A 72,089-nucleotide genomic window follows, 5' to 3' on the forward strand; every position below is an offset into this window, starting at 1 on the left:
ATAAATCAGTTAATGTAGGCAAAGTACTTACTTAACATGGTGATGATGATGATGATGGTGATGGTGATGATGGTGGTGGTGGTGATAGTGATGGTAGTGATGGTGATGGATGATGGTGATGGTGCTGATGATTACGGTGATGATGATGATGGTGGTTATGTTGATGATGGTGTTGGTATGATGATGTGGTGACAGTGATGGTAATGATGGTGATGATGATAGTGATGATGATGGTGGTGATGGTGATGGTGATGATGGTGGTGATAGTGATGGTGATGACTGGTGATGGTGATGATGGTGGTGATAGTGATGGTGATGATGGTGATGGTGGTATGATGTTGATAGCGATGGTAGTGATGGTGATGGTAATAATGGTTGTAGTGATGATGGTGATAGTGATGATGATGGTGATAGCGATGGTGATGATGGCGGTGATAGTGATGGTGATGATGATGTTGATGATAGCGATGGCGATGCTGGTGATGGTGATGGTGGTGATGATGGTGATAGATAACACATGGTGCCAATCATAGTGCTTCCCACTAGGCAGTCTCATTCCAGAGCCTATGTTCTTAACCATCTTGCTATACTAATTCTCATAATTGTTAAGTATAATTATTATAATTATTACTGACTAGAAAGAAATGTAGCTGATCCACAGCATGTGTAAAAATGACTTTAAGGATGATGGCTGACAGCAAGTTCAACGCGAGTCACATAAAGGCTCTCTGTAATGAGGTGGTGACAGTCCCAAGCTACTTTTTGCAGCATGGGTATCACAAAAGGAGAGGCCTAAAGACACACAGAGCAGGATCAGAAGGAAATGACTACGGCTGGGTGCAGTGGCTCATGCTTGTAATCCCAGCACTTTGGGAGGCTGAGGCAGGTGGATCATCTGAAGTCAAAAGTTCGAGCCCAGCCTAATGAACATGGTGAATCCCCATCTCTACCAAAAATACAAAAATTATCTGGGTGTGGTGGTGTGCACCTGTAATCCCAGCTACTTGGGAGGCTGAGGCAGGGGAGTTACTTGAACCTGGGAGGCGGAGGTTGCAGTGAGCCAAGATCACACCATTGCACTCCAGCCTGAGTGACAAGAGTGAAATTCCATCTCAAAAAAACAAATAAAAATAAAAATAAAAAAGAAGGAAATGACCAGAATGACCAAACCATAGCATAAGAAGAATAGCCAAGACCAGATATTGTGGCTTACGCCTGTAATCTCAGCATGTTGGGAGCCTGAGGCAGGAGGATCACTTAAGCCCAGGAGTTTGAGACCAGCCTGGCAACATGGTGAGACCCTGTGTCTAAAAAACTTAAAAAATAATAGCCAGAGGACCTGGCATGTTTTGCCTGAAGAAAATACTTGGGGGTCATGCCAGCCACTTTCTAAGGCCTTAAACCTGCTTCATAGGATCCAAGGCCCAGAAGTAGATCAGGTAAAGGTAGGCCCTAGGCAGACAGATCTCAGCTCAATACAGGAAGGCCTTTGTGATGTGTTGATCCAAGATGAACAGGAAGCATCCTGTCCCAGAAGCATCCGGGTGCTGGCAGAATCGAGAAGTCTGGGACTCAAACACTGCATAGGGGAGTAGCTATTTTACAGGCTCTAAATAGCTCTTCCAAGTGTGGAACTAGGACCATCTGATGACCACATGCATCACCTGGGGGCTCGTTAGATACATACATCCAGAGACTCCACCCCAACAAATGGGTCTGAATCTGCATTTTCACAAGTTGCCCAGCTGATCTGTGTGTACATGAATGCTGACAAGCACTGATGTGGAGATCATCTGAGGAAGACCCAGGTTCAGGTGGGCTGCTGCTCTGAAAAGCAAGAGTGGGGAGAAACGCTGGGGCAAGGAAGAGCAGGTGGTGCTAGAGTCTGGTCTCTATGGGGATGGCCCAGCTGTGCTTCCAGCTCAGCTGCTCGAATTATGTCTGTTTTTTTATCTAGTCAGGTTCAGAAGAGTCATTCAAATTTGCATAAGGAGGCCTGAGGTAAAGGGGCTCATGGGCACAGGTATTCATCTGACACCTCATTAAGCCATCTTGGTAAATCATCTCTAGAATGCCTGTTGTTATCTTAGGAAACAACATAAAGAGGATGATAATTAAAAGTACCCTGAGTGGGAATTTCTACTTCCTTCCAGTGGTTGGCAAGTAAAGCACCTTGGGAATTTTTGGGTAAATTAATGTTTCCATACATTTTCACAGATAACACAACATCAAACTTGTCTATGCTGCAGGTTTTTTTCTCTTTCCTGTGCTGGTGATTTGGGTTTGCAGCTTTATTCTCTTGCTGGTTTTTTGTCTTCTGTTTTTCTTTTTTGTTGTTGTTGTTGTTGTTTGTTTGTTTTTTTCCTTTGCACTAAGCATTTTCTGATTTTACTTTGACTTTCAACAGGGGAGGGTATTGCTTCTGGATGTTACATGACATCCAAAGCATAAAATGGTAAACGAAGCTGAAGGTCGTTTTCAGTTGAAAAGGCAATTTTATGCTTCATGGTTAGGACCATGTAAGGCATTTTTATGGCGCGGTATTTTTCATCTTAGATCTCCATCGGGATGGCATCCGGGGATTTGCTGTCCAGTAGAAAGTTCACCTTTCAGTTACCCACTGCCTGTCTGCAGCCTCCTAGCCTTGCTGCTCTCCTGCACATGCGCAAGTGCATTCCTGTTAGACCTGCTCCCCTCCTGGGACTGCCAGGGCCCTGGTGTTGCCATATTCCCCTGGTTTTCAGGGCCCCTTGCCATGCATCTTTCCTGTCCCTCACAATCCTCATTGCCTACCTGCAAGACCCACTGTCTAGGACCTGAGCCCCTTAGTAACACTTCTTGATCTGCCTTACACCCTGTCCTCCTGCTCTTCCTCTCTGATAAAACCCTAACTTGGGGTCATCCCACCATCTGCCTTCTCTGCTCCTGACTCCACCCTGCTGAGAGAGGAGAAAGTTCACAGAAGCACCCGCTGAGGCCACCACAGGTTCAAGGTCTCAAGCCTTTCCTAGATTCTTGTGCTGTCTGACAACAATTTTACTTATCCTAAATCAGCACCTCTCCTCAAAAAAAAAAAAAAAAAAAAAAAACACCTGTTATTTGACCCCACTTCCCTGCCTCACAGAGGAGCCTTCTCTTTGCCACAACTTGTTGACAGCTCTTTCAATACCAGTCCTTTTTGTTAACTCACTGAGGCAGCTTTTAGGATGCTAGAACAGATTCCATGGCCCTGTGCTAAAGCAAATGAATTTGAATCTGTCAGGTGGAGCCCAGCGTTCTTTTTTATTTACTTTTATTATTTTTTTTAGAGACAGGGTCTTGCTCTATCACCCAGGCTGGAGTTCAGTGGCATGATCATAGCTCACTGTAGCCCCTCACTCTCTGGGCTCAAGAGATCCTGCTGCCTCAGCCTCCTGAGCAGCTGGCACTACAGGTGCAAGCCACCATGCCGGGCTATTTTATTTTATTTTATTTTATTTTTGATACAGAGTCTCGCTCTGTTGCCTATGCTGGAGTGCAGTGATACGATCTCGGCTCACTGCAACCTCTGCCTCCCAGGTTCAAGGGATTACCCTGCCTTAGCCTACTGAGCAGCTGGGAGGCGTGTGCTACTACAGCTGGCTATTTTTTTTATTTTTAGTAGAAACAGGGTTTCACCGTTTTGGCCAGGCTGGTCTCGAACTCCTGACTTCAAGTGATCCACCCACCTTGGCCTCCCAAATTGCTGGGATTATAGGCATGAGCCACTGCACCCGGCCGCTAATTTTTTATTTTATATATTTTTTGTAGAGATGGGGTCTTGCTGTGTCCTGAACTCCCGGCCTCAAGAGATCCTTCCGACTCAGATTCCCAAAGGACTGGGATTCTAGGCGCAAGGCACTGTGCCTGGCAGGGTTTCATATTCAAAAAAGTTGCGTAGTTAGGAACCAGTTATTGGTCTATATCCCTGAGTTTTTCCTCACTTTTTGTCTTCTCAAACGGTTACAGTCTGGCTTCTGCCTTGACCACTCTGTTAAATACTTCATCAGGTTCAGGACAACAACCACCACACCCATGCAGGTTCCCAGGTCTCCTGCCACTTGACCTCCCTGGAGTATTGACACTGTTGGTCACTCCAAGACTTCCAGACACCTCTTCTCTTTCTTTGCCTTCTACCCCAGGCCATCTCCCTTGGCACGTTAAGGTAGACCCTTCTTGGACCTTAAATGTTGGTAATTGGTTACTACAGTTTCCCAGGGTTGAATCCTCAGACCACTTTTCTCCTGAAACTACAATTCCTCCCTGGAAAATCCACGTGGCTTAATCTACAAAGTACATGCTGAAGTATGTCTCCCAGCTCTCATTTCTCTAACGTCATATTCATGGGTCCAACTGCTGGAGATGTAAGGTGCCTGTGGGGTGTACATCTCCTCTATTCACCCCACAGGCACCCTAACCTCAAATATTTCAAGATCAAATCCACAGTTCTCCCAGCTCCCAGCCCCATGCCAACTCCCCCTCCTCCCCTACTCACGACTCGCTGAACATCCCCATCTCTACTGCCCAGCAGCTGCCCTAGAGTCCCGGGGTCATCGCACAGCCTTCTGCTTCTTCATCAATGCATTCAGTTCAGGCCCCCTGTTTTTTACCTCCTAAATATGATTAAACTGCCTTCTTCCACCAGACCCTTAGTTTGGGTCTCATCTCTTGCTTGGACTATTAAAATAGCAACCCCCCACCCCCCCTACTTTTTTTTTTTAAAGAGATGGAGTCTCACTATGTTGCCCAGACTGGACTTGAATTCCTAGATTAAAGTGATCCTCCCGCCTCTGTCTCCCGAGTAGCTGGGCTACAGGTACACACCATTGTGCCTGGCTCCAACAACAGCTTCCAAAATGGTCTCTGTCTCCATTCAAGTCTCACCACAACAATTGTTGGGGTGATATTTGTTTTTGAAACACGATCTCCCTCTGTCACCCAGGCTGGATCAAAGTTCACTATAAACTCCACCTCCCTGGTCAAGGGATCCTCCCACCTCAGACTCCTGCAGAGTAGCTGAGACTACAGGTGCAGGCCACCACACCTGGGTAATTTTTTTTTTTTTTTGTAGAGATGAGGTCTTGGTATGTTGCCCAGGCTGGCCTCGAACTCCTGGGCTCAAGCAGTCTGCCTGCCTCGACCTCCCAAAGTTCTGGGATTACAGGTGTGAGCCACCACGCCCAATCTGGGGCGATATTTCTAAAATGCCAATCTTGCCACGTCAGTCCCCAGCTTCAAATGCTTGAAGGCCCTCCGTGATCTAAAGTTAAAATTCCAGCCAGAGACGGTGGCTCACATCTGTAATCCCAGCACTTTGGGAGGCCGAGGCGGGTGGATCATCTGAGGTCAGGAGTTCAAGACCAGCCTGGCCAACATAGTGAAACCCTGAATCTACTAAAAATACAAAAATTAGCCAGGCATGGTGGCATGTGCCTGTAATTCCAGCTACTCAGGAGACTGAGGCAGGAGAATAGCTTGAACCCGGGAGAGGGAGGTTGCAGTGAGCCGAGATCGCGAGATCGCCCCACTGTAGTCCAGCTTGGGCAACAGAGCGAGACTTCATCAAAAATCAAAAATAAAAAAATCCCAGCTCTTCATCATGGCCCAGAAAGCCAATCACGACTGTACCCAACTGCAGGGCTGGGCAGATGAGGTGCCTAGGATGCAAAATTAAGGAGACACACACTCTCAGTTGCTGACCCTGCATGTGCACGACCCTGAGACTGAGTGTTGCCTTAAATTTTGCACCCTAGTCCTCACCCTGCCCATCTGCTTCTTGGCTTAACAGTCATCCCAACTCCTGCATTCTGTGCTTTGGTACTCTCACTCTCCTTGTGGCTAGTTCCTCACAGACACTGAGAAGCTTCTCACAGCTCAGGACTATCTTTGGAAGCCTCGTTCTACCCTGGCCTCTATGCTCCTTCAGTCCCATGGGCATTATCTCTACAACTGCTCTGACCACATTAGGTTCTCCCCATCCCTCTGAACTTCTGCAGGGCAGACACTGTTCCATCCTCTCTCTCTCTCAGGCAGCATGTAGCAATCATTAGGTGCTCTATAAATGTTAGCTGAACTGAACACAAATCTGCTCTGGGAACTCACATGAGTTAACTTCGGGTTCATTGCCCAAGGCCCACATTCCCACTAAACCCCTTCAGAATGCAGTGACCACTAAGGATGGCTATGCACCAGGAATGAACTAGAGCCAACCCCTGTCCAGACCCAGGCTGGAGGAAGGGTAGATTGAACCATCAGCTCTCCAAGAATGGTGGCTAGAACTCGAGCAAATAACTCCCCTTCTGACAAATTCACTGACTGTTAGCCTGCAATTTTCACAGAAATTACACATTGCCTGGCCAAGTGCTAAATTTTGAGCTTTCTTCCTGCCAAGTTTCTACCATGCTGGTTCATGTTTGCCAATCTTGTAGTGGTAATGTGTTTTCCAGTGGGGAACATGAGTAGCTTCAGGAGTTATTCTGGAGGCTCATGAAGTGGATCTTGAGCCATTTTATAGGAAGGATTCAGTAACGTGCCCTCCTAAAGAATACCATTGCTACCAAGAGAAGTCCTTGGAGATTTTGCATTAAACCTTGAATACTATCTAGGAGGGACTTATCATACAGTAAACAGCTCTGGGGTAAACACATTTCATAAAGTCCAACGTCATGAGTTTAACTTTTTTACTGTTATCCAAATACTTTCTTACCTGTAGCCTTACTTTTTTTTTTTTTTGATAGGGTCTTGCTGTGTCACCCAGGCTGAGTGCAGAGGCACAATCATAGCTCAATACAGCCTTGAACTGGGTTCAAGCAGTCCTCTGCCTCAGCCTCATAAGTGGCTGGCACTATAAGTGAATGCCACTGGGCCCAACTAATGTTTTTATTTTTTATTTTTTGTAATAGAAATGGGGTCTCTCTACATTTCTCAGGTTCTTGAACTCCTGGACTTAATCAATCCTCCTGCCTTAGCCTCTCAAAGTTCTGGGATTCAAGGCGTGAACCACTGTGCCCAGCATCAAAATTTTTTTTAGGCATGCTGGGGCATGCCTGTGATCCTAGCTACTCAGGAGGCTGAGGTGGGATGACCTGAGGAGTGAGACCATGTCTCTAAAAAAATCAATAAATAAAATAATAAAAAGAGAGTACATAGTAGGGCAACGATAGACTGCCATTACCTTGAAAGAGAAAAAAGATAAGAAAACCCCCTATGTGGGCCAAGGTGATGCAGCCAGCTGACACAGGATTTTACATAGAATTTTATTTATTTATTTATTTATTTATTTATTTATTTATTTATTGGGACAGAGTTTCTCTTTGTCTCCCAGGCTGGAGTGCAGTGGCATGATTTCAGCTCACTGCAACCTCTTCCTGCAGGGTTCAAGCAATTCTTGTGTCTCAACCTCCTGAGTAGCTGGGACTACAGGCACGCACCACCACACCAGGCTGATTATTTTGTATTTTAATAGAGATGGGGTTTTACCATGTTGCCCAGGCTGGTCTCGAACTCCTGAGCTCAGGCAATCTGCCTGTCTTGGCCTCCCAAAGTGCTAGGATTACAGGCGTGAGACACCACGCCCGGCCTTGGATTTTACATAGAATTTAAAGAGCTCATGATCCCCTTGAAGTTCTTTCATCATCTTCCCAGACATACAAGAAGGCTATTTAAGAACATCTGGGTTAGAGGTTCTGTGTGGTCCTTGAATCAGGGTGTAAGAAATGGACAGGACCTCAGAGTTCAATGAATGTAATCCTCATCAAGTCAGATTTTACAGACTCAGTCAATGAGGCCCAGACAGTTTTCATGGCTGACTCATAGCATAGCTGTTGGAGACCTATATCTTGGTTTTCTGAATCCCAGTTCTCACACAGTGTTGTGTTAATATACTGTGTTTAAAAGAAATGTAAAGAAGGAGAGAGGAACTGTGGAGAGATGCCGAGACCAGCTCAGTCAGGGAGACCCTAACCCAGCGGCGCTAGAGGAATTAAAGAAACACACACAGAAATATAGAGGTCTGAAGTGGGAAATCAGGGGTCTCACAGCCTTCAGAGCTGAGATCCCTGAACAGAGATTTACCCACATATTAATTAACAGCAAACCAGTCATTAGCACTGTTTCTATAGATATTAAATTAACTTAAAGTATCCCTTATGGGAAACGAAGGGATGGGCCAAATTAAAGAAATATGTTGGGCTAGTTAACTGAAGCAGGAACATGCCCTTAAGGCATAAATCGCTCATGCTATTGTTTGTGGCTTAAGAATGCCTTTAAGTGGTTTTCCACCCTGGGCAGGCCAGGTGTTCTTTGCCCTCATTCCTGTAAACCCACAACCCTCCAGCTTGGGCGTTAGGACCATTATGAACATGTCACAGTGCTGCAGAGATTTTGTTTATGGCCAGTTTTGGGGCCAGTTTATGGCCAGATTTGGGGGGGCTTGCTCCCAACAGAGAGACTGGCTGAGGGCAAAAAAAGCAATAGTTATTCCTAGGAGGTATAGGTTGGCTATTACTCAGCTTCTTTTTTGTGTTCAGCATAGATTGGTTGTCTAGCTTCAACCCAAAGAGACCAAGCCTGAAGCTCCCTTCTAGCTCCTTACTTTAGATCTGTGACTAACTCCTGATGGATTGTCTGAGCGAGATCTGTGGAGAGGCAGATAGTGGGGCTTGGGCACATCATGAGTTCTAATTGGCTGATGTCATTACAAAAACCATAAGCAAGAAAGAATCTACTGTTTCCAGGAAGTGGGGCGAAAAGTTTCTAAGGAGAAAGTATGAGTCTTGAAAAAGGAAGGTAAGGGTTATGCAGCAAAGAAGAGGTTATTGGGTGTTCCCTGTAGGCTGGGGGTGGGAGAGGGGTGCACAGCAGAGCGAGGTGTCAGTGAGGCATGCTCAGAGATCATTTTTGTTTTTGTTTTTTGACCAAAGAAATGCTTAATTTTTTTTTAGTTTTAAAATTTTTAAATTTTACTTTTTTGATCAGTGAAATGAGAGATGGTTTTGGGGATGCCTGGGCGCCATCTAAGAGGTTTAGTAATCTGGAGATTATCAAAGTAAGATTTGCATTTCAGATAGATGCTTTTACATGGAATACAGATCTTTAGACTTTTTTTCAGTTAAGTGTTAGAGTGCAGTTGTCCAGATTATGAATCATTCATTCATTGATCCAACTTTATGAAGCTCATAATATAAGTCAGGCACTGATCTAGAGAAGAAAAAATAGTCTAAAGCAGCACAGTGACAATGGAGTGGGAGTTATATAACCAACAGTACATGCTGAGGAGACAGATTTGAGAAATACTTAGGAGTTAAAAATCAGTAGGACCTGATGACTAATGAGGGCAATGGGGAGTGGAATGAAAAGAGTAAGGATATTGACAGATGCTTGAAACAAATATGTCCAATATTTGAGAATTATATAATAAATTTAAAGGAATTTTCTGTCAGGAGGCCCAGAAAGATTAAAACCCAAATGTTAATACATAAAGATCAAAAAGCCTTCATTTCCAACATCTTTGAACGAAGAGACTACTTTGGACTTTGTTATTTCTCCAAGGCAGAGATACAGACCTGCCCAAGGGAGGTAATTATATCATCTACCAAATTGTAGGTTTAACCAAGAGAGGTTGAAATAAAAAGTACAAAAGTCTTGCTGGGCCTCTCTCAAGGGCCTCATGGTAAGCCATTCCTACCAGAATTCTAATTTTGTCAAAATGGAGTTGCTTTCAAGTAATTTTAGAATAAGCTTTTAAAAACTGAGAGCAGCAGGAACAGCAAGTGAACACAGATGGGCTAGGGGGCAGAGTGAATTGGGTAAAGTTTACAAGAAAAAAGAAGAGGGGATTTTACTAATGCTACTTTCAAAGGCAAAAGACCTAGTCAAAGCACCTATTTTTGCTTTCTTAATTCCTTATCTACTACTACAAATAAAGAGCAGCAAAATTAAAAGGAGAAAAAAAAGCTATGCACTGTAAATGCCTTTAAAGACACCTTCTTAGTAGTTCACTGTGTTGTATACATCATAATGTCTTGCTGGGCAGGCTGCCCATCTCACCTTCTAATCTCACAGTTCTGTGACATGAAAAGTGAAATGTAATATTTACAATCCTGGGAATGAATTAATCCCTGGCAAAATAGAAGGATTTGATTTTCTCATCTTCTCACATCTAGCTGGCTTAGTACCTAAGCAGGGTACCAGGGATCTGTTTCTACTGTTTCTACAGGGCAGGGAACTAGAATCAGGTCCTGAAGCTAAATGCCTGACATGTCTCAGACAAGCAAAGACTGATAGAATTCATCACCACTAGACCAGCCTTACAAGAAATGCTAAAGGGAGTCCCACATCTGGAAGTGAAATGATAATTACTCTCATGAAAACACAAAAAAGTATAAAACTCACTGGTAGAGCACATACACAAAGGAGAAAGAGAAAAGAATCAAACTTTATCACTATAGAAAACCACCAAATTACAAGGATGAACAATAAGAGGGGAAGAAAGGAACAAAGGATATATTTTAAAAAAATTAACAACATGACAAGTCCTCACCTATCAATAATAATCTTGAATGTAAACTGATTAAATTTCCCCCTTTAAAATATATAGACTGGTTGAATGGATTAAAAAACATGGCCCAACTATAGGTTGCCTACAAGAAACTCACTTGATCTGTAAAGACACACATAGTCTGAAAGAGTGGAAAAAGATATTCCATGCAAACAGAAACCAAAAGCAAGCAGGGTAGCTATACTCATATCAGATGAAACAGACTTTAAGTCAGAAATGATTAAAAAGAGACAAAGGTGGTTATATAATGATAAAGGGATCAATTCAGCAAGAGTACGTAACAATTCTAAATATCTATGCACCCAACACTGGACGACCGAGATATATAATATAAACCAAATATTATTAGATCTAAAGGGAGACATAGACTCCAATACAATAGCTGGGGAATTCAACACCCCATTCTCAGCACTGAAGAGATTGTCTAGATAGAAAATCAACAACAAAACACGAGATTTATACTGCACTTTAGGCTGGATGCAGTGGCACACACTTGTAGTCCCAGTACCTTGGGAGGCTGAGTCAGGCAGATCCCTTGAGGCCAGGAGTTTGAGACCAGCCTGGCCAACATGGTAAAACCCTGTTTCTACTAAAAATACAAAAATTAGCTGAGTGTGGTGGCAGGCATCTGTAATCCCAGCTACTTGGGAGGCTGAGGCATGAGAATTGCTTAAACCTGGGAGGTGGAGGTTGCAGTGAGTCAAGATCATGCTACTGCACTCCAGCCTGGGCAACAGAGTGAGACTCTGTCTCAAAAAAACAAAAAACCAACTGCATTTTAGACTAACAAAGAGACATTTACAGAACATTTCATCCAACAGATGCAGAAAACACCTTCTTTCATCAGCACAAGAAACATTCTCCAGAATAGACCATATGTTAGGCCACAAAAGGAGTCTCAACAAATTTAAAATAATTGAAATTATATCGAGTATCCTTCCTGACCAAAATGGAATAAAACTAGAAGTCAACAACAAGGTGAACTTTTGAAATTTTACAAATACATGGAAATAAAACAATATGCTCCTGAATAATCAATGAATAAAATTTTAAATTTTATTTTCTTTCCTTTTCTTTTATTTTTTTTCTCTCTTTTTTTTTTCTAAGAAGGATCTTGCCATGTTGCCCAGGCTGGTCTTGAATTCCTGATCTCAGGTGATCCTCCTGCCTCGGCCTCCCAAAGTGCTGGGATTACAGACGTGAGCCACTACACACAGTCTAACGGTTGTTTAATGGATACCAAAGTACAGCTAGATATGGAAAATAAGTTCTAGTGCTCTAAAGCACTATAGGGTGACTGTAATTAACAATAATTTATTGTATATTTTCAAATAGCTAGAACAGCAGATTTTGAACCTCCCAACACAAAGAAATAATAAATGTTTGAGGTGATGGATATACTAATCACCTTTATTTGATCCTTATACATTGTAAACATGTATCAAAATATCAAAATGTACCCTGTAAATATGTATTAGGTATCAATTAAATATGTATTAGGTATGAAGTATTAGGCATCAATTAAAAATAATAACAGCTGAGGCCAGGTACAGTGGCTCATGCTTGTAATCCCAGCACTTTAGGAGGCCAAAGTGGGCGGATCACCTAAAGTCAGAAGTTCGAAACCAGCCTGGCCAACATGGTAAAACCCCGTCTCTACTAAAAATACAAAAATTAGCTGGGCATCGTGGCAGGCATCTGTAATCCCAGCTACTCAGGATGCTAAGGCAGTAGAATTGCTTGAACCTAGGAGGAGGAGGTTGCAGTGAGCCGAGGTTGTGCCATTGCACTCCAGCCTAGGCAACAAGAGCAAAACTCCATCTCAAAATAATAATAACAATAATAATAATAACAACAACAGCTGGACACAGTGGCTCATGCCTGTAATTCCAGCACTTTAGGAGACCAAAGCGGGAGGATTGCTTGAGCTCGGGAGTTGAAGAACTGCCTAGGCAACACAATGAGACCCCATCTCAAAAAACAATAATAATAATAATAAATAAGCAAATGTCTGACATAGCAGCCCAAGGATCTGGCACCGGAGTGTTCTCTGTCTCTGGCATCGATTATCTCTATTGCTGTCCTTTCTGGGAAACAGCTTTCAGGAGTTCTATTTCTGGGAAATTACAGGGACAGCCCTGACAATAATAAACATCAAAAACACATGCCAGAGGGCCTCAAATGCCCTGAAAACAGAGGGTGCTCCCATCCTATGGAGCAGCAAATGCTTTATCGGGTTTTTTTTTTTTCTTAAGTAGCTAAGAACAATTGCTCTGAAGACGCAAAGCTAAACTAACTGCTAACATCCAAACACAGCCTGACAGTGTAGCTGCAAACTTTGTTCCTGATCCATGGGTAAAAGGAGCTCTCAGCTTTGCAGAAGCCTTATGTTGGTGCCGCCTGCCATGGGACAGAAAAGAAGCACCTGTGAGCAAGAGCAATGCACTCAATATACCACTGCTGACTCCTAAGTGCCCAGAATTTCATCTAGAGAAGTAGCTTTAGAAGTTAGGTGATGAATTCTATTCATTTATTAAAATATAAATATAATATATATATGTATATGTTATATATATATATATATATATATATATTTTTTTTTTTTTTTAGGCAGAGTCTTGCTCTGTTGCCTAGGCTGGAGTGCAGTGGTGTGATCTCGGCTCATGGCAACTTCCGCCTCCTTGGTTCGAGCGATTCTTCTGCCTCAGCTCCTTGAGTAGCTGTGATTACAGTCGTCCACCACCACACCCGGCTAACCTTTGTGTTTTTAGTAGAGATGGGATTTCACCATGTTGGCCAGGCTGGTCTTGAACTCTTGACCTCAAGTGATCCACCTGCCTTTGCCTCCCAAAATGTTGGGATTACAGGGGTGAGCCACCGTGTCCAGCCATTTCTTTTCTCAAACAGAAGAGCAAAGATGAGGGAGTCTTCCAGCCTAACAGCACACCAAGGATATTATCTGCCTACATTAGGAAGCCCCCAGGGTACACAGGATGGCAGGAACTTCCAATGGGGTGAATGAGAGTGACTTGGAATTACTTGGTGTGATCTCTTTGGATGCTTCTGATACCTCCATGCTTCCTGAAGCTTTTCCACTGGGCTTGGGAAAAGGAGAACCCTTTAATATTTAGTAGAGCAGAGAAAGAAGGAGAATGGAGAAGCCACATAACACATTCTTCGGTGTTTTACTGGCTGAAAGGGCTGCAGATATTTTACATGCCCCTCAAATTGTCAACAGGCCAGGCACGGTGAATGACACCTGTAATCCCAGCACATTGAAAGGCTGAGGTGGATGGATCACTTGAGATCAGGAGTTCGAGATCAGCCTGGGCAGATGGCGAAACCCCATCTCTACTGAAAATACAAAAATTAGCTGTGCTTGGTGGTGCGCACCTTTAGTCCCAGCTAATTGAGAGGCTGAGACAAGAGGATCACTTGAACCTGGGAGGCAGAGGCTGCAGTGAGCCAAGATTGCACCACTGCACTCCAGCCCGGTGATGGAGTGAGACTCTGTCTAAAAAAACCCCCAAAACCCAAAATTGCCAACAGGAAGAGGGCAGAAGCAAAACAGGTGCTCATGGCTGCCAGAGATTTGTGGGCCCTGCCTGGAGTAGAAGTCTAAATGCTGGCTCTGCATTGAAGACATGAGGGAATTTCTTTGCCTTGCTCTTGCCCCAGCTCCCTTTAACTGCATACCATGGTACCTCTTTCCTTTCTAGGTGATAATGCCCCATCCATAAGCAGGTTACTAACAAAAAACTCCTCTCCAAACACCTGCAGGGGGAAGGTCCCCTTTTACTGAGCACCATGGCTACAATTTTAACAGTTACTGCAAAATAAAAGTTGCTACATTCTCATAATGATGGGTTTTCCCATAACCTGAAAAATTATTCACCGAGTGTCTGTAGCCAGGATGAAAAACACCCTTAAAGTTTAGATATGCATCAGTATTTCCCTCAAGAATAGTACAGGTTAAAGCTTTTATAAAGAGAAAAAAAAATAAGGAGTTGAAAAACATATAAATATAAATAAATAGCCACAAAAAGGGGAAGTTAGAGAGAGACTATGAAAACATCTTAGTCTTGAGGAAACATACAATCTGAGAAGCAATTCTGCAGGACTTGGCTGAAAGTCAATGGGAGGCTGATCAAATGAAGTGACAGAGGTCATGTAATTTGTCATATTAAGCATCTGCAACAAACCCACATAGAATCCAAGGAATGTAGGTGATCTGACAAAAGGCCTCATGTTTAAAATTTGCCCTAAGCTTCCCCAAATCCACCAAAAATTTCCCCGTATGAGCCACCTTTTCAGATACAGTTTAGCTATCTGTTCTTGTGACACTAGGTTCATTTAAAGAGTTCTTGGGAGCCACGTGGGGTGGCTCACACCCATAATCCCAGCACTTTGGGAGGCCATGCACAGCAGGTGGATCACTTGAGGTCAGGAGTTCAAGACCAGCCTGGCCAACATGGTGAAACCCCGTCTCTACTAAAAATGCAAAAATTAGCAGGGCGTGCTGCCATCAGCCTGTAATTCTAGTTACTCAGGAGGCTGAGGCGGGAGGATTGTTTGACTCTGGGAGGCAGAGGTTGCAGTGAGCTGAGATCACGCCATTGCACTCCAGCAGCCTGGTTGACAGAGCGAGACTGCCAAAAAAAAAAAAAAAAAAGTTATTGGGGTTGGGTGCAGTGGCTCACGCCTGTAATCCTAGCACTTTGGGAGGCTAAGGTGGAAGGATGGTTTGAGGTGGGGAGTTTGAAACCAGCCTGGGCAACATAGTGAGACATCATCTCTGCCAAAAAAGAAAAAAAAATCCATGTTGAGGCATTTTGTGTAAAAATAGAAAAAATTTCCTGGGCGTAGTGGTGTGCACCTGTAATCCTAGCTACTTGGGAGGCTGAGCCTGGAGGGTTGCTTGAGCTCCAGGAGTTTGATGCTGCAGTGAGCTATGATTGTGCCACTGTGTTCCAGCCTGGGCAATAGAAGGAGACCCTGTTTCAAAAGAAAAAAAAAGAAAAGAAAAAAAAAAAAGCTGAACACACTGGCTCACATCTGTGATCCCAGCACTTTAGGAAGCCAAGGCAGGTGGATCACCTGAGGTCAGGAGTTCGAGAACAGCCTGACCAACATGGTGAAACCCTGTCTCTAGTAAAAATACAAAATTAGCCATGCATGGTGGCACATGCCTGTAATCCCAGCTACTTGGGAGGCCCAGGCAGGAGAATCACTTGAACCTGGGAGATGGAGGTTGCAGTGAGCTGAGATCGGGCCATTGCACTCCAGCCTAGGCAACAAGAGCAAAACTCTGTCTCAAAAGAAAAAAATCTCTCTTTTTTTTTACTGTTACAATGACAATAATAGAGGCTTTTCTCTCCAGGAGCTCTAAGTGAAATTAATGAGAATTCTCATGACCCTAGAAAGAGAGATTTAAAAAACACATAGCGCAGGTGTGGCGGCTCACACCTGTAATCCCAGCACTTTGGGAGGCTAAGGCGGGTGGATCCCTTGAGGTCAGGAGATCAAGACCAGCCTGGCCAACATGGTGAAACCCCATTTCTACTAAAAATACAAAAATTAGCTAGGCGTGGTGGCACGCTCGCCTTTAGTCCCAGCTACTCGAGGGGCAGAAGCAGGAGAATCACTTGAACCCGGGAGATGGAGGCTGCCGCAGAGAGCTGATATCAAGCCACTGCACTCCAGCCTGGGCAACAGAGCCCATATAATTATTTGTATCTTTTTTTTTTTTTTTTTTTTTTGAGAGGTACTTTCACTCTTGTTGTCCAGGCTGGAGTGCAATGGCGCGATCTCGGCTGGCTGCAACCTCCGCCTCTCGGATTCAAGCGATTCTCCCACCTCAGCCTCCTGGGTAGCTGGGATTACAGGCACCCACCATCATGCCTGGCTAATTTTTGTATTTTTGTAGAGACAGGATTTCACCATGTTGGCCAAGCTGATCTTGAACTCCTGATCTCAGGTGATCCTCCCTCCTCAGCCTCCCAAAGTGCTGGGATTACAGGCGTGATCCACCGCGTCTGGAGAGTTCTCTTTTCTTTGCGAAGGGCAAGGCGGACTAGAATGGATTCACCCAAGAGCGGTGCGCATGCCCTAAAAGCATTATGGTTAGATCCATGTCAGACAGGTTAGTTTTACTGTTTGCGTTCCCCTTGTGTTGTTGCCCATGTGTTGCTACCATGGTAATCCTGCTCAGTACGAGAGGAACCGCAGGTTCAGACATTTTGTGTATGTGCTTGGCTTTGTTGGCCTTGGATAGGCGGTCCTCTGCCGTCCCCTCCAGCGGGCCGCTCCGCCTCAGGAGGGGCATGTCCCGCCATGCGCCGGGAACCAGGATCCGGTGCAGAGAGCCCCTCATCCTAGGAAATGGGCTGCTGCCAGAAGGGCGGTCACCCCCTGACCCATCACATAACGTGTTTTTGGGGAACCGGATGCTAAACTATTTGTAGACATCCTGCTTCTGGGTCAGGGTTTTCTATGGAGCAGAGCAGCTCCCTCGCTGCGATCTATTGAAAGTCAGACCTCCACACAAGGTTCCCTGCACCCGTGCGCGGGGGACCTGGTGATGTGGCGTGTCCTGTGTAATTCAGCCCTTGACGTCTACCTTCCTTCCTTTCTCCTGTTATACCCGGAACCTAGTTTCCTCGCCCGCTCATGCCCACCGGACCCGGAGCCCCGAAGCACGCAGCAGGTGTCTCTCCCGAGAGACCACTGGTGCCCGCTGTGTCTTCGGGAGGCGCCCGTCCCCATCTGCGGGCTTTCCAAGGTGCTGTGCCGGGGTTTGCCGAGGTAGGGGTGTCGCCCATGCTCGTCGTTCCCTCTCCAATTCCGCCTCCTTCCTGCGCCCCGCTTTGACCTCCTTCAGGGGCTGGGATCGGATTTATCGAGCCTGGTGAGAATGGCTGAGGCGTGGGTGTCAGAGGGTGTGCCCCTGCGGTTCCTGTCCGAGTAGTGTTCACGCATGCCCAGTGGTGGCCATTGGGGTCACGGCCCCTCTACCCGCCCCAGGCGCGCGGGAATGGGACAGGAGCCAGTCACTGCCTTTGTGTCTTTCCTCCTCTCTCCGCTGCCCGGGTCAACCAGCCGACGGTGGCGGAACGGCGGGTAGGTCGGCGGAGTTAGATGGCCGCAAAGGTGGGCAGGCTCGGTGTGATAAGGTTCCAACTGGGTCTGATCGCTTCGGTCCGCGAGCGCCGGGTCCACCAAATGTGGGCGGCGAGCGCTGGCCTTGATGGTTAACTTGGGATTTCTAAGGTAGAACAGATCTCTCTGGTCAGCAGCACTACCACCTGCATCCACTAGATGTCGTTCTCTCACTACGTCGTTTCTTCCTCTCCAATTGTTTCCACAGTACTTTCAGTTGCCCTTCATTTTGTTTTTCTTTTTTCTTTTGTTTCTTATTCCTCTTTTTACACACTGAAGCTGCTGTTGTTTTACCTTTATTTTTCTTTTTTGAGAAAGGTTGGAGTATGAGAATGTAATCTCGGCTCACCGCAGCCTCGACCTTCCTGGGCTCCCTCAGGTAATCTTGCTATCTCAACCTTCCAAGTGGCTGAGACTGCAGAATTGCTTGATTCTGGGATGTCGAAGCTGCAGTGAGCCATGATCACGCCATTGGCCTCCAGCCTGAGTGACAGAGAAAGACCCTGTTTCAGAAAGTAAGAGAGACAGGTTAAAGAAATAACTCCTTGAAATTATTGCTATTAATTGTGATCTAAATTATCTTTTATATTTTTATATTTTTCACTCCTACTAGTTTATTGTTGTTGTTGTTAGTATTTCTTTGTATTATTGTTTGTTATTATTGTTATTGTTTTTATTATTTAGTTATTTAGAGATGGAGTCTTGCTCCATCACCCAGACTGCAGTGCAGTGGCACGACCATGGCTCACTGTAGCCTCAAATTCCCGGATTCAAGTTCGAGACCAACCTGGGCAATATGGCAAAACGCCATGTCTACTAAAATCTGTCACTGTATACCCCCAGGGCCGTTGGATATGGCAGGTGCAAGTTCGGAGGCTGAGGCAGGCAGTTCGCTAGAGTTCGGGAGTTCGAGACGAGCCTGGGCAACAGGCTGCAGTACATTTGCCTGACCAAGGCCCACCGCAGCCTCCACCTCCCGAGCCCAAGAGATGCTCCCACCTCAGGCTCCAAAGGAACTGGGGCTACAGGCGCCTGCCATCACACCCAGCTAACTTTTTAATTTTTTTTTTTTTTTAAGTAGAGACGTGGTCTCACTGTGTTGCCAGGGCTGGTCTCAAACTGCTGGACTCAAGCGATTCTTCCACCTCAGCCTCCCAAAGTGTTGGGAGTATAGGCATAAGCCATGTTGTGCTGCCTTGTTTTTTATTTCCTTCATTTTTCTTTTTTTCTTTCACTTTCTTTCCTTTTCTTTCTTTTTTTCTTCTGTCTCTTTTTCTTCCTCCCTTTTTTCTCATTTCTCATTCTCTTCTTCTGTTTCTCTGCCTTTCTATTTTCTTTTTCATCTTTCTTCCCTTTACATCTCTGTCTCTCTTGATCTTTTCTGCTCTCTCTCTTTTCTCAATTTGTTTCCTCCCATCCCTCTGTCTGTCCGTCTTTGTGTGGATTCTGGAAGAGTCTCCTTATTCTGTATCCCCTGTGTATGTATCACAAGCCTCTAAGACTTTCGCTTTGTTGTTTTTCCTCCTTGTTGCATAAAATGTATTCACTCTTCCTTTATTTCAGTATTCTGTGAACAGTCGAGGGCTGGAAAAAAAACAGAAACATGAATTTGATTGGTTTCACAAGAGACATGGCAGACCAAAGAATGTACAATGAGTACTTTGCTAAATGCCCTGTTTATTCTCCCAACCGGGCTCATAAAAGTACGGACACATTTGGTGGGTTGAGAGATCTCTATGTAGTCGTGACCCTGTAATTATACTTGACGAGAGCGGTGATGACAGACAGGCGGCACAGAAACCTGCCCTTCTTTGGTGCCAATTGAGCATGGTGACAACAGAATCAAAATGGCCTATGTCTCAAGTTGAAGGTCCTGTTTTTCTGCTCTGGTCTTTAGGAATGAGTGGAGCCTTCCCGTGCTCTGCCATTTTCTTGCATTTTTCTTTTCACATACATTCATTCACTTATTTATTAATTAATTTATTTTAAATAGAGTCTCGTTCTGTAGCCCAGGCTTTGGGGTGGTATCAGCTGGCTGCAATCTCCGCCGCCCTCGTTCCAGCGATTCTTCTGCCTCAGCCTCCCGAGTAGCTGGGATTACAGGCACATGCCACCCTACTCAGCTAACTTTTGTTTTTTCAGTAAAGACAGTGTTTCACCATGTTGCCCAGGCTGGTCTTGAACTCCTGACCTTCAGGGATCTGCCCCTCCCACCCCCGGCCTCCCAAAGTGCTGGGATAACAGTTGTGAGTCACCGCGCCCAGCCTAAATTGCAATCTTTCAAAATAAATAAGTTTTTAAAAAATAAATAGGACATCACCTAGTGGCCAGTGTTATTGAAAGTCGAGGTGGCACTGAGGGAGGTCTGGCCAACTTCACAGAGCCTGGGGCAACTGCTTTCTCTCCTTCCCTTCTGGAGGCCCCTCCGTCTCTCCCTCACTGCCTAGGGAACTTCCACCCTGGTGGGGCAACTGTTGTTCTTTTACCCCCTGGGTAAATGGTGTCTCGTTCTGTCGCCCAGGCTGTGGCATGGTCTTGGCTGGCTGCAATCTCCGCCTCTCTGGTTCCAGTGATTCTCCTGCCTCAGCCTCCTGAGTAGCTGAAATTACAGGCGTGTGCCACCCTACCCAGCTAACTTTTGTTTTATTAGTAGAGACAGGGCTTCACCATGTTGGCGGCCAGGCTGATCTCGAACCCCTGACTTCGTGATCCACCAGCCTCAGCCTCCCAAAGTGCTGGGATGACAGTGGTGAGCCACCGCGCCAGGCCACCGTCATTGGTTTTAACTGGAGATTCTAGATTTGAGGCACACCTCATTCTATGCCACAGAATGTCCTCTTTATCCTGCCGTCTCAGGAAAGCCGGGCCCCTTGTGGTTCATTTCAAACCGAGAGTCACCTCATGTTTGGAAAACAGATCCGCTCCCAAGTTCAGTGGAGGGATGTGGCATGTAGGACGAGGGACTGTTCCTTCTGATTTGGTCTGCATGGTGGGGCCTAGGACTGGAGCTCACTGAGGATCGATGGCTCCCTCTACCTTGGGTTCTATTGTCCCCACTCGGGAACACGGGCCTTGGCAGATCCTTGCCCTTCCTGGCCATTAAGGTGCTGTCAGAAACCCCATCCCGAGCTCGAATGCCCCGAATGACTGTGGCCCACGCCTCTCCAGAAACATTTGAAATCTATCCTCTACGTGTGGCCACCTAAAACCACTGGAGCGCGCGACACTCAGCTGCCATCCACCTCACTGCTTTCGGGAGAGAATGCTGAAAATCTCTTGCTAATTCTCTCTTGACTCGAGTTCTTCAAGCGCGTGTGGTCAGGACATAGTGAGACCAGATGTATTAAGTCAGGCCGGGTGCGATGGCTCATGCCTGCAACTCCAACCCTTAGGGAGGCTGAGGTGGTAGGATCGCTTGAGCCCAGGAGCTCAGACCAGCCTTGGACAACATGGCCAAAACCCGAGTTGCTTGCCTGTGGTCTCAGCTACTCAGGAGGCTGAAGTGGGAGAATCACCTAACCCTGGGGTGGTTGAGGCTGCAGTGAGCTGTGATGGTGTCACTGCACTCCAGCCTGGGTGACAGACAGAGTGAGACACTGTCACAAACAGATGGACAGACAGACAACAGCTATATTATGTCCTTCTCAGGGTAGGAAGCAAAAATAACAGAATACAGCATTTAAGATTTTTTTTAAATTTTAAATTTCAATCTACTTATTTATTAATTTTGAGTCCAGATTATGAAATCAGCTAATTTTTGTATTTTTGTAGAGACAAAGTTTCACCATGTTGCCAAGCCTGGTCTCAATTGCCTGGGATCGAGGGATCCACCCATCCTCGGGCTCCCAAAGTGCGAGGATGACAGGCATGAGCCACTGCTCCTGACAGTGTTGTTTTTTTCTTCATTTTTTAATCGCTTGTCTTTCCAGGAGTTTCACGGCAGAGTGTTTGGCTGGCTTGTTTAAATTCATTCTGAATAGAAATTGAAGGTGTCACCTTCTGGCCTCATGGACTCTGAGCTGACGAGTCCCCTGGTCTGTCTATCACGGGACTGTATACGTAAGAAGTAAAAAAGTCATAACGTTTAAAATAAATAATTTTGTTGTACAGAAATAAACGGATGCACTCAAAACACAGAAACGATTTTTTAAAAAGTTATCTTAGTCCTGGTGGGTGTGCCAGTGATTCTTTTAGGTTTGGAGCTTGACTGAGAGAATTTCCAGTCGGTCTCTGGATGGAATTTCCAGATGATCCGATGGGTGATGACTTACGCTGTGTCTTCCAGGGACCATGGTCAATTAGCTGTGGGGACCACCTGGGAGGGTGCAGCGACCCACTGTGATTTGGGGGCCACTATCCTTCCCCTTCCCACTCCCCCTCCGGGTGATCCCAATTAATTCCGGGATGACACTCTCATTGGCAGACATCGGGCATTACCTAGCAGCAACTGTTACTCTGAAAACTGAGGCCTCAAGGGGAAGGAAGCTCATGGTGCCTGCGCACAGCCCAGGGCGACTGTGTCTTCTCCACCACGCCCACCACCCGCCCACACCTCCAAGTTCCTCCCTCCCTTGTTGCCTGAGGAATTGCCACCCTGATGACTGGGTCTGGTTGTTCTTTGATCACTTAAACAAAAAATAAATATGCTGGACACGATGGTTTACACCTATAATCCCAGCACTTTGGGAGGCAGAGGCGGGCGGATCATGAGGTCAGGAGTTCAAGTCCAGCCTGGCCAGTATGGTGAAAACCCATCTCTAATAAAAATACAAAAAATTAGCCAGGCATGGTGGTATGCACCTGTAATTCCAGCTACTCGGGAGGCTGAGGCAGGAGAATTGCTTGAACCCGGGAGGTGAAAGTTGCAGTGAGCTGAGATCACGACATTGCACTCCAGCCTGGACAACAGAGTGAGACTCCGTCTCAAAAAAAAAAAAAAAAAAAAAGGCCAGGTGCCGTGGCTCACGCCTGTAAGCCTGTAATCCTAGCACTTACGGAGGCCAATGCGGGTGAATCATCTGAGGTTGGGAGTTTGAGACCAGCCTGACCAACATGGAGAAACCCTGTCTCTACTAAAAATACCAAGTTAGCTGGGTGTGGTGGCACTTGCCTGTAATCCCAGCTACTCGGGAGACCAAGGAAGGAGAATTATTCGAACTCAGGAGACAGAGGTTGCGGTGAGCCAAGATTGCACCATTGCACTCCAGCCTGGGCAACAAGAGCAAAACTCCATATCCAAAAAAATAATAATAAATAATAATAATACAAATAAATGAGTTTCCAGGAAAAAGAGAATAAAAAAACCCACAGTGACATAAACATACGCCTCTGTCCTTTTGAGGCAGTAATGATGCTACGAAGTGATCTACCCATCTCAGCCTCCCAAGGTGCTGAGATTACAGGCGTGAGCCACTGTGCCTGGCTATGTGTCATATCTATGTGTACTTTTTAAATTTTAATTTAACTTTTGTATATTTTGAGACAGACTGTCACTGTGTCAACCAGGCTGGAGCACAGTGGCGCGCTTACAGCTCACTGCAACCTCCACTTCCCAGGTTCAAGCGATTTTCCTGCCTTAGCCTCCTGAATAGCTGAGACTATTGGCACACGCCACCGCACCTGGCTAATTTTTGTATTTTTAGTAGAGACAGGGTTTCGCCATGGTCGCCAGGCTGGTCTCGAACTCCTGACCTCAAGTGATCCACCCGTCTCAGCCTCCCAAAGTGCTGAGATTACAGGCATGAGCCACTGCGCCCAGCTATATGTAATTTCTTAACTCACCTCATTTCTTGACTGGGGACCATGGGCATTTGGGCCACTTTCTCATGGAACTTACTTGTGCTTCACGATCTGTTAGGACCCAATCAGGTCCACAGCACTTCCATGACATGCTAGAGTGTTGCTGTGCACACCCACTTAACATCCAGTGTGTGATGAGCGGCTCAGCTCACACGGTAACTTCGTGGCCCCACAGTTGGGCATTTGGTTTCTACTAACAGTCAGAGGCTAGCTGAGAGAGCCTATTGCTCCAAAGAAGAATGGTTATCTGCAGATAACGGCAGGGCCTTGCTCTGAAATCCTCAGGGCCTCCACTGTGATTCGGAATAGCCTGTATCTCAAACGGATGGTCCTGTTTTTCTGCTCTAGTCTTTAGGAACGAGTGGAGCCTTCCCATGCTCCACCACCTTCTTGCATTTTTTTACATTCATTTATTCATTCATTCATGTATTTTTTAGAGAGGGGTTCTCCCTGTGTCACCCAGGCTGGAGTGTAGTGATAGGATCATAGCTCACTGCGACCTTGAATTGCTGGGCTTAAAGCGATCTTCCTCTGCCTCAGCCTCCCGAGTATCTGGGCATACAGGCACCGGGGTGAACCACAACACAGCACAATACCGGGTTAATTATCTTCCTTCTTTTTTATTGTTTTCTTGTTTCTTTTCTGAGACAAGGTCTCCCTCTGTCACCCGGGCTGGAGTGTAATTGTTCCCGGACCAAATTGAAGGTCGGGCTGCTTATTCTCGCGGCCTGATAACGAGATGCAGATGAACTAAAAAAGGAGGCAGTTTTTATTTCTGTGATCACTTACAGAGAGAAGGCCTAAAAATGTCGCCAGACTGACTCAAAATTACAAAGGTTTATAGAGCTTATATACCTTCTAAACTATCTGTCTACGTGTAAAAGACATCTAAAGATGGAAGCGATTGACTTTTTTTTTTTTTTTTTTTTTTTTTTTTTTGAGACAGTCTTCCTCTGTTGCCCAGGCTGGAGTGCAGTGGTGAGATCTCGGGGAAAAACGTGGCCGGCCGGAGTCCTCCCACAGACGACAGTGCCTTCCCGGCAGCATCTCCGCCGGGCCCAAGAGGGTCGTGGAGTCGCTGGCTTCCTCCCAGGGTGCGTGTCGCGCCCACGCGGGGCACCCCAAAGCGGCAAGAAGGCCTTTGTGAGAAGGGAACAGGATGCCAGGTTTGAAAGAAGACCTTGAGGCGGCATGGGGCAAAACGCGGCCGGCCGGAGTCCTCCCACGGACGACAGTGCCTTCCCGGCAGTGCCTGCGCTGGGCCTGGGAGTGTCGTGGAGTCCCTGGCTTCCTCCCAGGGTGCATGTCACGCCCACGGGGGGCACCCCCAAAGCGTCAAGAAGGCCTCCGGGGGAAGGAAACATGACGCCAGGCTTGAAAGGGGACGTTGAGGCTGCAAGGGGAAAAAGCGGCGGGCCGGGGTACTCCCACGGACCACAGTGCCTTCCCGGCAGCCTCTGCGCCGAGACTGGGGGGGTGCGCAGCACCGGATAAAAGCGGCGAGGCTGGGGTCCTTCCATGGAGGACAGTGCCTTCCGGCAGCCCCTGCGCTGGGCCCGGGGGTGTCGTGGAGTCCCTGGCTTGCACCCAGGGTGCATGTCTAGCCCATGGGGGACACCCCAAAGCGGCAAGAAGTCCCCCAGTGGAAGGGAACAGGACGCCAGACTCCAAAGGGGACGTTGAGGCAATCCGGGGAAAAAATTCCCACGGAGAACAGTGCCTTCCCAGCAGCCTCTGCCCCGGACCCAGGTGGGTCGTGGAGTCCCTGGCTTGCACCCAGGGTGCATGTCTCGCCCACGGGGGAGGACAGGCAGAGATGGAGAGAGGAATGGAGACACGCAGGGAGGGAGTGATGGACGTTGTTAGGGTGGTAGGGAGGGACAGAGACAGGAAGTGAGGGACAGACAGGGAGACGGAGGAACACTGAGAGAGAGGGAGGGAGCAAGGGACAGAGGGAGGAAAGCAGAGAGAAAAAGCAGTCTTCTGCCTCCAGGAGCAACAGGACCCCCGGGCTCCTGGAAAATGTTAAGCGCCCAGTGGGAGTTAAGGGCTGGGCCGGCGGGGCACTCACTGGCTCTCCGGATCGCCAGACTGGGTTACTTCATCGCGGAGCGATTCGTATGAATTCCATCGCCCAAGGAATGGGCGATTTCTTCCAAGACCAAAGAGCCAAGACTCAGGTAGCAGCCCGTTTTTCACCCACATGGTTTACAGACTACACATCCCCACACTGAGTACTGCAACGGAGCACGAGGAGGATAGTCCCATCCACACAGGAGTCACTCAGGACGACTGAAGCGTGATTTCGGATTCCACGTTTCTTTGCCCTCTGCAAGGGGGACTGTTGCTCACCTTTCTCCGGCCCCCGAAAGCGTGATCATGTTGTCTGTTTGCTTCCCGAGCTCTGCGAGGACACAAAAACTTCCAGAGAAGCGTGGAAGACCAGCATCGTGTTGGTGCTCTGCTTTCCAGTTTCCAAAACGGCCATATTGGAGACTCCCCATGTTGCAGGAAACAGGAATCCTTCGTGGGGCCGTCATGCTGGGGACGTTTCTTTTCTCTGTGGTTTCGCTCTCGTTTTCTACATGAAAATGAACAAGATCCACATACCTGCATCTGTGAGGGTATCACAGCAACGGCGACACCCACAGGCATTGCCCCCTTCACAGAGAGAGGACCTGAAAAACTCAAGACTGTCGTGGAGGTTCTGTTCCACACTCCACCCTTCCAGGGAGGTTTCTCCCTGAAGACACATGCAAGCCCAGAGAGCGGCTTCCAGTTTCCATAGAATTCCTGGAGAACCCCAGAGAGCCAGCCCCCGAAGTCCCACTTCCTTCTCGGCTCTGGCCCCACACCCACCCACACCACAGTGCCCTGGTCCCTGTGGTTTCCAGCTTTGGGAGGGCTGCTACCCCGAAGCTCCTGCTACCCCGGAGCTCACTCGCATTCATGAAGGGGTGGAACCTGTGGGTCTTTTTTTTTCTTTTTTTTAAACTTATAAAGAAAAGAGGTTTATTTGACTCACAGTTCTACAGGCTGTACAAGAAGCATGGTGCCAGCATCTGCTGTGGACAGAAGCCTCAGGCTGCTTCCACTCATGGCAGAAGGCAAAGAGGAGCCAGTGTGTCACATTGTGAGAGAGGGAGCAACAGCCTGTAGGTCTTTATAAGAGCCGCTGGCGGGGCTGACCTCTTGGCTGGACCTGCATGCAGTGCAGAGGTCGACTGAGGTGCACGGGAGCCTGCCGGCCTCTCTCTGCCCGTGTCTGTCCAGGAAATTCTGGCCAGGTCTCACCACGATGTCTCTCCCAACACCTTCCGACAGTTGTCTCCCTGCGGAAGCCCGAGGACGAGGACGGCGAAGGAGACTCGTTTGGACCCCGAGTGAAAGGGAGGCCCTGTGAGCATGCTTTTAGTGGAACCTGTACCCAGGCATCGCCACCAGAGAACAGCTGGCCCAAGCCATTGGCATTCCGGAGCCCAGGGGCCAGATTTGGTTTCAGAATGAGAGATCATGCCAGCTGAGGCAGCACCGACAGGAATCTTGGCCCTGGCCTAGGAAACGCAGCCCGCAAGAAGGCAGGTGAAAGCAGATCGCAGTCACCGGATCCCAGACCACCCTGCTCCTCCGAGACTTTGAGAAAGATTGCTTTCCAGGCATCGCCACCCAGGAAGAACTGGCCAGAGAGACAGGCCTCCCAGAGTCCAGGAATCAGATTTGGTTTCAGCATCAGGGCCAGGCATCTAGGCCAGGGTGGCAGGGCACCCACGCACACTGGCGGCCTGTGCAACGTGGCCCCAGGTGGGTGTCACCCTCCTTCCTCGTCAGTCGCCTTCACCCACACCGGGGCTTGGACAACAGCACTTCCCGTACCCCGCATGCCCTGGGCGCCTGGGGCTCCCCCACAGGGTGCTCTCGTGAGCCAGGCAGCAAGGACCATCGCCCTGCTCCAGCCCAGCCAGGCTGCGCAGGCAGAAGGAATCTCCCAACTGGTCCTGGTACTCTGGGATTTTGCCTACGCTGCCCTGGCTCATCCAGAAGCGGCGCCCTCCAACCCTCAGGTTCCTCGGTGGCCTTCGCACCCCAACAAATGCCAGGAGGACCAGGACCCACAGAACGGCGGCCTGCTGGGTGCTTGCTCAGTGGGACAGCTTAGGCCTGCTCAAGCTGAGTCAAAAGGGTGAGGTGTGCTTGTGCCACACACATCCTACCCGAGTCCGTGGTGGAGCTGGGACCAGGGGCCCCATGTCGCCAGGGCCGCGTGGGAACCTGAAGCTGGGGCACCTCCACCTCCAGAGCCCGCGCCTCCGGAAGCCTCCGTGTCACAGAAGCAGATGCAAGCCATCCAGGCACCCTCCCAACCGCTCCAGGAGCCGGAGTGCTTGTCTGCAGTCACCTCTAGCCTGTTAGATGAGCTTCTGTCGACCCCAGAGTTTCAACAAAAGGCACAACCTTTGCTAGAAACGGAGCCGCTGGGGGAGTTGAAGGACTTGGAAAAGCCCGCGTCGCTGGAGCCACTTTTTATGGAGAAAGTATGCCGGGCTCTGCTGGAGGCATTTATGACCCGGGGTTTGGGTGGATTGGGGTCAGGTTGGTGTCCTCACTTTCGCAGTGAATATCTGGCTTGGTATGGAGAGGCGTGTCTTCTTTTCAGGCTGGCTTGTCTAGGATCCCTGAGTTCTTGCTTCCTCGAGAGACTACATACAGATGAGGGGTGTCATTCTTTCCTGAGTATTCCAAGGATTTCAGAGTCCTCCCAGGTACCAGGTGGTGGGCGGTCTCCTTCACATGTGAGGGTCCGCAGGCTAGGCTTTGGGACTAGACCAGGCAGAGGTCACATTCCTATTTGTCCAGGCGTTCTTTAGTGGTGTGGGTGGAGACCTTCTACCCATGAAACACCAGCCGTGGCTGCGGTGAGACCTGCTCTCTTTTCTGCGTCTTGCCTCCTCTGCCTCCCGGCTCCACCGTCTTTCGTCCACTGTTGCCCCACCAGCCTCCTAGACTTCACCGTTGGGCAACTCCAACTAAATGTAGACCCTGAGATCTTTCACAAACCAGGTTGCTGTTCTTTCCAGGCAGGAGTGTTGGCAGGCATGAATGGGGAAAGGAAGGGAGACAGAGTGGGAGGGAGAGACCGAGGGAAGATGGAACGGATGGACGGAAGGAAGATAGAACGGATGGATGGAGGAAAAAACGGATGAACCAGAGCAACTTGGAGGGAGGGCGGGAAGAACAGAGGGAGGGAGGGATGGATAGAGGGAAGGAGGGACAAAGGGAGAAAAGGACCAAGAAATAGAGAAAGGAAGGCAGAGAGAAAAGCGTTCTTCTGCCTCCAGGACCAACAGGATCCCACACTTTGCGAATATGTTTGGCGCCCACTGTGGGCTGATGGCTGGGACCACAGCCAGGTCCGCCAGTGAGGCCCTCCAGATAGCCAGCCTGGGTTTCTTCATCCTGGAGCAATTCAGAGGAATTCCGTCTTCCAAGGAATGAGCTACTTACCCAAAGAGCAATGAGCTGAGACTCGGGTGGTAGTCCGTTATTCAACCCCATGGTTCACAGATGACATATCCCCACATTGAGCCATGCAACAGAGTGGGACGTGGATGCCCCCATGCACACAGAGTCACAGGGAGACTGAAGCGTGATTTTTGGATTACACATTTCTTTGCCCTCTGCAAATGTGTCTGTTGCTCACTTCTCTCTGGCCTCTGAAATCGTCATCATGCTGACTCTTTGTTTCCTGAGCTCTGTGGGGATCTAGACACTTCCAGGGAAGCATGGAAAACCAGTGTCGTCTAGATGCAGTTTTTTCCAGTCTCCAAACAGGCCATATTGATTGGAGGCTCCCCATGTTGCAGGAAAGAATCCATTGTCAGGCCATGATGCACGGTAGTTTGTTTTCTGTGTGGCTTCGCTCTCATTTTCTACATGAAAATTAACGAGATCCACACAACTGCATGTGGAGGCTATCATGGCAACTGCAACACCCACTCTCTGGCAATAGAGTGGGCAGCCTGACCCCAGGAAAAATAGACTGATGGACATCCAGACACACCCCACCATCACCACGAGCAAACCCACCCCCTACACACAGACACATATGGGCCGACGGGTGCAGGCACATACACACACACACAGAGACACACAAAGACACAGACATCTTGAAGGAGAGCAAAGGAGAGAGGGATGGAGACATAGAAACGTAGGGAGAGAAAGAAACAGCAATAGAGAGCAGGGAGGGGAGAGAGAGAGAAGGCAACAGAAAGAGCACAAGGTGGAAGGAGAATAAGAGAGAGCTGGTCAGGGAGCTAGAGAGCGAGAGAGCCTTTAAGTGGGAGCGCTCTGCTCTGGTAGACAGGGCCCCTTTGAGCAGACCAAGGTAGTGTGGAGTTTTCTTGGGCCGGGCCAGAACAGGGGTTCAAGGCCGCCCATGTGGGAGGATCAACGGAGCCCTGAGACATGTTTTTTCTTGGATTTGTTGGTTGCTTTGGGGGTGTTTTCGTAGGGTCCTCGTTTGTTGGCTCCTCTCTGTCCTCTTGGTGCAGTGGGCCCCGAGAGTTGTAGAATGCACCAGTCCTTCTGGCGGGAGCCATGGTGCCAAGCGTGCCGATGGTGCCTGAGGCCTGGGTCTCTCTCATGTCCTCGGGATTGGAGTTTACACGAAGTCCATGGCAATGGGAATCCGGGTGCACAGGGACGTTTTCCTCATGGCTGGTGAAGGCAATGTCCTTCCCTGGAAAATGCAGCCCATGCATTCTGGAGGAGGTCTTGGCTGGTGTCTGTGGGACCCTCTGCCCCTGCCCACCCCTTCCCCAGGCTTGGATGTTTGTGGTGGCACCAGATGAGTGAATTGAATTGCCTGGGCGTTCGTGGAGCAGGAAGACAACCAGGATGGCAGGGAACCTGGGCCTGCGCCTTCTGGGTCTGGTCCTGGCCCACCCTGCTCTGGCTAGAGTGGGGGATCTGGTGGAGCTGCAGTGAGGTAGAAGAGGTAGGACGCTGCTGCCTGGCGGTGCTGCAGTGGCGGAGCCCCAGGAGGAGGTCTCCAGCTGTGGTGGGGGCGCAGGCAGGTGGAAAAGGGGTAGCAGAGTCAGGGGGTGGTTGGGAAGCAGGGCGACAAAAAAGGGAAAGAGGTAGGGAGCGGGAAGCCAAAAGCCTACAGCACCCGGTATTCCCAGTCAGTCTCCCTTCCAAGTACTAACCAGGCCCCACCCTGCTTAGTTTCACAGACCAGAGAAGATCAGGCGCCTTCAGGGTGGTATGGTCATAGACACCAGCAGTGATGCCTGGATAACACAAGAGCCTGGCCCAGCCACGCCTGCCTGACTCCAGGCTTCATCCCCACTCGGAGGCCGCGGGGCTCGGATCAGGGACCCCTCAGCCACTCGCCCCCTGCCGGGCTGCTCTCCCCCTCCACGCCGGAGCACTGTGGGCCGCTGCGCTGCGCTTTCCGGCCTCCAAGAGCCTCCCGCCATCGCCGGCGGCAAGGGCGTGCACTGGATCGCCGCAGCACCGCCCTGCTGTTGAGTGGGGACGCCAGAGGTTTCCATCCCCTGCTCAGACTTTGAGCTCTCCGGGAGGCCCCCTTTCCTCCGACGCTCCAGTCCTTCCCCAGTCTCCTGAGCTCCCAAGCCTCCACCACATCGGACCCACTCAGGACGGGTTGTGCTCCCAGGCGTGAGGGTCCTGGGCCCATGGTCCTGGGATCCCCTCCTGTCCTCCTCCTGGCCTTGGAGGGATTGTTTTGGTTCCTAGCTGCCCCTCCTGCAAGGCCCCCTCTTGCCCCACCCACCCAGAGATGCCAGGGCTGCCCAGGGGCGAACAGCCGGCCTACGCCTGCGGGCCTTTTCTCTCACAATGTCCCTAAAGGGTCGCTTGTCCCGACAAGGACATGGCCCGTGGCCAAGTGAGTGGGGCGGGGGGCAGGGGGGTGTTGCTTTGCCCCGCCCTGCCACTAGAACCGGCAGCCTAATCCCAGGAGAGAGAGGCTGACTGTCAGCCAGACACACCCCACCACTACCACGTGCAAAACCACCCCACCCCTACAGACACACATGGGTGCACGCGTGCGGGCACACACACACACACACACACACACAGATACAGACAGCTTGAAGGAGAGCAAGGGAAAGAGGGATAGAGAGAGACAAACAGCAATAGAGAGAGAGACAGAGACAGAGACAGAAAGAGCACAAGATGGAGGGGGAAGAAGAGAAATAGAGGGGTGAGAGAGCTAGAGAGCCAGAGCAATAGAGCCTGGGAAAGGCCAGTGCTCTGCTCTGGTAGACAGGGCTCTTTCGAGCAGGCTGGGGTAAGGTGCTTGAGCCAGGCCAGAGCAGGGGGGCAGGGCAGCCCATGCAAGAGGGCCAACAGAACCCTGAGACGTATTTTTTCTTGGATTGGTTGGTTGCTTTGGGGGTGCATTTCATAGGGTCCTTCTTTTGTTGGCTCCTCCGTGTCTTCTTGGTGCGGTGGGCCCCGAGATTTGTAGAGTGTATCTGTCCCTCTGGTAGGAGCCGTGGCGCGGAGCGTGCCCATGGGGCCTGAGGCCTGGGTGTCTCTCGTGTCCTCGGGACTGGAGTTTACTCGAAGTCGGTGGCAATGGGAATCCGGGTGCACAGGGACGGATTTCCTCGTGACTGGCAATGGCAATGTCCTTCCCCTGGGGAAAGAAGCCCATAGGTCCTGGAGCAGAGGTTTTGGCTGGCATTTGTGGGACCCTCTGCCCCTGGCCGCCACTTGTCCTGGGCTTGAACTGTTGTGTGGCGCCGGATGAGTAAACTGAATTGCCTGGGCATCCCGGGAGCGTGAAGACACCAGGCACCTCAGGGAACATATACCACCCCGCCCCAGCTGGAGCCAGGCTCCTGGTGGGGCTGCAGCAAGGCGGAAGAGGTGGGATGCTGTTGCCTGGCAGTGCTGCAGTGGTGCACCCCCACGAGGAGGTCCCAGGCTGCTGTGGGGCCGCAGGCGAGGGGAAAAGTGGGAGCAGAGTCAGGGGAAGGTTGTGAAGCACGACAAAAGGGGGAAAGAGGGAGGGAGGGGGAAGGCAAAAGCCTACAGCACCCGGCATTCCCAGAGATCCTCCCATTCAAGTACTAACCACTCAAGGCCTTTGGTCTCTACAATTAGCCAGCCATGTCTATGTTCTTTCCTTCAGGGCAGTGAGTTCTCTCAGTCCCTGGCTGGGTCCAGAAGTGCCATTCAGAAGTCAGGGAGTAGAGTCAAACATTTTAGAAGTAAACCGGACATTCTATTGCATTGCAGCTGAGTTGGCATTGAAATCACAAGACACAGTCCTTCCTATTCCTCCTTTCCTTTTCCAAAGGCACAGTAGCCACCAGGACTCCAGGCCACAAGGAGTACTGCCAGGCTACCACCAATGTCCCCTTAAGGTCCAAAGCCTCTTGTCAGCTTGTGATGAATGCTGCCTGGCCTGGGACTTGTGGTTTTCAGGGCAGTGGGCTCCTCACTGGCCCTGGGCAGGTCCATACATGCCAACCAAGAATCAAGTCCTAGAATCAGGGATTCCAAAAGCTTGCTTGGTGTTCTACCCACCTCTGGCCTTGCTGGTACCTAAGTGGCAAGACAAAGTCCCCTTTACTTTTTCCCTCTGCTTTTCCCAAGCAAAAGGAGTTTTGCCCTTTAGCCATCACAGCTTGTAATGTGCTGAGTCTCACCTAAATCTAGCAAGACTATGAGGCTCACCCAAGGCCCTTGATGTAGTATCTGGCTATGGCTCCTGGTTATTCAGGGCCCAAAGGTTGTTAAGTTTGCAGGTGGTAAATGCTGCCAGCACTGGGTTCTTTCCTTCAAGGCAGCAGGTTTCTTTTTGGCCAGGGTATGTCTAGGAATGTCTAGACAGGAGCCAGAGCCTGGAAAGGAGGCCTCAGAACTCTGACTAGTGTGCTATCTTGCTGTGGCTGAGCTGGTATCCAGTCCTCTCTACTCTTTTCCTTCCTCTCCTCAAGCAGAAGGATGGGGTCCCTTTTGGAGCCATGAGATGTGCAGCCTGGTATTAGGGGAGTGATAATGCCAGAACTCCTTTGGCTGCCCCAGCTGGTGTCTCAGTATGTTGCATGCCCTCTCCACCCCAGCCCACTGTTCCTGGGCCTAGTTCAGCCCTAGGCCTCACCTGAGAGTTGCAGTCCTGATGGCCTAGGCTGTCTTTCAAGCTTTCTTAGATACAAAGAGTGCTGGAACCCTCAGTTGCCAGGTTTCCAAACACTCAAGTTCCAACCACTGGAGTCTGATTCCCCTCTGGCTAGTGCTGCTTTAAATGATCTCTCTGTGGATGGGCATTAACAGCTTTTGGTCTGGTTTTCATTTCTGCTCTAACAGGACAGCACTGGGTTCTTTGCCTCACAATTGCTGTGTTCTCCCTCCTGCAGAACTCAGAGTTGATCTCTGCACCACGCCATCACTGCCGGGGGTGAGGAAATTCTGGCACCAGTGATTCAGCACTGTTTTTTTCTCTCTCTTCAGTGCCTCTTTCAGTGATATGAAGTTACAACCAGGTACTTTGAGTACTCACCTGATTTTTGGTTCTTATGAATGTATTTTCTATGTAGATATTAATAGTTGTTCATCTGGTGCCCTTGCAGGACGGATGATTGGTGGAGCCTTCTTTCTGCCACCTTGCTTTACCCTCACACCCAAGAATCAGAATGCAGAACTTTTAATAAGAAAAGCTTTCAGAACTCAGGAAGGACCAGGAAGATATTCTGGTTCTCCATGCTTAACATTGGACTGTTTCTTCAACTTAGGTGCATAGCACTGACTAATCAGGGATTATCATAGATAATTTGACTTGGACTATGGAGTTCATTCAAATACTTTAGACAATTTTAGTGCTGGCTGACTTGGCAGGAAAATCTGGCAAAGTATTTTCTTGGTATTCAATTGATTTTTATTCTGCTTGGGTTAGCAGTTTTATAAAACAGTCAGTCTCTTCATTAAAGTTCTGGGAATTCTTACCTAGTTCGAATGATAATGATTCTAAAGTTCTCAAAAATCTGTATTCAAGAGTGCTTCTCAGGACATTTTCCATCCTTTCATGAAACTCCTTAAAGATACAATATTCTAGGATTTTGCAAGCTTGTAAATTTTTAGAAATTAACTCAGAATTAAGCAATTTACACTGGACATGACTTTAAATTGTCATAGTTAGACACAATTGACAAGAAAATTTTATTTACAGGCGTGAGCCACTGCGACTGGCCTCTGAAGTTAATTTAATAAAACTTCATAAATAAATGTATCAAATGTGTCATCTTTTCATCCCAGATTTTTGTGAATCTATGCCTTGCATTTTCCCCCAACTTTCTATATTTATCTAGTTTTATCTAATTTTTACTTCTTCAATTTGAAACCTTTAAGTAACTTCAAACAAAAAAAATTAAAACAATTTTTTTTGAGATGGAGTCTGGCTCTGTTGCCCACGCTGGAGTGCAATGGGGTGATCTCGGCTCACTGCAAGCTCCGCCTCCTGGGTTGACGCCATTCTCCTGTCTCAGCCTCCCCAGTAGCTGGGACTACAGGAGCCTGCCACTAAGCCTGGCTAATTTTTTTGTATTTTTAGTAGAGACGGGGTTTCACCGTGTTAGCCAGGATGGTCTCCATCTCCTGACCTGGTGATCCACCCGCCTCGGCCTCCTAAAGTGCTGGGATTACAGGCGTGAGCCACCGCACCCAGCAAAACACATTTTTATACCTTTATAAGTTTTCTCATTAAAAGCATATCTTCACAAGCCTGTAATCCCAGCACTTTGGAAGGCCAAGGCAGGTGCATCACTTGAGGTCAGGGGTTCGAGACAAGCCTCGCCAACGTGGTGAAACCCTGTCTCTACTAAAAATACAAAAATATGCCCGGTGTGGTGGTGAGCACCTGTTATCCCAGCTACTTGGGGGGCTAAGGCAGGTGAATCACTTGAACCTGGGAGGCGGAGGTTGCAGTGAGCTGAGATCATGCTACTGCATGCCAGCCTGGGCAACAGAACAAGACTCAGTCAAAAAAAAAAAAAGGCCGGGTGCGGTGGCTCACGCCTGTAATCCCAGCACTTTGGGAGGCCGAGGTGGGAGGATCACAAGGTCAGTAGATCGAGACCATCCTGGCTAACACGGTGAAACCCTATCTCTACTAAAAATACAAAAAATTAGCCGGGCATGGTGGTGGGCGCCTGTAGTCCCAGCTACTCGGGAGGCTGAGGCAGGAGAATGGCATGAACCCAGGAGGCGCAGCTTGCCGTGAGCCGAGATTGCCCCACTGCACTCCAGCCTGGGCGACAGAGCGGGACTCCATCTCAAAAAAAAAAAAAAAGAAAGAAAGAAAAAAAGAAGAAAAGCATATCTTGCTTTTTATACACCCTGTATGCAGAATTGTTAATTAATTAAGTCTTAGTAACCCCAATTTTCAGTGAAAACCCTAAAGAGTAATTTTCAACTGTCTTATATTTGTGTTTTTAAATAAAAAACCATTTTATAATTTTTAAGAAATATAATTCTTCAAATTATTTTTTATTAACAGAACTAAAGATATTTCGGTTTTCTATACCATATACAAGTAACATGTCATGGTATATAGACCTAATTTTTTATGGTGAATATTTCATAATTTTAACTTACAAATGACTCAAGACATTTTATAATTACCTGTTACTTAATTTAACATGACTTTAAGGTTTTAAATTACTGAACAGAATTTTGAAACTATGACACAGGTAGCATCCCTAATGTCTTCCCTCAGTAATTCTAGATCCCAAGTAGCCACATGGCACCCAGGCAAACTATGAAGATCAGGGCCTGCCTGAGTCCATTAGGACTAAAGACAGAGCTGTGAAGTCTATACCTGTAGGATCCAACTCCTCCTAAAACAGCAAGGAGGCAAAATAGGAAAAGCAAAGAAAGAAGGTGCCAATTGGGCTTGATTCTGGCTTGTAGCTGCTGGTCTAGACACTGAGAACATGTCTCCAGACTTCATCATGGACACTTATCAAGACCCCCTGAAACCAGAAATTCTCAACAAAAGACATAAGCTCACAGCTAAATCCAGCAAGTATCTAATTATATTTAACAGATAATTATAAAGCCATTTTTATTTTAGTAACAATTTAAGAACGAGTTTTATTTACAAAATATTATCACATACATGTGACACATATAGACATACAAACACACAAGGAGCAGATCTTATAGCTTTCATAAAGTATTTAAAAATTTTTTTATTTTAGGTTCAGGGGTACATGTGAAGGTTTCTTACTTAGATAAACTCATATCACAGGGGCTTGTTATACAGATTATTTTGTAACCCAGGTATTAAGCCCAGTACCCCATAGTTATCTTTTCTGCTCCTCTCCCTCCTCCCACCCTCCCCCTTCAAGTAGACCCCAGTGTCTGTTATTTCCTTCTTTGTGTTCATAAGTTCTCATTATTTAGCTCTCACTTATAAGTGAGAACATGTAGCTGCATAGTATTCCATGGTGCATATGTGTGTTCTGCGAGAGAAATGTGTGAGGAGAGAAGGAAAGAAACACCCAGTACTTTTAAGGGTAAACAGACTTTATCCGAATTATATGGCAATACAGATATAATAAGCAAATTATCTAATAAGCAAATGATATAATAAATTGTAATGGGAAGGGGAGAAGGGAAAAGACATATATATAATATAGATACATATACATATATACATACATATATATTTACACTCACCAGACGATGGAGGATTCATCACCAGACTGGGAAGCAACAGCCTGTGCTCCAGAGTTGACCAATAGTCCATGCACAGACAAGGAGAGGTCCCATGAAGCTTCGGTGCCATCTGGGAACCTAGCTCTTTTTGTAACATGTTGTTCGACATGAGGCCCAGTTATGAGGGCCCTTCTTGACTGGGCTCAAGGAACACAAAAAGGTCAACTTGTTTTTGCAATTGTCGTTTTTCAATAACTATTTCTCTGAAACAGTGCTGAATGAATGCCTCCAGGGGCTCACACAACTCGTTCCGGGACTTAGTGACCATTGTTTGTGTCCATGTTCAATTGAGTTCAAATTTAATATTTAACTTTTCCTCTAAAATTTGCCACATTACCTTTATCCCATCTGTCATCGATGGGCATTTAGGTTGATTCCATGTCTTTACTATTGTGAATAGTGCTGCAATAAACATTTATGTGCTTGTGTCTTTATGATAGAATAATTTATATACCTCTGGGTATATACCCAGCAATGATATTGCTGGGTCAAGTGATGGTTCTGCTTTTAGCCCTTTCGAGGAATTACCATACTGCTTTCCACAACAGTGGGACCAATGTACACTCTCAGCAACAGTGTATGTGTTGTCTTTCTCCACAACCTTGCCAGCATCTGTTATTTTTTGACTTTTTAGTAATAGCCATTCTGACTGGTATGAGATGGTGTCTCACTGTGCCTTTGATTTGCATTCCTCTAATGATCAGTGATATTGAGCTTTGTATTATATGGTGGTTGGTCACATGTATGTATTCTTTTGAAAAGTGTTCATGTCTTTTGTGCACTTTTTTTTATTTCCATAGGTTTTGGGGCCACAGGTGGTGTTTGGTTACATAAATAAGTTCTTTATTGGTGATTTGTAAAATTTTGGTACATCCATCACCTCATCAGTATACACTGAACCCAATTTGTAGCATTGTATCCCTCACCCCCTTCACCCCTTTCCCCTGAGTCCCCAAAGTCCATTCTGTCTTTGCATCCTTATAGCTTAGCTCCCACTTATAAGTGAGAATATTAATTCATTCCTTTTTATGGCTGAGTAGTATTCCATCGTACATATACACCACAGTTTCTTTATCCACTCATTGATTGATGGGCATTTGGATTGGTTCTACATTTTTACAATTGCAAATTGTGCTGCTATAAATATGTGTGTGCAAGTATCTTTTTTGTATAATGACTTTTTTTTCCCACTGTGTACATAGCCAGTAGTGGGATTGTGGGATCAAATGGTACTTCTACTTTTAGTTCTTTAAGGAATCTCCACACTGTTGTCAATAGTGATTGTATTAGTTTACATTCCCACCAGCAGTGTAGAAGTGTTCCCTTTTCACCACATTCACACCAACATCTATTATGTTTTTATTTTTTGATTATAACCATTCTTGTGGGAGTAAGGTGGTATCGCATCATGGTTGTAATTTGCATTTCTCTGATTATTAGTGATGTTGAGCATTTTTCCATATGTTTTTTGGCCATTTGTGTATCTTCTAAGATTGTCTATGACCATGGTGCCAAAAGCAATCTATAAATTCAATGCAATTGCCATCAAAATACCACCATCATTCTTCACAGAACTAGAAAAAAAATTCTAAAATTCATACGGAACCAAAACATTGCCCACATAGCCAAAGCAATACTAAGCAAAAAGAACAAATCAGAAGGCATCACATTACCTGATTTCAAGCTATATCATAAGACCATAGTCACCAAAACAGCATGGTTCTGGTATAAAAATAGGCACATAGACAAATGGCACATAATAGAGAACTCAGAAATTAACCCAAATATTTACAGCCATCTGATCTTTGACAAAGCAAACAAAAACAAAGTGGGGAAAGAACACACTACTCAACAAATGGTGCTGGGATAATTGGCAAGCCACTTGTAGGAGAATGAAACTGGATCTTCATCTCTCACCTTATACAAAAATCAACACGAGATGGATCAAGGACTTAAATCTAAGACCTGAAACTATAAAAATTCTAGAAGATGACATCGAAAAAACCCTTCTAGACATTGGCTTAGGCAAGGATTTCATGACCAACAACCCAAAAGCAAATGCAGGAAAAACAAAGATTAATAGGTGGGATTTAATTAAACTAAAGAGCTTTTTCACTGCAAAAGCTTTTTCACTCTTTACTCTGCGCAGTCAGCAGAGTAAACAGACAATCCACAGAATGGGAGAAAATCTTCACAATCTGTATATCTGACAAAGGACTAATACCTAGCATCTACAACGAGCTCAAACAAATTAGCAAGAAAAAAAAACAAACAATCCCATCAAAAAGTAGGCTAAGGACATGAATAGACAGTTCTTTGGCCACGTTTTAATAGGGCTGTTTATTTTTTCTCTTGTGAATTTATTTAAGTTCCTTGTGTTGAATATTAGACCTTTGTCAGATACCTAGTTTGTAAATATGTTTTCTCAGTTTGTAGGTTGTCTCTTCACTCTATCGATAATTTCTTTTGCTGAGCAGAAGCTTTTAAGTTAAATTAGATCCCACTTGTCAATATTTGCATTGGTTGTAATTGTTTTTGGTGTCTTTATCATGGAATCTTTGCCTGTTTCTACGTCTAGGATGGTATTGTCTAGGTTGTCTTCCAGGGCTTTTATAGTTTTGGGTTTTACATTGAAGTCTTTAATCCATCTTGAGTTGATCTTTGTATACGGTGTAAGGAAGAAGTCCAGCTTCGATCTTCTGCATATGGCTAGCCAGTTATCCCAGCACCATTTATTGAATAGGGAGTCTTTTTCCCATTGCTTGTTTTTGCCAGATTTGTCAAAGATTATATAGTTGTAGGTGTGTGGTCTTATTTCTGGGATCTTTATTCTGTTCCATTGGTGTGTGTGTCTTTCTGTACAAATACCATGTTGTTTTGGTTACTGTAGTGCTGTACTATGGTTTGAAGTCGGGCAATGTGATGCCTCAAGCTTTGTTCCTTTTGCTTAGGATTGCCTTGGCTAATTAGGTTTTTTCTTGGTTCTATATGAATTTTTAAATAGCTTTTTCTAGTTCCATGAAGCAAGTCATTGGTAGTTTAATAGGAATAGCTTTGGGCAGTATGGCCATTTAAATGATATTTGTTCTTTCTCTCCATTAGCATGAAATGATTTTTCATTTGTTTGTGTCTTCTCTCACATGTTTGAGCAGTGTTTTGTAATTTTTATTGTAGAGATCTTTCACCTCCCTGGTTAGCTGTATTCCTAGGTATTTTATTCTTTTTGTGGAAATTGTGAATAAAATTGCCTTTCTGATTTGTCTCTCAGTTTGGCTCTTCTTGGTATATACGGATGCTAGCAAATTTTGTACATTGATTTTGTATACTGAAACCATGTGGAAGTTGTTTATCAGCTTAAGGAGCCTTTTGGGTCACAACTGTACGGTTTAGCTAGAGAATTATGTTGTCTCCAAACAGAGGCAGTTGGACTTTGCTTTCTATTTAAATACCCTTTATTTCTTTCTCTTATCTGATTGCTCCAGTAAGAACTTCTAATACTATGTTGAGTAGGAGTGGTGAGAGAGGGCATCCTTGTCTTGTGCGGGTTTCAAGGAGAATGCTTCCAGATTTTGCCCATTTAGTATAATGTTGGCTGTGAGTTTGTCATAGATGGTTTTTATTATTTTGAGGTATGTTCCTTCAATAGCTCATTTATTGAGAGTTTTTAACATGAAGCGTTGTTGAATTTTACTGAAAACCTTTTCTGCATCTATTGAGTCAATCATGTGGTTCTTGTCTTTAGTTTTATTTATGTTATGAATCACATTTTATTGATTTGTCCATGATGGACCAATCTTCCATTCCAGGGAAGAAGCCTACTTCACTGTGGCGAATTACCCTTTTGATGTGCTGCTGGATTTGGTTTGCAAGGATTTTGTTGTGGATTATTGAATGAATGTTCATCAAGGATACTGGCCTGAAGCTTTCTTTTTTTGTTGTGTCACTGCCAGGCTTTGGTATCAGGATGATGCTGGCCTCGTAGAACAAGTTGGGAGGAGTCCCTCCTCCTCTATTTCTTGAAATAGTTTTAGTAGGAATGGTACTGGCTCTTCTTTGTACATCTGTTAAAATTTGACTGTTAATCTGTCAGGTCCTGGGCTTTTTTTTTTTTTTTTTTGGTTGGTAGGCTATTTATTACTGATTCAATTTTTTGAGCTCATTATTGGTCTGTTAAGAGACTGAATTTCTTCCTGGTTCAGTCTTGAGGGGTGTATGTGTCCAGGAATTTAATCATCTCTTCTAGGGTTTCTAGTTTGTGTGTGTAGAGGTGTTCATAGTAGTTCCTGATTATTATTTTTATTTCTGTGGGGTCAGTGGTAACATTCCCTTCATCATTTCTAATTGTGTTTATTTGAATCTTCTTTCTTTTCTTCTTTATTAGTCTAGCTAGTGCCTATCTATCTTATTAATTTTTTTCAAAAAACCTTAAGTGATCTTTTGAACAGTTTTTTAGGCTCAAGTTCTTTCAGTTCAGCTCTGATTTTAGTTATTTCTTGTCTTCTGCAAGCTTTGTGGTTGATTTCTTCTTGCTTTTCTAATTCTTTCAGTTGTGATGCTAGGTTGTCAATTTGAGATCTTTCTAACTTTGATGTGGGCATTACTTCTTATGCCCTATTCTAACTTTTCTCCTTCTAGAAAACTCACAACCATGCTTTCTAAAGCAATTCAAACTTTCTCAGTGAATCAACCTTGTCTCCCTGAGGCAAAGTTAGCAATTTTCCATTACACATGGTTCTCTTTCTCTGTAAGAATATCTAATGCAACAATGCAAGTGTTTCATTCCCTTCTGGATATGTGGGGAACTCCTTTTGGCTGAGACCAAGACTTAAAACTTTGTTCTTTCAATATTAATGAAGATCTATTTAGAAAGTCTCCATTTTTACAGAAAAGATATATAAATACCAATGAAAGTAAATATAAAATTATATGACATACAATTATATCGTGGAAAGACTGAATAAATAAGTGTACTAAGCTCTAAGAAAAAAAAAGAAGGTGATACAAAATGATACATAAATGAAAAACCTCGGCTGGTATAGCATAATTAATGTACCAGTAAAGTATGTACATTGCAGAAGTGGCAGGAAAACTGCATGCAGAGTGAGACCTGACCAAAAGCTTTAAGGAAAGGTCAGATCTCTGTTTGGAGACTGGAAGGGGAGACAAGGAGAGGCCAGAAAATATAAATTGTTTGATCTATACCCTTAAAAAAAGATTAAAGTGGACTCAGGAAAACATGGTCCACTTTAGGAGAAGGACACATGTTCCATGCTGGCCAAAGCTCAGAGCATCCCTACCTTCTCCAGGCGGAAAGGGGGAGGCAAAGGAGCAGGCAGATGGCAACATGGCCAGGTCAGCACAGGGCACCTAGGCCAAGCCAGGCGGGCTCCACTCTACAGGTAGTGAGGAGCCACTGCAGGGTGGGCTTTATTCATTAGTTTGTTTTCTTTTCTTTAGTAACTAAGACACATGATCAAAGTTTACCTTTGTAAGTATTGCTGCAGCTCAACATAGGATGGATAAAACTAGTGTTTTAAAAATTATGTTGTGTAGAACACTAGCCCCAGTGAGATATTAGTGAAACACACAGGCACACACACACACACATGCACACACTCACACTGAGCCCAGATTATTCTGGCAAATGCTGGGTTAAGCAAACTGAAAGAAACATCTTTAGTGCTGGACTTCTCAGAACCTAGAATGTGGCTATGTGACTCACAAAACAGCAAGTTTAAGACAGAGCATGTGATTTTTTTTCCAGAAATATTGAAACACTTTCCTTTCCTTGGCTTCAGTATCACCTTCTTTCTCCTCATTCTCCATCAACCTCTTTGGCTGCTTCTTCTTGGTTTCCTTCTTGACAATCTGCTGCTGCTCAGCCATTCTCTTTTCATTCCCCATGGATTTCTTAAGTGTGTTTCTATTCCTGCAGATTAAACTTTCCTTGTTTTTCCTGACACCTCTCCTTGTTTGAACCTCCACCATTCTAAGACAGTTGTTCCATCTGTGTGCACTTTTGGCATCCCGGGATGCTCCCAGCATGTTCCCTGCCGCACTCCATCAGGTTTTCTCCCCCAAACTCTGCAAGGGCAGCAGGCTTGTCTCCACTGTTCCTTCAATACTCTGCATATAACACAGAAGCCGACTCCATAACATTTAGTTGGCCAACTGAGACTAAATATATGTTCCTCCAGATCTTAAAAAGTTACAATATTCTCACTCATAGGTGGGAATTGAACAATGAGATCACATGGACACAGGAAGGGGAACATCACACTCTGGGGACTGTTGTGGGGTGGGGGGAGGGGGGAGGGACAGCATTGGGAGATATACCTAATGCTAGATGACAAGATAGTGGGTGCAGCGCACCAGCATGGCACATGTATACATATGTAACTAACCTGCACAATGTGCACATGTACCCTAAAACTTAAAGTATAATAATAAAAAGAAAGAAAGAAAGAAAGAAAGAAAGAAAGAAAAAGTTACAATAAAAAACATAGCATTATAGTCAAAAAAATTCCCTTTAGTCAGGAGTTCTCTATATATGCATAACAGTTATAAGTCATTATTAGGCAAAGTTGAGAAGTTGTCACAAAGTTCCCTAAGATAAATTATTTTGCTTTAATCTTCAATTCATCATGTGAGATAATCAAGACCATGTGTTGTTGTAAATATTTCTAGCTTACAACATAACAACCTGATTTTTATTGTTCAAAATAACCACATTATAAATCAGTTAAATAAAAATTGCATAAATAATCCTTTCAAATAAAATTCTGCCTAAATTTTACATTACTCATATGTTCAAATGATAATGAGCTCATAGGCTTTTCCAATACCTCAGTCAAAACATTGTACTGATTCCAGCTGTGGGAATAGTAGTTGAGAGTTATGTTACAGATGGGGAAAAGGTACTTACGTGACATTGGCCTTTGCACTACTTTGCCCTTTTGGGTCAGGAAAAAGCTGTTCCCTTAAAATTCTAAAATCTCTTCTGTCAGGTTTGAAGGGTGGGTGGGAAACAGTTTTTAAAATTTTAGCCACAGATGTTTTATTCCTTGCTTAAAGCAGTGACTAGATAAAGTCCACTAGAAGAGCCTCTAATGTTTCTTCAGAAGCAGTGTGCCTGAGAGCATCTTCCTGAAACACTCCCTTATCTGTGCTCAAAATCACCTAGGTAGGAAAGTCAAAACTTAGCAGGCCGAGGAGATCCAAGGGGATCACTGAGCTCTGACGCTTATGAGAGAAGAGAGAGAGTTCTGAGACTTTTCGTGTATAAATTTATGGGTTACAAGTCCAATTTTGCTGTAAGCGTGGATTGCATAGTGGTGAAGTCAGGGCTTTTAGGGTATCCATCACCTGGATAGTGCACATTGTACCTATTAAGTAATTTCTCACTATTCACCCCTTCCATCCCCTCACCCTGCTGAGTCTCCATTATCATTCCACTCTCTATATCAATACCTACACATCTTTTAGCACCCACTTATGAGTGATAAAACATGTTTACTCTGTGTCTGGCTTGTTTCACTTACAATAATGGCGTCCAGTTCCATCCATGTGTCCGCAATAGTTATGATTTTATTCTTTTTTATGCTTGAATATTATTTCATTGTGTATATTTTCTACATTTTCTTTCTCCAATCATCTGTTGGTAGGCATTTTGGTTGATTTTATATCTGTGATACTGTGAATAGTATTGCAACAAACATATGAGTACAGGTATCTTTCTGATACATTGATTTCTTTTTCTTTGTGTAGATACCCAGCGGTGGGATTGCTAGATCAGACAGAGCCAATTGATGATCAGCAGGGCCTGAAAACGCCAAAATCCTGAAACAACTGATCTTCGAAAACTTCAACATCCCTGAACGAAACGTCCAAACACATTTATCCACCAATCAAAGACCCTTTATAGTCTGTGCTCTGTGCATCTCAGAAGTCTCTCTTTACCACACTGTCTATATACTGCATGAGCCATTATATGAAACTCCAAAGCATCTTATACTATATATTCAACCATGTATCCCTAGTACAGTCCTGCCATATAGTTTGCTACTAAACATTTGCAGAATGAACTAATTATCTTGTATCCAGGTTCCAAGTTTTAAGGTGATTTCTCACTAAAAATAAAGCATTACAGTTCGCAAACAATGTACTTCCTTTTTTACAAATGAGATCGACTTTAATCTTATCCCCTAATAACATTATTTTCATTTACTTCCATCTAAATATACTGTCCTAAGAGAGCAATAAGAAAGAGAGTTAAAGCTGGAGCTTGAAGAATTGTACATGGTCCACAGTGTGGCCTGACGTGCACTGCTCACCTGAGCTTCATCTGTTAGGTATGTCAGGGAAGATAAGCAGGGCGAGAGTGACCCCAACAGAGGACTCCAGCTCTCTGGCTTCCCCATCTGACAAGTACACTTCAGTGAACAAAGACTTCAGAGCTAGATGACAAGAATAGCCAAAGCAGTCCACCAGGGAAACCTGGGCCCAGTGTACATCAACGCAGAGCATCAAGCACAGCATAACAGGTGTATAGTTGCCTATTCCTGTTCAGAGATAACTGCATCCCACACACTGTAAAATGAGGAAATGCAGAGAAGCAGATGTAACTGAAGAAGACAGCAGGAGCAACAAGGAGGGACAACCATGACCTAGGAGGGCACCATGCCAGAGACGCCTGGACCCCATGCTAGGCTCAGTGCCCATTATACTGTTGGGACCCAGTGCTTCCCTCTCCAACACTTGGCATACTTGGCTTTTTTTTTTTGTTTTTTTTTTTTTTTTTTTTTTTGCTTAAAATAATGTTTTTAGTGTTCACCTTTCCTAGGAGACAGGCCGATCCTGTGACACTACAGTTTCTGGCACACAATAGGTGCATCACAAACATCTGCTGAGTTCACACACTCTTCTCAAACCTTGTCAAGTCTTCAGTGAAAAGGAATTGCTGATTGAGCAAGAATTAAACCTAGAAACTCCTGGATCCACTGAAGTTTGAGAAAAGGTGAGATTTGTTTACTGCCATATTCCTAGCTTACTGTAGTCACTTAATAAATGTTTGTTGAATAAGTGAGTGCATTGATTCATACATCTTACTTAGCTATAAGTTTTCTGAGTAAAATTGATAAATTTAATAGTTTACTTCTGGTATAATTTTACTTTAATTATTCAACAAACCTGACAATTCAGCTAGGTGCCAGGCACACTGCTGCTGAAGAAAAAGAGGTATAAGATACAATTTCTGTCTACATGAAAGCCACAGTCTAAAAAGTAGAAACATATGAACAAATTATAACAATAAATTGGCTAAATTCAAAATCAGAGGGGTTTGTTTCTATTTTAAACAGCTCTAGTCAGGAAGTGTTAAAATAGAAAGTTCTAAACAGGAAATGTTCCAACACACCATCTAAGCATGAAACAGAATCCACCTATAATTGAGTTTGCTACTACCAACCCCAACAGCAAGAATTCCAATACTTCTGCTGCAAAATAAGTGTCACTCTGATTTTATTCCTGCTATGCAACCCAGTTTTAGACTCTGGTTGTCAATGTTCTAAAAAAGTATTAAAGAGAAAATATTATGATGATAAGCCTATTCACTGCAGCCATCTCAACATCGTACCAATTATAAGGCCTATGATTTAAAAAGAAAACTGTTTGTTTAACTTATTTATCCAAATATCAGTGTAACATAAACATATTTGCCATCAGACTTTGGATTTGTGGGTTAAATAGCATATAAATATGATTAGAGGCTTAAAATTTACATTTTTCTGGTTCTTTTAATTTTTTTTTCAAAATAGCATATGCCTTTCTAAAAAATTGTTAGTGTATTTTTTAAAATGAACATTACAGGGTATATTTTCCAATAGCAAAATACCCATTGGTAAATGATGGTGTTGAGATACAACAGGCAATTTCTCTTGGGAGCCATTTAATCAGTGCTCACTTTTACACTCTGTCCAAAAATGTCAATGGCTTTAAAATATAGAAGTATATTACACAACTAAACTTACACTTATTTAGTATTGTGCAACATTTAGTACTTATTCTAGCTATCTCTTGATGAATAGTAAGCCATCCCAAAACTTAAGGAATTATTTATTGTTTAATATTGTTTATTGTTATTATTTGTTTAGTAATTTTAACTACCATTATTTCTCATGGTTTTGTGGGCACTACAAAAGTTCTCTTTTGGAGTCTTTCTTGCAGTTGAAGTTGGTTGGCTGCTGCTGAAGTCACCTGAAAACTCAACTAAGCTAAAGAGCCTAGACGGGTTACTCAGATGACTGGCAGTGCATATTGGCTACTGTGTGTGATGCCTATCTGACCTCTCTACATTACCTGGAGTCCTCACAATGTGGTAGTTAGTCCCAAGACACACAGGCAAATACTATAAAGCTTCTTATGACCTACCCTTGGAGGTTCTAGAATATGACTTCTGCTGCATCCTATTGGTAAAGCAAGTCATTGTGACCAGCACAGGTTCAAGAAATGGGAGAGTAGACTCTACCTGTCAATGTAAAGAGCAGCATGTGCATGCAGGGAGGAAAGAAATTGAGGGCATCATCTTGAAGACTATCATATCACACCATTATTCCAACTAATGAACATCATGTTTTAGATGGGTTGTACTAGCTACTCATGTCTCTCCCAGAAACCCAAGCTAGGCATTAACATACTGAAAAGAATGTCAGTACCATTAAAAAAACTCTAGAAAAATCACATGTGATGACTGAGGTTAATTCAGTCTCTCAATTACATCAATATAATTCCCTTCTAGTAACCCTAAATATGTTAAAACAGAATTGAATTCTACAAAAGCCTTTTGTCTGTTTTCCTATGGAATAATTAACAAACCCAATAAATGTGTAAAGAGTATGAAGTCCAATTTAGTTTAGATTTATCCCTCTTAATTTCAAAGCTTATAGAAATCCAGAGAACAAATCATCATAATCCATAATGCCTGGACCAGAAGTCATTGTTCTAAGAGTATCCTGTGGCATGCTAAAAATATATTACTAATTAGGAAATTTAAACTCTTTTGTTGGTGATTTTAAGAGAGCTGACTAGCTCATCAGCACAATTCACACATATTAAGAATGGAGGTTACTCTGCTGAGTGGATTCATAATGATCAGAAAAACATTCACAAATGAGAAAAGGAGATAGAGAAGGGGAAACATACTGTCAATCACTAAAATTAAAGTGACTTTTCAAATGGTTTGATTTTGTATTTTTTCAAAGGAAAGGCAGCTTATTGTGACAGAATAAGAATTCCACTTGTATGTCTTCTTTTGAGAAGTGTCTGCTTATGTCCCTTGTCAATGTTTTAATGGCATGGTTTTCTTAATGTTCAACATCACTAATTATCAGAGAAATGCAAATCAATGTAAGACACCATCTCATTATTCAGTATGGCTACTATTAAAAAGTAAAAAAATAACAAATTCTGGTTAGACTTCAGAGAAAATAAAATGCTTATATACTGTGGTGAGAACGTAAGTTAGTTCAGCCACTGTGAAAAGCAGGTTGGAGATTTTTCAAAGAATTTAAAACAGAAGGGCCATTCAACCAGCAATTCCATTACTGAGTATATACCCAAAAGGAAATTACAAATTCTACAAAACAAAACCTTGTATATTCATCATATTGCTATTCACATTAGAGAAGGCATGGAATTAACTTATGTGTGAATCAATAAAATGGATAGAAATATGTGCCACATAAACACCGTAAGATATTATGCACACATTAAAAAGGATACAATCATGTCCTGTGCAGCAACATGGATGCATCTGGAGGCCATTATCCTAAGGAAATTAATACAGGAACAGAAAACCAAATACCACAGGCTCTTGCCTATAAGTGGGATCTAAACATGGGGTACTCATGAATATAAAGATATCAACAGAAGACACAGAACTACTAGATGAAGGAGGGAAGGAGGAGGGCAGGGGGTGAGAAACTATTGGTGCTATGCTCACTACCTTGGTGATGGGATCAATTATATCCCACAATATATGCTCACTACTGTGGTGATGGGATCAATAATATCCCACATAGCTCAGCATCACACAATATATCCACGTAGAAAACCTGCAAATGTACTCCTTGAATCTAAAATTTTAAGGCAGAGACTGAGTAACAAGGCAGAATAGAAGCCTACACCACTCATCCCCATACAAAAACACAAAATTTTCACAACTCACTACATTCAAGAAGCACTGTCAAAGGGACCAAAAATTAGGTGAGCACTCACAGTACCTGGTATTAACTTCATATCACTGAAAAAGACATTGGAGAAGATAAAAAAATGACAGTCTAGAAACACCGATGCCACCTCTTTTTCAACCACCAGTAGTGGCCACATGGTGCAGAGATTGTATGTTTGGGAGAGGGAGAGCACAACTTGTGAGGCTTTGCAACAAACTCAGTACTACCATGTCACAGTAAAAAGCAGAACCAAATAATACTCAGCTGACATCTGCCAATAGAGGGAGCATTTGGATTGGCCCTAGCAAGAGGAAAATCTCCCATCTCAGTGTTGGGAGTTTGAGTCTTTACAAGCCTTGCCATCATGGGTTGAAGTGCTATTGGACCCTAAGAGAACTTAAGGGGCAGTCTAGGCCACAAGGACTTCAATTATTAGGCAAGTCATACTGCTGAGCTGAGCTCTGAGCCAGTCGAATGTGGAAGGTGGGGAGAATGTGGCCTACTGAGACAGCAGCCAGAGCAGCTAAGGGAGTGCTCACAACCCCACTCCCCCACACCCCACCCAGCAGCAGCCACACAACACAGAGAAACCTGTGAATTTGGGAGAGGGAGAGCATAGTTACTGGAGACCTTTACATAAACTCAGTGCTGCCATGTCAGTAAAGACCTGGCAGAATTCATCAGCTGCTGACTAAAGAACCCCTATACCCAGAATAAAAAACAGTGATACCCAGGTAATATACCATGGGTATTGGGCTCTGAGAAGTGCTAACTTCAGGTGTGACCCAGCACATTTCCAGCTATGGTAGCTATGGTGAAAGACTTCTGTTTGAGAAAAGCAGGGGGGGAAGTAAAAGGAACTCTGTTTTGCACCTCATATACCAGCTCAGCCACAAGATAGAGCACCAAGCAGATTCTTAGAGTCCCTGAGTCCAGGCCTAGGGTCTTGGTTAGCATTTCTGCACTTGCCCTGGGGCAAAGGTCGAGTCCCAGGCATTGCAGAATTTATCATAAGATAACTAAAATGTCCTTGGGCTTTAAGTGAGAAATTGATGATTTGTCAGAACTCCCCCATGGGCTGGTGGTGTTGGCAGTCATAGAAGAGGCTCCTTTGCCTGCAGACAGGGGAAAGAAGATTAGAAAATGCTTTGTCTTATGCCTTAAGTGCCAGGTTAGCTACAGTAAAATAGAAGAGCAGGTAAATTGTGAAGATTCTATACTTTAATCTCTGGCTCCCAGATAGCATCTATGGACCCACTCATGGCTAGGGGAACTTGCCACCTTATAGGCAGAGACACAAACTTGGCTGGCTTTGCCATCTATTAATCATAGAGTCCTAGGGCTTTCAGTAAACTTATACAGTAGCCAAGCAGTGGTTACAGTGGGCCTTGGGTGAGACCAAGTTCTGTGCCTACTTCAGGTGTGAATCAGCACAGTCTCAGTGGTAGTGGCCACAGGGGTGCTTATGTTACCCCAACTCCAGCTCCACATGCCTCAGCACAGGAAGAGAGACTCTGCTGGTTTGAGAGAAATTAAGGGAAGAGAACAAGAGTCTCTACTTGATAAATCAAGAGAATTTGTCTTCATGTTAATCCAAGGCCACCAAGTCAGTACCTCTATGTGTTTGCATAAACTACTGTGTTATTGGGTTGGGACCCAAGTCTCTTTGAATACCTGGAAAGTGTTCCCAAAAATAATGGGCACAAACAAGCCCAGACTCTGAAGACTACAATAAAGACTGAAGTCTTCAATGCTCAGATATAGATGAACGTCTACAAGTATCAAGACCATCCAGGAAAACATGACCTCACCAAACAAGCTAAATAAGGCACCAGGGACAAATCCTGGAAAAACAGAGATATGTGACCTTTCATACAGGATATCCAAAATAGCTGGTTCAGGTAATTCAAAGAAATGCAATATAATACAGAGAAAAAATTCAAAATTCTATCAGATAAATTTAACAATGAGATTGAAATAAAAAGAATAAACCAGAAATTTTGAGGTTAAAATGCAATTGTCATAGTGAAGAATGCATCAGAATTACTTAAAAGCATTGATCAAGAAGAAGATAGATTTAGTAAACTTGAAGTCAGATTATTTGAAAATACAAAGTCAGAGGAGACAAAAAAGAATAAAATATAAGGCATGCCTACAAAATTTAAAAAATAGCCTCAAAATAGCAAATCTAAGAGTTATTGGCCTTAAAAAGGAGGTAGACAAAGAGGTAAGAGTTAAACATTTATTTAAAGAAATAGTGTTAAATAATATTAAACAATTCCCCAACATTCAATATCAACATTCGAGTACAAGAAAGTTACAGAACATCAAGCAGATTTAACCCAAAGAAGACCACTTCAAGGTACTTAACTGAACTCCCAAAGGTTAAGGATAAAGAAACGATTCTAAAAGCAGTGAGAAAAGAGAAACAAATAAAATTCAGTGGAACTCCAATACCTTTGACAGCAGACTTTTCAGGGGAAAATTTACAGGCTGAGAGAGTGGCATGATATATTAAAAAAACTGAAGAAAAAAAGACTTTTACTTTAGAATAATGTATCTTGCAAAAACGTCCTTTAAACTTGATGGAGAAATAAGAACTTTCCCCGATGAACAAAAACTGAGGGATTTCATTAACACCAGACCTGTCCTACAAGAAATGCTAAAGGGAGTTCTTAATCTCAAAGAAAAAAAGTGAGTGAGCAATAAGAAATCATCTGAAGGTACAAAACTCACTAGTCATAGCACACGGAAAAACACAGAATATTATAACATGGTAATTATGGTGTGCAAAAATCTCAAATAGAAAGAGTAAACAATAAATCAATAAAAAAACTACAACATATTTCCAAGACATAGACAGCAAAATAGGGAATGAAGAGAAACAATAAAAAGTTTAAAAGAATGACAATGAAATTAAAGTGTAGAGTTTTTATCAGTTGCTTTTCTTGTTTCTTCGTTTATGCAATCAGTGTTAAATTGTCCACAGTTTAAAATGATGTGTTACATTATTTTCAAGCCTTATAATTTCAAATCAAAAAGCATGCCACAGATGTACATAAAGTAAAAAGCAAGAAATTAGATTATATTATAAGAGAAATAACCTTCATTAAAAGGAAGACAGGAAGAAAGAAAAGAAGGATAAGAGGACAAAAATCAATCAGAAAACGAATAACAAAATGGCAGGAGTAAGTGCTTATCAATAATAACATTGAATGTAAATGAACTAAATACTCCAATCAAAAGACAAATAGTGGATGAACGGATAGAGGAGCAAGACAACAATTTGTGACCAAAAAAAATAAAATATACTTTACCTGTAAAGATACATTTAGACTGAAAATAAAAGGCTGGAAAAAGTTATTCTATCCAATAGAAACCAAAAAAGAGCAGAAATAGCTATACTTATACCAGACAAAAATAGATTTCAACAAAAGACTGTAGGAAGAGATTAAGAAGGTCATTCTATAATAATAAAGAGATCAGTTCATCAAGAGGACATAATAACTGGAAACATATACACACCCAACATTAAAGCACTTAGATAAATGAAGCAAATATTATAAGAGCTAAAGAAAGAGACCTCAATACAATAATGGCTGGTCACATCAACACCCCACTTTAGTCGTTTTATAGACCTTCCAGACAGAAAATCAACAAAGAAACATCAGACTTAATCTGCCCTATAGAACAAATGAACCTAATATATATTTACAGAAAATTTCATCTCACAGTTGCAGAATACACATTCTTCTCCTCAGCACATGGGTTATTCTCAAGGATAGACCATATGTTAAGTAACAAGTCTAAAAACATTCAAAAAAATTGAAGTAATATCAAGCATTTTCTCTGAACACAATGGAATAAAACTAGAAACAAATTAAACAATGAATTTCAGAAACTATACAAACACTTGGACATTAAATAATATGTTCCTGAATAATCAGTATGTCAATAAAAAAGTTAAAAAGAAAATGGAAAAATTTCTTGAAACAAATAATAATTAAAACATAGCATAGTAAAACCTATGGAATATAGTAAAAGAGCTACTATTATGAAAGGAAAATTTAAAACTGTAAGTGCCTACATAAAAAACAGAAAAGCCTCAAATAAATAACCTAACAATACACCTTAATTAACTAGAATAAAAAGGCCAAACCAAACTCAAAATTAGAAGAAAAGAAATAATAGAGATTAGAGCAGAAATAAAGTTAAAATGAAGACAACAATGCCAACGATCAATGAAACAAAAAGTTGATTTTTTTGAAAAGTAAAACAATTGACAAATATTTAGACAGAGAAGATACAAATTAATAAAATCAGAGGTGAAAATGGAGACAATGCAAGTAACGCTTCAAAAAATCAAAGGATCATTAGTGGCTACTATGAGCAATCACATGCCAACAAATTAGAAAACCTAGAGGAAATTACTTCTTTGACACACACAACTTACCAAGATTGAACTAGGAAAAAATCCAAAACCCTAACAGACCCATAACAAGTAACAAAACTAAACCCATAATAAAAAGTCTGTAAGACCAGACTGAAAAATAGATAAGGAAAGAAAATTTCCAAACTCATTCTTTGAGGCTAGTAATAAATACACTGATATCAAAACCAGACAAAGGCACATTAAAAAAGCAAACTATGGGCCCATATCTGAGAATATTGATGCAAAAATTTGCAAAAATCCTAGCAAACTGCATTAAACAACACATAAATAGGTAAGTCATAATGACCAAGTGGGATTTATCCCAGAGGTGCAAGGATGGTTCAACATGCAAATCAAACAATGTGATATATCATATAAACAGAATGAAGGGGTTGGGTGCAGTGGCTCATGCCTGTAATCCCAGTGCTTTGGGAAGCGGAGGTGGGCGGGTCATCTGAGGTCAGGAGTTCAAAACCGTCCTGGCCAACATGGTGAAACCCCATCTCTACTAAAAATACAAAAATTAGACAGGCGCTATGGTGGGCAAATGTAATACCAGCTTCTTGGGAGGCTGAGACAGGAGAATCACTTGAACCCTGGAGACGGAGGTTACAGTGAGCCAAGATCATGCCATTGCACTCCAGCCTGGGTGACAGAAGGAGACTTCATCTCAAATAAATAAATAAATAAATAAATAATAAATAAAACAGAATGAAGGACAAAATCCATATAATCATTTCAATTATACTAAAAATTTGATAAAACTTAATACTCTTTAATAATAAAAACCTTTGAAAACTGGGTATGGAATGAACATACCTCAACATAATAAAAGTCATATATGGCAGACCCATAGCTAGTATCATACTAAGTGGGGAAAAACTAAAATCCTTTTCTCTAAAATCTGGAAGATGACAAGAATATCCACTTTTACCACTGTTATTCAACATAATTCTGAAAGTCCTATCTGGAGCAATCAGATAAGAGAAAGCAATAAAACCATCCCAATTGTAAAAGAAGTCAAATTATCTTTTTTGCCAATGATACAATCTTCTATTTGAAAAAAAACATAAAGACTCCCCTGATAGGGTTTGAATGTGTGTCCCCTCCCACATTTCATATTTAAATGTAATTCTCAATGTTGGAGGTGGGCCTGGTGAAAGGTGATATAACCAACGGGGTGGAATACTCATAAATGGCTTAGCACCATCCCATTTGGTACTATCCTCATGATTGTAGGGAAAAGAAAGAGAGATCAGACTGTCACTGTGTCTATGTAGAAAGGGAAGACATAAGAGACTCCATTTTGAAAAAGACCTGTACTTTAAACAATTGCTTTGCTGAGATGTTGTTAATTTGTAGCTTTGACCCAGCCACTTTGCCCCAGCCACTTTGACCCAACCTGGAGTTCACAAAAACATGTGTTGTATAAAATCAAGGTTTAAGGGATCCAGGGCTGTGCAGGATGTGCCTTGTTAACAAAATGTTTACAAGCAGTATACTTGGTAAAAGTCATTGCCATTCTCTAGTCTCAATAAACCAGGGGCACAATGCACTGTGGAAAGCCGCAGGGACCTCTGCCCTTGGAAGCGGGATATTGTCCAAGGTTTCTCCCCATATGATAGTCTGAAATATGGCCTCATGGGATGAAAAAGACCTGAGTGTCCACCAGCCCGACACCGGTAAGGGGTCTGTGCTGAGCTGGATTAGTAAAAGAGGAAAGCCTCTTGCAGTTGAGATGGAAGAAGGCCATTGTCTCCTGCTTGCCCCTGGGAACTGAATGTCTCGGTGTAAAACCCGATTGTACATTTGTTCAACTCTGAGATAGGAGAAAAGCTGCCCTGTGGTGGGAGGTGAGACATGTTTGCAGTAATGCTGCCTTGTTATTCTTTACTCCGCTGAGATGTTTGGGTGGACAGAAGCATAAATCTGGCCTACGTGCATGTCCAGGCATAGTACCTTCCCTTGAACTTAATTATGATATAAATTCTTTTGCTCACATGTTTTTTGTTGACCTTCTCCTTATTATCACCCTGCTCTCCTACTACATTCCTTTTTGCTGAAATAATGAAAACAATAATCAGTAAAAACTGAGGGAACTCAGAGGCCAGTGCCAGTGCAGGTCCTTGGTGTCCTGAGTGCCGGTCCCCTGGGCCCACTGTTGTTTCTCTATACTTTGTCTCTGTGTCTTATTTCTTTTCTCAGTCTCTTGTCCCACCCAACTAGAAATACCCACAGGTGTGGAGGGGCAGGCCACCCCTTCAATGATAGTGAGTGAGTTCCCATAAGATCTGGTTATTTAAAAGTGTGTAACAACGTGCCTCTCTGTTTTTTGTTCTTGCTTTTTGCCCTGTGATGTGCACGATTCTGCTTCAACTTCTGCCATGACCGTAAACTCCCAGAGGCCTCCCCAGAAGTGTATACCAGTGCTACATCTTCTCTACAGCCTGTAGAATCATGGGCCACTTAAACCTCCTTTTTAAAAGATAAATTACACAGTCTCAGGTATTTATAGTGATGCAAAAATAGATTAATACAGAAAATTCGCACCAAGGAGTGGAAAATTGTTATAAGAATACCTGAAAATGTGGAATCAGCTTTGTAATTGAGTAAACAGGCAGAGGTTGGAAGAGTTTGTAGGACCCAGAAGAAGATAGAAAAATGACAGAAAGTTGAGATTTTCTTAGAGACTGGTTGTATGGCTGTGACCAAAATGCTGATAGTGATCTGGACAGTGAAGCCTGGGCTGAGGAGGTCTCAGATGAAAATTAGAAACTTATTAGGACCAAAGCAAAGGTCATGCATGTCATCTTAGCAAACTGGTTGGCTGAATTTCTGTCATGCCCTAGGGATATATAAAAGTTTGAATTTGAAAGTGATGATTTAGGGTTTCTGTTGGAAAAATGTCTAAGCAGCAAAGCATTCAAGATGTGGCCTGGCTGCTTCTAACCACCTATGCTCAGATGTTGGAGAAAAAAAAAAGTTGTAACTTATACTTACAAGGGAAGCATAGTGTAAAATCTTGAAAACTTTGCAGCCTAGTCAAGTGGCAGAAAAATAAAAAGCTTTTATAAGAGAGGAACTCAAGCAGGCTGTGGAAGAACCACTTATTAGAGAAATTTGTATAACCTAAAAAAAAAAAAAAGAAAGCAAGTGTTGATGGCCAAGGCAATGGGAAAGAGGAATTGAAGGCATTTTATCTACCTAAGAGGCAGCCCCCCATCACAGGCCCTGGGGCCTAAAAGAAAAGAATAGTTTCTGGGACCAGGCCCAGGACCTGCTGCCTTGGGTAGCCTTGGAACATGGCTCCCTGCATCCTGGTCACTGCTCCAGCTCCAGGTGTAGTGCAAATTGGCCCAGTTACAACTATAGTCACTGCTTCAGAGGGTGCAAGCCATAAGCCTTGGTAGCTTTCATGTGATGTTAGGCCTGAGGGTGTACAAAATGCAAGAGTTGAGATTTGGGAGCCTCCACATTTATTTCAAAGGATGTATGAAAAAGCCAGAGTGTGCAGGCAGAAGCATGCTGCAGGGGTGGAGCCCTCATGGAGAACTTCTACTAAAACAATGCAGAGAAGAAATGTGGGGTTACAGTCCCCATGTAGGTCCCCCACTAGGGCATGGCCTAGTGAGGAGAGGATCTGTGAGGAGAGGATCACTGTCCTCCAGACCCCGGAATGGTAGATCTAGCTACAGCTTACACCTTGCACCTGGAAAAGCCAGAGGAACACAAAACCAGCCAGAGGCACACAATACCAGCCCATGAGAGCAGCTGTGCAGGCTGAACCATGCAAAGCCAAAAGGTCAAAACTTCCCAAGACATTAGTGTGCCCTGGAAATGGGACATAGAGTCAAAAATAATTATTTTGGAGCCTTACAATTCAATAACTCCCATTCTGGGTTTCAGACTTGCATGGGTGCTGTGGACCCTTCCTTTTAGCTGATTTCTTCCTTTTAGAATAGGAGTATTTACCCAATGCCTATGTCCCATTTTTATCTTGGAAGTACCTAACTTTTTTTTTTTATTTTATAGGCTTATAGGAGTAAGAAACTAGCTTTGTCTTAGATGAGACTTTTGACTTTTGAGTTAAGGCTGAAATGAGTTAAGACTTTGGGGATTATTGAGAAGTCATGATTGTATTTTGAAATATGAGAAGGATATGAGATTTGGAATGGCCAGTGGCAAAATGATATAGTTTGGGTATGTGTTCCCACCAAAATCTTATATTGAAATGTAATCCTCAATGTTGGAAGTGGGCCTAGTGGGGAGGTGATTGAATCATGAGGGTAGGATTTCCATGAATAGTTTGGCATCATTTCCTTTGGTGCCATTCCCACAATAGTAAGTTTTCAGGAGAGCTGGTCATCTACAAGTGTGTGTAGCACTTTTCCCCTGCCCTCACACTTACCATGTGATGTGCAAGCACCAGATTTATTTTTCACCTTGATTGTCAGTTGTCAGAGGCTTCCCCAGAAGCAGAAGCCAGTGCTATGCTTTCCGTACAGCCTGTAGAACATGAGCTAATTAAACCTATTTTCTTTATAAATTAACCAGTCACCAATTATTTTTGTAGCAATGTGAGAATGGTCTAATATATCCACCAAAAAACTATTAGAAGAAATAACGAGTAAATTTGCAGAATACAAAGTCAACATATAAAAATCAGTAGGATTTCTATATGCCAACAGTCAACAAGCTGAAAGAGAATTTAAAAAATATTCCTATTTGCAATAGCCACAAATAAAACATAATGTATGGGAATTTACCAAAGAAATAAAAGTTCTCAACAATTAAAACTGTAAAACACTGATAAAAGAAATGAAAGAGGACCCAAAAAAAAATGGAAAGATATTTCTTTGTTCACAGATTGGAAGAATCAGTATTTTTAAAAATGTCCATACAATCCATAGCAACCCATACATTTCATGCCATCTCTATCAAAATAACAATGACATTCCTCACAGAAATAGAAAAAAAATTCTGAAATATATATGGAACCACCAAACACCATAATAGTCAAAGCTATGCTGAGTACGTAAAATAAAACTGGAGGAATCCCATTACCTGGTTTTAAATTATACTATCAAGCTATAGTAATTATACTATCAAGCTATACTATCAAGCTATAGTAATTAAAACAGCATGACACTAGAATAAAAACAGACATAAAGACAAATGGAATGAAATAGAAAACTTAGAAACAAACTCATACAGCTAAACTAAACTTATTTTCAACAAAACAAACTCATACAGCTAAACTAAACTTATTTTCAACAAGAACATACAAGAAAAAATAAGACAGTTTCTGTAATAAATAGGGCTGGGAAAACTGGCAAGCCATAGGCAGAAGAATGAAACTAGAACCCTATTTCTTGCCACATACAAAAATCAAATTAAAGTGAATTAAAGACTTAAACCTAACACCTCATACTATCAAACTTCTACAAGAAAACATTGGAGAAACTCTCTAGGGCATTGGTTTGGGCAAAAAAATTCTTAAATAATGCCCTGTAAGCACAGACAACCAAAGCAAACATGGACAGATGGAGTTACAGCAAGTCAGAAAGCTTTTTCAAAGTGAAGGAAACAATAAACAAAGTGAAGAGAAAATCCACAGAAAGGGAGAAAATATTTTTAAATTACCCATCTGAAAAGCAATTAATAGCTACATGATATGGTTAGACTTTGCGTCCCCACCCAAATCTCATATTGAATTGTAATCTCCAGGTGTTGACGGAGAGACCTGGTAGAAGATGATTGGATCATTGAAGTAGTTTCCCCCATGCTGTTCTTCTGATAATTAGTGAGTTCTCCTGAGATCTGATGGTTTTATAAGGGGCCCTTACCCCTTTGCTTCACATACATGCTGTCTCGCCTGCTGTCATATAAGAGGTGCCTGCTTCCCCTCCTGCCTTGATTGTAAGTTTCCTGAGGCCTCCCCAGCCATGTGGAACTATGAGTCAATTAAACCTATTTCCTTAAAAATTTTTCACCAGGTGCAGTGGCTCACACCTATAATCCCAGCACTTTGGGAGGCCGAGGCAGATGGATCATAAGGTCAGGAGTTCAAGACCAGCCTGGCCAAGATGGTGAAACCCTGTCTCTACTAAAAGTACAAAAACTAGCTGGGCATGGTGGGCGGTGCCTGTAATGTAATCCCAGCTACTCAGGAGGCTGAGGCACAGAATTGCTTGAACCCAGGAGGCAGAGGTTGCGGTGAGCCAAGATCATACCACTGCACTCTAGCCTAGGTGACAGAGCAAGTCTTCATCTCAATAAATAAATAGATAAATAAATAACCCAGTGTCTGTTTTTTTATAGCAGTGTAGAAACAGACTAATACACTGCAATATATTGAGTTCAAAAAATTCTACAGAAAAAATGTAGTAATCTAATTAAAGAGTGGACAAAAAATTTAAGTAGACATTTATGGAAACAAGACAGACAAATGGTAAACAGGCAAATGAAAAGGTGCTCCACATTACTGATCATCATAGAAATGCAAATCAAACCCAAAATGAGATATCATTTCACCCCAGTTAAGGTGGCTTTTATCCAGAAGTCAGTCAAAAACAAATGCTAGAAATAGCCAAGATTTGGAAGAAACCTAAATTTCCATAAACAGATGACTGGATAGAGAAAATGTGGTACATATACACAATGGAGTACTATTCAGCTATAAGAAAGAATGAGAGTCTGTCATTTGCAATAACATAAATGGAACTGAAAGTCTTTGTGTTAAGTTAAATAAGTCAGGTACAGAAAGACAAATGTCACATGTTCTCACTTATTTGTGGGTGCTAAAATTCAAAACAATTGGTGTCATAGAGATAGAGAGTATAAAGGTGGTTACCAGAGGCTGGGAAGGGCAGTGGGGGTAGAGGGGAATAGTGGGGATGCTAAATGTGTGCAAAAAGTTGTTAGAAAGAATGAATAAGACAGTATTTGATAGCACAACAGGGTGATTATAGTCAAAAATAATTTATACATTTTATAAAAACTAAAAGAGTATAATTGGATTGTTTATAACACAAGCTATAAATTCTTGAGGGGATGGATACCCCATTTTTTATTATGTATTACTCATTGCATGCCTGTATCAATGTATGCCATGTACCCCCATATATATATATACACTGGCTATGTACCCACAAAAATAAATTAAAAATTAAAATTAAAACCAAAGAGAGGAGGAGAGTATAATGAGGCATGTGTGACCCATGGCTTGAACTAGTTTTCAGGTTAACTTTAAAATGTCCTTATCCAAGAAGAGGGGTCCATTTAGTCAGTAGGGGCTTAGAGATTAATTTTTAGTTTATAAGTGGGAAAAAAGAAGAATTTTTAATCCTGAGCCATAGCTCTCAGTCAATCAATCCCTGCAGGGAACCCCTTTCTTTACTCTGGAGATAAACACTATTTTTCTTTTCCACTGAATGACGCCACATTTCAAAATGATGGGAAACATCTTGAAACTAAGAGGTACAGCCTTATTAAATTTGATTTGGTTTCAATTGTAATTAATTTAATCACATGTGTTCCAGAGTTTCTCCTCAGTCTTCTACTTTAGGCCCATGATCTGTTGAATTTGCTCAGCTCCCTGCTCAACAGCAGGAAATCAGTTAGAATTATTTAAAAACTTCATTGTGGCTGGGAGTGGTGGCTCATGCCTGTAATCCCAGCAATTTGGGAGGCCAAGGTGGGCAGATCACTTTTTGTCAGGGGTTTGAGACCAACCTGGCCAACAGAGTGAAACCCCGTCTCTACTAAAGATACAAAAATTAGCTGGGTGTGGTGATGCATGCCTGTAATCGCAGCTACTTGGGAGGCTGAGGCAGGAGAATCGATTGAACCTGGGAGGCAGAGGTTTCAGTGAGCCAAGATGGTGCACTGCACTCCAGCCAGGGCAACAGAGAAAGACTCTGTCACAAAATAGTAATAATAATAATTAATTAATTAAACTCTCATTGTGTTTCAAACAAAATTTCTTTTGAATATCAACTGTATCAACTTGCAACTTTGTTTACTTTAAATCCAATCCTGAGAAATCTTTGAGGACTAATTTCACCCTTTTCTGCCATTTTGGTAAACATACCAAATTCCAACAAACAAAATGCACAAAATTCCTGAGAAATACACTTTGTCCTTGAGAAGTAGACTTGCTGTGTTAGAGGAACTCATGGTTACCAAGCTTCTAGTTTAATAAACATGACTAGAATATTCAATCTTAATATGAGTACCTAGGTACTCACAAGGCATCTAGAAGGTTAATACTTATGGTCTGAAAATAGCCACATTTTTTAGCTGGCCATAAATTACAATTGCAGAACATTTATGGCCATATAAGACATCTTCCACCAAGCCTGAAAAATGTGTAAATGTCCTAGGAGTGCAGCATTTTTTCTTAAAGATAATATAAATGAGCTAGCTTAGGTCAACAGGTTAATGGTCATTGTTAAAACCAATAGCCCCTGACTTTAGTGAGTACATCTGCACCTTCCAAGTTTAATTAGAATTCTTTCTCTTTATAGTTACTTATAAGTAGAGACACTAACAAAAGACAACACATTCCTGCTCTTGTTTTCTGAGGGTGTCCAACTCTGTAATGGAGTCATTTCTAATAAACTTGCTTCTTTCACTGTGCTCTCTGACTCACCTCAAATTTTTTCCTGCACATGATCTAAGAATCCTACTTTGTGCTCTGTATCAGGACACTCTTCCAGCAACATTTTTCAGCAACACCATGAAGGGACACCAAGACAAGACCCCTACTCCAAGGAAAACATTCCACACAGAATCAATCAGCTGGCAAGTGGGCCATCTTTTAGAGTCGTGAAGCCATTCAGGTGGGCAAGAATGATTATCCACCATTACGTTAAGTGAGAGACCCTAGGGTATAATGTTCAGGTGAGAGACTCAGTCCAAAAAGTTAGAGAGTTGGGGGTGTCATACTCAGATTAGAGGCCAAGCTTACAAGGTTAGAATCCCTGGGGTATATTGAGAAGAACAGATTTGGCTAAACAAGATGTTTGCCACTTTCTCTTTTTGGACTGTCCACCTTGTGCTCTCTGTCCCTCACCGGAGTGCTCTGCATCTGTCACCTTTCTGCTCACTGCCTGTGTTTTGTGGTAGCCTATAGGCTGCCCCAGGAAAGAGGCCCCAAACAGTTTAGCTTTTACTTTCCTCAATGACCCTCTGACTTTTAGCTGATTGCTTATTTAATTTGCCACTGATTCAAGTGACACTGAAAAAAAGAGATGTCTTGGAACCTAGTATTTTTGTACCTTAATTATCAGAAAAAATCAGCAATAACCTCTCCATCGTTATGACTAGAAGTTGGAATGTGATATTTAACAGCCCTACATGATAAGTTCATATATGCCTGTTTAGTGACAGCCTCTTTTATGACAATCCTCTGCAAATGATTAGCCTCAAGATGGAGAACATGAAACTTTTTCTTAACAGTTTTCTCTCATTTCTTAACCATAAGGTCATCTTTGACGAGCTGGTGTAGCGCAGCTGGACCCTACTTTCTAAACCCAGCATGTCACTTTTTCCCTGAAAGATTTTTGTCAGTTTTGTCATGGCAGTGCGAAAATGGACTCATACATTACAATACACAAGTTACAGCCTTCTCATTTCCCCTGTTTGGTCTGACTCCTTTTTTTGAAGCTTAATTAGTTTTACAGAAGAGAAACTAAGTGGGAGGAAATATATTATATACAGGCTTCTCTAATGCTTGGTCAGGATAAAAAATTAAAATGGGCTTCTGTATGTTCGATGGAGGAAAAGACAAAATAGGGATGGCTCATAACTGATTACCCTTTTAATGCAAGTGCCTCTTAATATTAGGCTTTTCTTAGCTGGGGCTGAACTCTCCCCTGCCAGTCCAAGCACCCAATAAGAACACAGTCAGACTCCTTCCAGTTCTGTTGAGGTGTGCAACATGTTATTAATTCCTTCTAGTATTCCAGGGTTATCTAGTGTCCAGTCATCATCTTCTCCCTGCCCTTCGAGTCGTGTCTTACATACATACCCCGCTCTCGAAACACCCGAGCGTCACAAGAACAACCTGCAGTGGGCCCTCTTATCAGCTGACAAAGTTGAATTTTTGCCCTCTCTGGGAAGTGACAGGTGATAATAGGGACACTCTATAGGTATATGTACCCTTTACTGTGTCTGAATTAGCCATATGCAAGGAAAGACTAAAATAGTTTTCAGAGGTTCTAGGAAAATTCATAGACAAATTTAAGCAGGCAAGATTTGCATATATTTATGTTTACCTGCTGCATGATAGAAAAGCAGTGTATTATGGGAGTGGCTAGAGCTAATAGGGTGGCAGCCTGCAACCAGGTACATGGCACCTATCAAGTAGGAGGCACAGCAGTGCCTGACAAGGACCCAAAAGACAACTAGAATCTAGAAAAGAGAAATGAATTGGGAAGAAAGTGGGATATATAGAGAAAAAATAATGATTATTTGACTCCTTGAAGGAATAAAAAAAAGTGTGATAAAGCTTTTTAATTTTTATAAAGTCTGGAAAATTACTCAGGGAAAAGATGAAATCCTAGCCTTATTACAAGGGTGGATAATTTAGACCTTGAGGAAATACACTAACACTGCCCCTGACTCCAAGAAGGGACAGGCATTGCAGCATTGCTAGTTTATTTTATAGTCCAGGCTGCTTCTGATATCTGCAGGAAGCCGCCAAAAGCAGTCTTAGGCTTCCAGACTCCCACGGATCAGCTTTTAGACTTGGCTTTTGCAGTTTTCCATCACAGGAATAGGACAGAGAAAACATAAAATAAAGCAAATCTCACAAGAGGCCCAGCTTCTAGCTGCAGCCTTGTGCTCTCCACCACTTCAGAGGCAGCCCCTTAACCCCTGGCCCTCACACAGGAAGTGAAAAGGTAAAAGCCCCAGTCTGTACCTCTGGGCCACTATGCCTTGGATATAAATCAATGTGCCTTCTCTAAGAAGGTCAGCCACTGCTGAAGGAAATGCACTGCGCTTCCAAGGGAGCCATCATCAGAGCCCAGCAGATCCCAAAGTGGTAGGGCCTGATACTTCTTGCCTCCGCTCCCATTGGACTATTAGCTATCCAGAGATGGAGGAGCCTCAGGTGACTCTTGAAGTGGCAGGTAGGAGTATTAACTTCTTATTAGGTGTGGGAGCAGATGACTGTTCTGATTCAATACAAGGGCTCCTGTCTTCTCATGATGGACAAGCCCAGAAACACTGCCTTTCTTATCTTCTAAGTTGTCCTCCAGGGCCTCTGGTTTTCTCACCTGCCTTTTTAGTACTTTCTGAATGCCTGACCTCTTACTGGGGAGAGGTTTATTGACTCAGGAGACCAAGTCATGGTCACCTTCACAGATCATAAAGCAGAGAAAGTGTTACTTTTGTTCCTGACCCCTCAGGGGAAAAAAGAAGTTAAGAATGAGCTGTCACATTTACCACCTGAGGTGTTGTCTCAAGTAAATCCTGAGGTTTGGGCCACACAGGCTCTGGGAAACGCACTAAACACCTCCCTCATCCAAATCCAACTTCAGCCTAGTGCTCCTCGCCCTCAGAAGAGACAATACATTTTAAGGCAAGAAGCATGCGAGGAAATTCAAATCCTTGTGGTTTTTTTTTTTTTTTTTTTGAGACGGAGTCTCACTCTGTCACCCAGGGTGGAGTGCAGTGGCACAATCTCGGCTCACTGCAAGCTCCGCCTCCCGGGTTCACGCCATTCTCCTGCCTCAGCCTCCCGAGTAGCTGAGACTACAGGTGCCCACCACAATGCCAGGCTAATTTTTTTTTTTTTTTTGTATTTTTAGTAGAGACGGGGTTTCACCATGTTAGCCAGGTTGGTCTTGATCACCTGACCTCATGATCTGCCTGTCTCGGCCTCCCAAAGTGCTGGGATTACAGGAGTGAGCCACCATGCCCGGCCTCAAACCGTTATTGCTAAATTCTTGCCATATGAGTTATTAAGGCCATGAGAGTCTCCTTACAATACTCGCATGTTACCAGATGAAAAGCCTAATGGCAATTATGGATTTGTCAGAAACCTTAGAGCATTAATAAATGCAGTTGTCTCCGTACACCTCATTGTCCCCAATACTTACCCAAGTCCCAGGGGATGCAAGCTGGTTTACATTATTAAACCTGAAAGACTCATTTTTCTGCATCTCAATGCATCCAGATTCACAATATGTTTGCCTTTGAATGGACTGATCCAGATACGCATTCAGCCGCAAAATTAACCTGGACAGTCATCTCTGAAGGGTTCTGGGATAGCCCCCACTTATTAGAAAATGCTCTAGCTAAGGACTTAAGAAATCTACAATTGGAAAGGGACACAATTATTCAATATGTAGGTGACTTGCTCATTGCTAGCCCAACTAAAGAAGACTCAAATAATAATACTGTTAAACTGGTAACTTTCCTGGGAACTTACAGATATAGGGTATCACCATACAGGGCTCAGATTTTGACTAAAAGACTTAAATATTTGGAATCTGTCTTAACCTCTGGAACTGATCAACATCCCTAGAAGATAAAAAAGTTGTTTTAGTCATCCAAGGGTCCCAGTCCAACAAATGACTGTGGGCTTTTTTAGGAGATGTCTGGGTACTGCTGCTTATGGGTGCCCAGATTGGGACATGTAGCCAACCCTTTATATGATACACTAAAGGGAATGATTTACAGCTCCTAGAATGTAATTAGAACTGCAAGCAAACCTTCAATACTCTCAAGGAGAAATTGGGCTTTGCTGCAGCTGTGGGAGTCCCCAAGTTGGATGAACCATTTTTGCTTTATGTAGCCAAAAAGCAAGACACAGGCCTTGGGTAATCTTGTCCCAAAATGGGAACATTCCAAGGCCAGTAGCCTAATTTTCTAAGCAGATAGACCAGGTGGCCTCAGGATGGCCTTGATGTCTTAGAGCTATTGCTGATACAACTTTTCTAGTAGGCAAAGCTAATAAACTAACATTAGGACAGCACCTACAGGTTTTTGACCTCACACCAAGGGAAGGTGGTCCTGGAAGATAAAAGTCACCAGTGGATAGTAGGAGAATATTTATGAAAGTATCAGGCCTTATTGCTAGACACTCCAGACATAACCTTTAAAGCCTGACAAACCATAAACCCAGCTACTTATCTGCCAGAGTCCACAGGTGCTCCCAGCCTTTCTGGCATACAGGTTGTATTAGTCTATTCTCATGCTGCTAATAAAGACATATCTGAGGCTGGGTAATTTATAAAGAAAAGAGGTTTAATTGACTCACAGTTCCACATGATTGGGGAGGCCTCACACTCATGGCAGAAGGCAAATGAGGAGCAAAGTCACATCTCTTACATGACAGCAGGCAAAAGAGCTTGTGTAGGGAAATTCCCCTTTATAAAACCATCAGCTGTAATCCCATCGCTTTGGGAGGCCAAGGCAGTGGATCACCTGAGTCAGGATTTCAAGACCAGCCTGGCCAACATGGTGAAACCCCGTCTATACTAAAAGTACAAAAATTAGCCAGGCGTGGTGGTGGGTGCCTGTAATCCCAGCTACTCGGGAGGCTGAGACAGGAGAATCGCTTGAACCCAGGAATCAGAGGTTGCAGTGAGCCAAGATCATGCTACTGCACTCCAGCCTGGGCAACAGAGAAAGACTATGTCTCAAAAATAAATAAATAAATGAAAACCATCAGATCTCATGAGGCTTATTCACTGTCATGAGAACAGCATGGGAAAGACCCATCCCCCAATTCAATTACCTCCCACTGGGTCCCTCCCATGATATATGGGAATTATGGGAGCTACAATTCAAGATAAGATTTGACTGGGGACACAGCCAAAGTATGTCACAGGTTATAAAACAAATTTATTATAGGAGGCCAGACTTAAGAGAGATGAGCCCCTTGACCATCCCAAGGAAGAGTGGTTAACAGATGCAAGTTGTTTTATGCATCAGGAAAACAGAAGGACTAGATATACTATTATTAGTCAGCACAAGAGAATCAAGGCACAAGTATTGCTGGTCTCTACCTCAGCTCAAAAAGCTGAGTTAATTGAACTTACTAGGCCCCTGCAGTTGGGAAAGGATTTAAAAGTTAACATTTACACTGATTCCAAGTATGATTTTTTAGTGCTTCATGTTTACGCTGCAATTTGGAATGGATAGGGACTCCTGACCTCCAAGGGCTTTTCCATACAACATCATTCAGATTTTGAGCTTGTTAGAATGCTGCTTTGCTGCCAAAAATGACTATAATTAATTGCAGAGGACCTCAAAAGATAGACTGACCACGTAAAAGGAAATGCCCTTGTAGACACCACAGCCAAGGCCCCTGCAATGAAAGGGCCAAAGAAGCTTATGGGCATGCTGGTCAGCATACATAGAACTGGGCCGGAATACTCTGAAGAAGAACAAAAATGTGCCAGGGTTTGCAGTTCAGTCCAGGACCCCTGTGGCTGGCTGAATGATGGTAATAAATTACTAATGCCAAGTACCAATCATAGGAAAATAATTCAGCACTTTCATGATCCTTTTCACCCTAGAAGGGATTTTTTGTTTCTGTTAATGTCTCATTTGTTTATGGGGGTAAATCTTTTCAAGACACTAAAACAGGTGACTCAGTCCTGTGAGCTCTGTGCTGACATGACCCAAATGGCCAGCAATTTTCTCCTTCTCCAGTTAAACCTGTCCAACACTGAGGAACCTATCCAGGTGAGAACTGGCAACTCTAATTTACTCAGATGCCTTTCTGCAGGAGATTCAAATATTTGCTAATGCTTACTGATAACTTCACTGGTTAGATCAAGGCATTCGCCACCCATCTGAAAAATGTTTACCAGAAGAAATAATTCCTCAGTTTGGGTAATCTAAAAGCCTGCAAAGTGGCAATGGCCCATCTTTCACAGTAGGCATATCCCAATACCTATCCTCAGCTTTAAGAATCCAATATTACTTTCACTCTGCCTGGAGACTGCAGTCCTCTGGAAAGGTGAAAGGGCTAATCCTACTGTAAAGAAGACTAGCTAAATCAAAGGCCTGACTATCTCTGACCCCCATAGCTTACTGAGGGTTTGAACTGCTCCAAAGTTAAACTTATAATTAAGTCCTGTTGAGTTAACATATGGAAGGCCTTTCCTAACCACAGATCTCCTAATAGATGAAAAGACTCATCAATTACAAAAATATGTCACCAATCTAGGACAGGTGCAAAGGCACTCTGTGAATATGGAAACAAGAGTCTTCCCCTCCCCCATGGGAGGAACATTCAGTTTCAGCTCAGCTAGGGATTTAGTCTTACTAAAGACATGGGAGGAAGTTCTCCAGCTGACCAGCTTTCCCCAACGTGGAAAGAACAACAGCAAGGCCACCTGAGCTCTCCAAGAGACGTTCAACTCCAAGGGATTCAGAGGTGGGTACACCTGTGAGGAAGTAAAGCTGTTGCTTATTCTGGGAGCCCAATCCGAGGTTGAGGGAGGTGGGCGTGGGGCTATTTCAGCGTTGGCGGAGGGCGGGCTGGGTCACTGCGCGTCTGCTCCTCCTCGCGTTTCTCCTGCCGCCCTAATCCTGCCTTGGCCATGAGGGAGATAGCGTTCACGCAGACTGGGCAGTGCGGGAACCAGATCGGCGCCAAGGTTGGCAGCCGGGGCTCTGAGGGCCCAGCTTGGGCCTGCCGGGTGGCCAGAGAAGATGTTGGTAGTGGCAGTGGCGGGGGTGGCGCCCCTGCGTTTGCGGCCCCTGGGCTCCCTGCTGGGGACGCGGTGGAACTGGCCGGCTGGCGAGACGGCCAGTGTGGACCTCAGGGACACTGCGGCCTAGGGATGGGGGTGCGGGTGGGGGTGGGAGAGGGACTGGGGCGCCTCCGACGTCCTGGCCTCCTGACTCAGCCCTGGCTCGTCTGGCCCCTCCAATCTCTTGCAGTTCTGGGAGGTGAACTCTGATGAACATGCCATCGACTCTGCAGGCACCTACCACGGGATCAGTGACCTGCAGCTGGAGCGTATCAACGTGTACTACAATGAGGCCAGCGGTGAGACCCCAGTCCTTCCCCAACCACTCTCCTGGGAACGGCGACCCTCCCCTCGCTAATGCTCTCCGGTCCCACTCAGGTGGCAGGTACGTGCCCCGCGCTGTGTTCGTGGATCTGGAGCCAGGCACCATGGACTCTGTGCGCTCAGGGCCCTTGGGGCAGATCTTCAGGCCAGACAACTTCATCTTTGATGAGCTGCGGGTGAGGACTGGGGTGCAGCTCCTTAGCCAGGGTAGCTCAAAATCTAGGAGTGCCCCAAGGTCATCGTTGTGGGAACTGTGGAGCCAAGGCCACTGAACACCCTCCTATCCTCCCACTAGCTCAATCTGCCTCTCCTAAACGGGCTTTGGGAGGAACCCCCAGGTGTCTCCTCAAGGTGAGGAGCTACTGATGTAAACTCCCTTTAGGCAGCTGAGCTGGGGCCGTGGCTACTGCCTTCCCTGGAAATGGGCAGGAGCCACCTGCAGTGAAGTCTGTTAGCCTGTCTCAGGTTTGGCTCCTGATTTAATTTCTAACAAGGGAGGCTGCTGTCCTGTAACTCTGGGGTAGGGGGTTTCATTTGCTCCACCTGCAGGGTGAATGGTGCTCTCACCTCACACGTGACACTTGGAGCATTTTGCATTGTGGTGACCACTGATGACCATATACCTGGCCATTGAGTGACTGGCTGTACTGTCTTACAGGTCAGTGTGGGGCCAGAAACAACTGGGCCGGGGGCCACTACACAGAAGGCGTGGAACTGATGGAGTCAGTGATGGACATTGTCAGAAAGGAGTCTGAGAGCTGTGACTGCCTGTAGGGTTTCCAGCTGACCCACTTCCTGGGTGGGGGGACTGGGTCTGGGATGGGTACCCTTCTCATTAGTAAGATCCGGGAGGAGTATCCAGACAGGATCATAAACAAATTCAGCGTCCTACCCTTGCCCAAGGTGTCAGACATCTTTGTAGAGCCCTACAGTGCTCTCAGTCCACCAGCTCATAGAAAATGCCCGTGAGACCTTTTGCATAGATAACGAAGCTCTATACAACATATGTTCCACTACCCTAAAACTGCCCACACCCACCTATGGTGACCTGAACCACCTGGTGTCTGCTACCATGAGTGGGGTCACCACATGCCTGTGCTTCCCAGGCCAGCTGAATGCTGACCTGTGGAAGCTAATGGTGAACTTGGTCCCATTTCCCCAGCTGCATTTCTTCATGACAGGCTTTGCCCCACTGACCAGCCGGGGCAGCCAGCAGTACAGGGCCCTGCCCATGGCTGAGCTTACCTTACCCAGCAGATGTTTGATGCTAAGAATATGATGGCCACCTGTGACCCCCTCCATGGCCATTACCTAATGGCAGCAGCCATTTTCAGGGGTCACATCTCCATGAGGGAGGTGGATGAACAAATGTTCAACATTCAAAATAAGAACAGCTACTTTGACTGGCTCCCCGATAACAAAAACAGCCGTCTGTGACATCCCACCCCAGGGGCTAAAAACATCGTCCACTTTCATTGGAAACAACACAGCCATCCAAGAACCCTTTAAGCGTGTCTCAGAGCAGTGTACAGCAATGTTCAGGTGCACGGCCTTCCTCCACTGGTACACGGGTGAGGGCACATACGAGACAGATTTCACGGAGGCCGAGAGCAATGTGAACGACCTTGTGTCGGAATATCAGCAATATCAGGATGCCACAGCTAACGAGAAGTTTGAGGAGTATGCTGAGGAGGAGGTGGCCTAGAACTTTCCTTTCCTGGGTAAAGGGGGGAAGCAGTGTGGATTCTTTACCGTGTCCTGACAGCCATATGTCACTATGCACTTGTTCATTTTTGTCTTCACATCTCCTCCTGCTGCATTTTGAAGCACTTTTATAGTATGCGGTTTTGCCTAATAAAGTATTCTCATAGCATCTGGTTTCACCTCCAACTTCTTTCTATAGGCCCTGTGGCTACTGCTGCCAGATGTGCATAGTTGTCCTGCAAGGCTGAAGCTGTCTGGGCTTATAACATGCCCAGGAACAAGCATTCCAGTGGCTCCAGGAGGGGTCAGCATGGGCTGTGGACATGGCAGGCAGGCTTCACACGAACTTGGGGATGCCCTAGGTCTTGGGCAGCTATGTGGCAGAAAACCTGTTC

The 72,089-nt window shown here is 44.1% G+C and overlaps 3 pseudogenes; 2 read left to right on the forward strand and 1 right to left on the reverse strand.

Annotated features, from left to right (window-relative positions):
- The first annotated feature begins 26,831 nt into the window (after positions 1-26,831).
- On the forward strand, positions 26,832-46,080 carry LOC129393516 (double homeobox protein 4C-like; annotated as a pseudogene).
- Positions 30,690-30,808, reverse strand: LOC112436815 (5S ribosomal RNA; annotated as a pseudogene).
- A 23,433-nt stretch (positions 46,081-69,513) lies between the features above and the next one.
- LOC100970985 (tubulin beta-8 chain-like) lies at positions 69,514-71,695 on the forward strand (annotated as a pseudogene).
- The last annotated feature ends 394 nt before the right edge of the window (positions 71,696-72,089 follow it).

This window comes from Pan paniscus, chromosome 10 (assembly GCF_029289425.2).
Source record: "Pan paniscus chromosome 10, NHGRI_mPanPan1-v2.0_pri, whole genome shotgun sequence".
NCBI lineage: Eukaryota > Metazoa > Chordata > Mammalia > Primates > Hominidae > Pan > Pan paniscus.